The sequence below is a fragment of the Eublepharis macularius genome, chromosome 4 (genome assembly GCF_028583425.1).
Source record: "Eublepharis macularius isolate TG4126 chromosome 4, MPM_Emac_v1.0, whole genome shotgun sequence".
Taxonomy (NCBI): Eukaryota; Metazoa; Chordata; class Lepidosauria; order Squamata; family Eublepharidae; genus Eublepharis; species Eublepharis macularius.
The window spans coordinates 93,324,870-93,395,279 of NC_072793.1; the positions used below are offsets into that span (position 1 = coordinate 93,324,870).

At 42.3% G+C, this 70,410-nt stretch overlaps 4 protein-coding genes across 9 annotated transcripts in view; 3 read left to right on the top strand and 1 right to left on the bottom strand.

Annotated features, from left to right (window-relative positions):
• The first annotated feature begins 6,127 nt into the window (after positions 1-6,127).
• Positions 6,128-41,673, top strand: N4BP3 (NEDD4 binding protein 3). 2 transcript variants are annotated; one of them, XM_054976007.1, is made up of 5 exons: positions 6,128-6,265; positions 28,960-29,391; positions 30,859-31,395; positions 39,006-39,263; positions 40,184-41,673. In XM_054976007.1, the coding sequence occupies exons 2-5, from the start codon at positions 28,990-28,992 to the stop codon at positions 40,751-40,753; spliced, it is 1,767 nt and encodes a 588-aa protein (XP_054831982.1). In that variant the 5' UTR covers positions 6,128-6,265; positions 28,960-28,989; the 3' UTR covers positions 40,754-41,673. The 2 variants fall into 2 exon arrangements, with proteins under 2 accessions (XP_054831982.1, XP_054831983.1); XM_054976008.1 differs by lacking the exon at positions 6,128-6,265 and adding an exon at positions 8,900-8,961.
• A 6,229-nt stretch (positions 41,674-47,902) lies between these two features.
• RMND5B (required for meiotic nuclear division 5 homolog B) lies at positions 47,903-61,866 on the top strand. Of its 2 annotated transcripts, XM_054976009.1 has the most exons (10): positions 47,903-48,276; positions 48,695-48,860; positions 50,681-50,826; positions 57,326-57,460; positions 57,798-57,898; positions 58,461-58,627; positions 59,008-59,173; positions 59,251-59,353; positions 59,471-59,625; positions 60,137-61,866. In XM_054976009.1, exons 2-10 carry the CDS (start codon positions 48,722-48,724, stop codon positions 60,198-60,200), a joined length of 1,176 nt encoding a protein of 391 aa, XP_054831984.1. In that variant the 5' UTR covers positions 47,903-48,276; positions 48,695-48,721; the 3' UTR covers positions 60,201-61,866. The 2 variants fall into 2 exon arrangements, with proteins under 2 accessions (XP_054831984.1, XP_054831985.1); XM_054976010.1 differs by lacking the exon at positions 47,903-48,276 and having other exon boundaries at positions 48,353-48,860.
• A 16-nt stretch (positions 61,867-61,882) lies between these two features.
• On the bottom strand, positions 61,883-65,338 carry NHP2 (NHP2 ribonucleoprotein). The gene is made up of 4 exons (XM_054976012.1): positions 65,131-65,338; positions 64,930-64,999; positions 64,026-64,131; positions 61,883-62,712 (listed from the first exon to the last, which is right to left on the bottom strand). The coding sequence occupies exons 1-4, from the start codon at positions 65,285-65,287 to the stop codon at positions 62,587-62,589; spliced, it is 459 nt and encodes a 152-aa protein (XP_054831987.1). The 5' UTR covers positions 65,288-65,338; the 3' UTR covers positions 61,883-62,586.
• Positions 65,339-65,515: 177 nt separating this feature from the next.
• BRD8 (bromodomain containing 8) overlaps positions 65,516-70,410 on the top strand; it is a 22,100-nt gene continuing 17,205 nt past the window's right edge. For 3 of the 4 annotated variants that reach the window (XM_054978109.1, XM_054978112.1, XM_054978111.1), the window contains exons 1-4: positions 65,516-65,563; positions 66,893-66,989; positions 67,668-67,737; positions 69,995-70,044. In XM_054978109.1, the coding sequence (XP_054834084.1) occupies positions 65,545-65,563; positions 66,893-66,989; positions 67,668-67,737; positions 69,995-70,044 (236 nt within the window). In that variant the 5' untranslated portion in view covers positions 65,516-65,544. The remainder of the gene's footprint in view (positions 65,564-66,892; positions 66,990-67,667; positions 67,738-69,994; positions 70,045-70,410) is intronic. The other variant, XM_054978110.1, reaches the window with a different exon arrangement.

The following is a 70,410-nucleotide window of genomic DNA, read 5'->3' on the forward strand; positions in this document are numbered from 1 at the left end:
TCAAGGACAAAATTTAACTGCAGAACAGAAAATACAATCACTGAATTGTACAGGAAGGGATCTCAAAGATCATATAGTCTCATTCATTTCCAAGATCCACCAAACCTCGAATCTTGAAGTTCAGAAACCAAGGGGTAAGCAAGATGTTACAAATGTATATGGGGCTCCCAACTCCATACTTCTTTCATAATGTGAAGTGTAGGGAAAAGGCATTTACAGGATAGAACTGGTGGACTGGGAGATACTTAACTCTTCTGCCTAGCAGTTCTCCCCTGCCAATGCCATTCCAGCAGTTTTTAATCCCCTCCCCATGGGCTTCAAAAGTGAAAGTGATTTCTGCTAGGAAAAGAAAAAAAAGATCTTAGGAGAGAACTAGGTGGTGCAGGAAGAGTTAAGTACCCATTTCTGCTGCCTGCTGATCTTCACCTGTAAATGCCCCTTACATTCTCCAAATGTGAGGTTGGAACCATGTATTTGCAAAGATAATGTCTAGTTGGACACTTGCATGTAGTTACAATGACAGAGATAGAGGAGTTTCCCTATCTTTGTGTCTGGAATTTTGGCACAATCTCTCAGCATTTAGACACTGATTCAGCCTGGTGACAGTCTGTTCTTTGTGAATGCCAGACTGTTATAGCTGCAGACAAACCTATTCTTAAAACCCATGATTGCTAAAGAAAATCTTCAAGAGAAATGTCAGAACTGTCCATTGTACAGCACACAGCTACAGGACTACATGGTAGATATGCCTAAAGGTACTTACATACATTGTGATATGCTATCCACTTTGAAAAGCAAAAGATTTGAAAACCTAGTCACCCCATCAGTTACCATGCTCAGTTCAAGGTATTGGTTATCACATACAAAGCTCTTCACCACCTTGGTCTGGCATACCTATGGGACTGCTTTCCTCCCTGTGTTCCTCCACAGAAGCTTTGCTCATCTGAACAGGGTCTCCTGTAAATGCTACCCTGCTCATGAGAAAAATCAACAGCTGCCCATATACTTGCATTCTGTATGGTGACCTCTAACCTGTGGAACTGCCTGCCGGAGGAGGTCAGGAGAACCCTCTCCTATCTTTCCGCAAATGATGCAAAACTGAATTATTCAAGAGGGTTTTTCACTCAGATAGGAGGGCTGTACTGTAGCAAGGTGGTCTCCAAGAGATTCTTCACTAAAGAGATAGGGACCATAGACTTCACCATTATGTTGCCTAATGTCCTATCTGTTGCTTTAAGTATGTGCTTCTGTGTGCTACCTATGCTTCAAGTATGATCCTACTGGGTAGTTATATGTTGTCTAATATCAGTCTTAGAATTGCTTATGCTCTGTTTCAGCTTTTCTTCAACTCTGTACTGGATCTTGCTAATGCTATATCTTTGTAAACTTGCATTTATTTACCATATGGCATTGTTATGGAAATGTACTTGATATTGATTGTACAATTTCACACTATGTAATCAGCTTTGAGCTTTGAGGGTTTGAAAAAGGCAGATTATAAATGATATAAATAAATAGACACTATACAATAAAAAAAATCTAGATTCCTTTTTTTAAAAAGGTGAATGCCTCCTAAGTTTGCAAGTATTCCTTATTTTAGGGGACATCTAGAATTGCAAGCTGTCAAAATTAAAACAAAATACATGCAAAAATTTATTTCCTAGTCTATAGCATATGATGGAGATTTATTTATTTTATTTAAGTAATTTATTATCCATATTTCTCACTAAGATTCAAGGCAGATAACATGCTGTGTGAGTCAGTACAATCAGTATCAAGACATTTCAGTATGTGTAATGTATACTTGCAATTTGCAAGATTTAAAGAAAAAGATAGAAAATGAAAAGAAAGGTTTAAAGATTTAACAATATTGAAACAGAGCATAAGCAAATTTCCATAACTTATATATTAAGCAATATAGGAACTACCCAGTAGGATCATACTTATAGCAAAAGTAGTCTATGGTCTCTCGCTGTTTACAGCAATCGTAGTAAAGTCTGTAGTCCCTCCTTATCCCTTTACTAATGGATCTCTTGAGACCCTTACAGTATAGCCCTCCCATCTGAGCAAAAAGCCCCCTTGAACAATTCAATTTTGCATCATTTACAGAAGGCCAGGAGAGTGGGAGCTTTCCTAACCTCCTGAGGAAGACCATTCCATAGAGTGGAGGCCACCATCGAGAATGCCCATGAACAGGCAGCTGTTGATATTGCCCTCCAGAAAGTCCTATTCAGATGAGTGAAGTTGCCGTGGTGGAATATAGGAAGAGACGCAGTGCTTGGAAAAATGGGAGTTGCATGATGTTTTAAGGGACTGATAAGGGGACATATTGTTCTGACCTGGATAGCCCAGATAAGCCTGATCTTGTCAAATCTCAAGAGCTAAGCAGGGTTGGTCTTGATTAGGAATTGGATGGGAGACTTTCAATGAAGACCAGGGTTGCAGAGGCTGGCAATGGCAAATTACCTCTGTTAGTCTCTTGCCATTAAAACCCCACCAGAGGATGTCATAAGTCAGCTGTGACTTGAGGGGACATAATATGCTGGATTTCTTTATTTCTTTCTTCATTTATATCTCATCTTTCTTCCCATGGGTCCCAAAGAGGCTTACATCATTCTCATCTCCTTCATTTTATCCTCACAACTCTGTGACATGAATTAGGCTGGAAGAGTGTGACTGGCCCAAGGTCACTTGGGCCAGTCACACTTCCATGGCAGAGCAGACATTTGAACCTTTTTCTCTTGTAGGCATCCTGGTCTTGCAGCTGTAATGGAGAGCCAAGCTGCATAACCAGGACGCCTACATTTCCCATCAAAACTTGAGGTAAGCTGACAAGTGTCCAACCTATGTCAGGCATCACTTGTGGCTTGGCTCTCAGATCCTAGCCCAACACTCTAACAAATACACCCCACTGGCTGTATGTTATTTTTGGCGATCCACCTTTGGTCAACTGCTAGAGATACATACCCTGAGGAATGTACCCCAACCACTAATGAGTGTACAAAACATTCATGCACAAATTATGGCTGTGAATCGATCTATCACTGAGTGGTCAGGTACTTAATCAAAAAATGTTCCTTCACAGCTGGGGATCTAATAACCCTCAGAGTTTGGGAAGGCTAATGCTGGCTAGCTACTAAAAGGGGACAAAGAACAGTTTAGAGTTAGTTTTGCAGTTTACTTGAAAGATAAGCAGACTTCTTTGCTGGCGTCGGCTAAAACTTGAGAGTAATCTTTGAAAGGTGGCAAAAACTGACTCTGGAATCTGAGGCGGGATTAGCTAACATTCTGCTTACTGCAGGACATGATGTGCTTCCAAAATGCTCTGCTTGTATACGTGTAAATATTACAAAGCCACCATAGGTCTCCAGTACTCTCATCCAAAGGAAACTAAACCCTGTAATATTACCCTGGGTTTCTTGCTGGTTGGGGAAGTGGGGAGTGCATAATTAATACTATCCATGTGAATTTTGACTCATGCACTGTGTATCATGGCTAGAAAAAACTGATCACCAGCATCAGAGAACAGGCCCCTTTTGGCTCTTCATTTTGACTTCTGGAGCTATTCCATAACTTCATTGCTGGATCTTGTTTATTTGGCTGCTTTAGGTCTTTGGAACAGGCTCTGATATGAACATTTTCTCTCATTTCAAATAGCTGTGCAGGGCAGCAATCAGATCAGGTATTTACCTTCTCTTTTTAAACCATCTCACCACCCACAGTGTTCGGTACAGCTGAGGCATTTCTTTCTGTCAGGACTACCTAGTTCCCTGACATTTTTTCATTTTTGCTCCCAGGGCAGGGGTTCTGTGATTGCCAGCATCTAGTTGATGCCTCTCCTCCAGCTCATGATCACATACCATCCCTGTGGCAATTACTTTCCCATGTAAAGCAATGCTGTCACATCAGGGGAGTGTTTAGTATATTTTTAGCCTCTTTAATGTGATTTAGCAGCTGGAAATGAGGAGAGAATTATAGTCAAAAGGTAACAACTGTGGGATCTCATGGCTGGGGAGGAGGGGGCAGCTGGGCTTCAGCTGTGCAGATTAAAATCACAAAAGTGCCTGCCTGAAAACTAGCCTGGGTAAGAGCAAGTGCAGGAGTGGAGTAGAGCTTGGTCAGGCATAAGCAAAGCTGAACTGGACTGAGTTCTGACAGACAAGGAGAGTGTGTTATCAGGTCAGCTTCTCTCCCCTGCACAGTCCCTTGGGCTGATACTACTTGTTGTTTGGATCTACAGTTCATATTATATATTTCAGAAGAGTAGATCCTGGCAGTGTCTTTTACAAACCCATTTCAGTTATCATTGTTAGAGCTTCAGAAAGTTAGAGTGGTTCTATTTTCAGATGGTATGGTATTTTTTTTTAAAGAAAAACTTGTTTTACTCTAGATAGTTCTATTCACTGCAGTAGGATAACTTTAGTTTAAGTGGTTTAGATTTGTGGTCTCCTCCACCCAAGGCTAGTAATTATTTTTGCCTGTGCTTTCAAAGATAGGCCATTTTAGTGCTGCAGTGCCAGGAAGGCCAGTTTCAGGTGGGTTTGGGCAGACTGTGCTCTTGTGTGTCTCAAAGAGATGGGCATATAGAAGCATTCTTAGGAGCCTAAGTATAACAATATAGTCTGGCAGTGGCCTTGTGCACACCAAGGGCCTTGTAAGATTTACTACAGTCATTGCCTGAATTTAAAGTGAAATGTGTTAACAGAGAGGTGTTTTCAGTGCTGCCCCAAAGAGCAGTCCAAGACAGTGTGCCTGAGGCAGAAAATCCAAATGATACCTCCCATCATATTTAAAATATAATAAAGAATTACCAAATTGGTGGTTCCTGAATATCTGCAAAGCCACCTGACCCTGCACCATGGTAGAGCCAGGCCTTACTGTTATCAGTTTATGGGATTTTCTGCATCCTGCCGGCAATTTGCCACAATCCAAACATGAGCATTTTCTGATAGGACTGCAGGATCTTCACAGAGGAAGACCCACTTGATTTTAATGGCTGTTTCACTTACAAGTCCAATGAGGAATACAAAATGTGTGCGTTGAGCATTGTAATACTGCATTTTTTATAATTACATAGCATTTTTAGTGAGAAGAGTGCTTCATTCCCTTTACCATGATACAGATGGTGAGTTGAAGTTTTAGAACAGCAACCTAGCAAGGCGTCTTACCCCTGGATATAATAACTGAGCTTTGGGACCCACATTCATGTCCAAAGACTATCCATTGGATATCGCTGGGCTCTTTAAATGACATTATTATTATTCCGTTTTCAAAGGGCACCTCAGCCTTACCAGACTCTTTTTGTCATGGTGCAAGTAGCACAAAACTAGGTTATGAGTTTTTAAAATTCAGATCTGGAAAACAAGGTCATTCATATAAGACATAACCACCCCTGGAATCAACAGTATTTGAGCTCTGACCTTAGAGACAACCTCTGTTCGGAGTGCTAATTTTAAATTATAAGAAGAGCAACTATTGGTTTGTACTTAAGCTATTTCCCCCCTTTGCAGTATCTTGCTCCTAGCAGAGTTCCTCTGGGCAGCAGCCACCAGTCTCCCTGGCTGTTGAGCCATGGGTGCATGCAGGCTGCAGTCTTTTGCTTTTGAGGCCTCTTCTTACTCCATATTATTTTCAGATTTCTGCAATCCAAACCCTATTGCATTGTGTATTGCATGTATCATCTGGTTGATAGTATTGACTTACACTGTGTAAACTGTCAGTGAGGAAGGCAGACTATAAATACTGTAAAAATACCATAAATAAAATTTAAAAATACTTATTTCCTTTGTGTTCAATGGTATTGCACTCATCTCTCTGGAAGCTGTAATTTTTCTTGCTCCCAGGGGACGATTTAGTTGACTGCTCTTGCCTCACTTGAGTCAGTGGGGCTACACCCACGGTAAATGGCTGCTACACCTGGTAGGGTGCAGCCTTCCCTGCCCACTTCATCTTGCCTTGGAAGGTTGAGTCTGGGAGAAGAACTCAAAATCCAGGCCGTACTTTACTGCTGCCCTTGTAGCACAGAAAGCACACAGCCTTTGCTTCATTCGAAGACGTGAGTAGGCGCGGATGCCGAAGGAATCCATACCGGATTTTGCGTCCTTCCCAGCGGCACTGCCAGCGACTCCTGAGCTTCAAGCCTGCAGTGGGGCGTTCAAATCTCAGAGAGGGAAGGAAAGCTTTGGCTGAGGGGCTGCGGGCGGAGACCGGAGAGCCGAGTCTAATGTAGTCCGTCCGGAGATCGGAACTGCAGGCAGCAAACATGGTGAGACAGAAGCGGCCACCACACTTGTCTGGGAAGCTTTGTTGAGTCCGCTTCTACTGGGATCTGTCCAGCCGGCTGGTGGTTCTTTGTTCCCTACTCTTTTCGGACACCGGCGTTCCTTTGCCCCCTCCCCAAGTTAGACTCGATTTTCGTTTGTTTTTTTCCACGTGGTTTCTGGCTCCTTTCCGAATGCAGCCCAAGCGGCGCAGTTCCAGCGGTGCCCCGGGATGTGCTTAGTGGAGTTTTCTTTGGTGTCGGACTCGCATATAGTTTATTGTCGAGAGGGAATCTCAAAATCGAGGTTTGTATGGTGAGGGAGACGTACCTGGTCTAGCAATGCCGCTTTAGGCGATGGAGCGAAGGAACTCGGTCGCCTTAGCATCTAGAGACGGTAAAAAGGCGGATTTCAACCAAATAGAAGTGAAATATCCAAGAGAGGGCCAAGAGTTGCATTTAAATTGCGGCGTGGGGGGGGGGAGATGCATTGAGGGGGGCGAGGGCGATCCTTTATAGGAACTGTGGTGAAGGGTCTGCGCGAAGAAAGACATGGCATGTGCAGAGGAAACCGATTAGCTTTGGGAACGTCTTTTCACGCAGAGGTTGCCTCCTAGAGAACTTTACATTGTGACATTCATTCCGGGATAGTTTTCTAATTAGTCGTAGATCTGGATAAACCGGAACACATTATAGTTTTGTGCGTGTTTTTGCCTGCGTGCTTTCTCTCTCTCTCTTTTCCCTGGGTTTACCAAGTAGAAGCTGAGCTAGTGGCATTAAATATTCTCTTGCTGTCAGACACCCTGATAATTTACCCCCTAGTGAATCTGTGTTTGCCACACCTCTAGGGTTAGACAGATTCCTTCTTAGTGCTACCACATGAGTGTGACAAATCTCATAAGGTCCTGTGGCACCTTACAGACCAACAAGATTTTCAGGGTATATGCTTTTGAAAGTCAAAGCTGCCTTCAGAAAGTGACAGATTATTGTTGGAGGAAATCTCAACATCGAGGTTTGTATAGTGAGAGAGCCGTGTGATAAAGGAATTGTTTCCAGGCTTCCCAGACTGAAAGCTGCTTTAGCATGGAAACCCAAGAACGCTTAGCATGCATTAATGGCCCCTTTATAATCCTTAATAACTCTTTTGCACTCAAAATATCAAGGTGGTTAAAGGGGGAAACTTTTAAAAAGTTGTGTGTGAATTGCAGACTGTGATCCCCTTTAGGCAGCTGTCTGCTTGGAACAGAGGTGTGGCTGTTCTTGATAAATTAATCTGGAATAAAAAGGGTATGGTCTTGTGCATGTTTCTTCTGTTATGTGTGTGCTGGTTCTGTTGTATGTCATCCCTTCCTCCACTTCTCCCTCTGGTCTTTGTTAGTCACAAAGGACCATCGTTTTATTCCATTGTGGTCCCTTTCCTAACAAGGAACAGCAAATTTAGCCCATAGGCTCCTGTTGTGTGATCACTAGGTATCGAGATGGTTCACTAGAATGAATGAAGCCAACATATGAGGCTACTCTCTTCTGCTGTGTAGCTAACCCTTTTGTTAGAAGAGACCACTCTGAAAGGGTGTGAAACATCCCAGGATAATTTTTGTCCTCTCCCCACAAAAGCCCTACACTTAATCATATAGCAATGTTCTGCATTAACCAGTAATTTGCTTGAATTCCTGACCTCACTTTCTGCTTCAAAACTCATCATTATAGGGTTTACTTTTGCACTTTGTAAGTGACAAGGAAAAATATCCTGATTTGCTCATCTGGGACAATGCAGTCTCCTTGTTTATTTTAGCTCATATCCTGCCCTATCCCAGAGGCTTGGGGGGAGTGGGGAGTAACAATGCATTTTAAAAATATAATATAATACAATATGTTTTGTACTGGCTTAATTTCAGCCAGCCTTTTAATTTTAAAAGCCCAAATTCTACTCTTTGAAAATACATCCAGCCTAGGGCTCTGAAGAACCTTTAGGGGAAAGGAATTTCACAACCTCTGCAAAGAGCGCCTTTGTATGTATCCTTAGTAATGCATGAATGCAAGTATCAAAAGGTACTCTTTGTCAATTATAGGGTTTACGATAGATCCCAGAACAAGGTGACATTAACATCATTTAGGATTTTATAGGTGAAACTCAGCAATGTTAATTGTATCCTGTCCACAGTAAGTGGTATAAAATCATGAAACACTTGGGAAAGTGGCTCCCTTTCTTGCCCGCCACCTCTGGCCTAAGCCCTTACAGTCTACAGATGCTGTAATCTCCATATAGAGTGCAGTAACAGGAGGTGACAAAGATATGAATGATGATTGGCCTAGCTGAACAGAAGTAAAAAGATACCAGCCTTCTCTCCAGATGTCTTTGAAGAAAAAAAATGTCTAGCTACTGCTTAGGTGCAGCAATGGGTTCAGGAGCATGCCAAGGCTATACAGGCTAGTAATCTGCAAAGGCTAACTTCCATCAATGGTAGGTGTCTACATCTTGTTCATAGTATCTGACAATCATTCTTTGTGTTGTTTGGATTCTGCTTCAGTTAACTTGTCCAAGACCACAGGGCCTTGAAAGGGAAATTGAGCTAAGTATTATGTCTCTAGATCTTCACTCAGCAGCCACATATGTGGTTGAAAATGGAAGAGAGAAGATGGAGTCCATAAAGAATATCCAGAACAAGTGATAGATACCCACCACAGCCCTCTGGGGCCTCTTGGTATGTACCAGCAGTTCAGTAAATACATTGCCACAGTCTGGAGGGAACAGCAAGGTCATGTAGTGCATCAAGGAACATCTGCCCACCAGTAAATATGCCCCAGCCCCTCCCGCTAGATCAAGCTACACAATCCACTCCACAATTTGCCTGAAGCAAAGAGTGGGTGCACTGCAAAAATAGATTGAGATTACTCATACTGCAAGCCAAGCCCCACACTGTAGGGGAACATCAAAGTATTGGGCTCACTGATCATTGGGGGGGGGGATTCCTAGCCCCAAATATATTAGTCAGATCATCAAGTACTGCTGCAAGCAAAGTACTGTAACCCAGATCAGAAATGAAATTGGCTTTGGTCCAGAAGAACATTTATGTTTCATTACCATAAATCACACACCTTTTGGGTGGCTTGTGTCAAGGCATTTCCTTAATCTCAACCAGGTTTTACTTGTTATGGGTTTGCAGAAATGACTCCAGAATATTAGTGAAACAACAGAGGTTGAAGTAAGGTTTATTAGATCCTCAGTCTTGGCAAGAGAATCCAAGCTAAGTTTGTGGGGCTGTAAACTCGAATAAATGCTTTATGGTGTTTGCATATGTGTTGCTCTTAGGAACTCACTTTTCTGCTTCCGCAAGGAGTTATCAGACAAACCAAGACATCCATTTTGTTTTGGCTTTGACTTATAATTTTTGATGATCTGATGTGTTATAACAGCAAGTAAGTTATGGGTGGACATTAAAGTGATTACACTTATTTTTGCAAGAATGGTTTTGATGTGCTGCAGTATAGGCTTTTGAGCAGATGTATCAATAGTTTGCTCTTTCCCTTTTAATTTTTTAAATCTTTTACTGTTGGATGCAATGGCAGGGAATAGGCTCTGTGGTTCTGAGTCTAGATCATAAATATGTTATTGATGTTCAGGAATATATTCTGCAAATCAATTAGATTAAAATATCTTAATTTAGGGGGAAATGGTATAGTTTATGTGCTTTAACTGAGATCTGATTTCTTGCAGTAATTAGAATGCTTTCGCAAACGACTGCATGGGGGAAAGTATAGATGACCAAGAAGAATGTAACTAAAGGTCATGCATTGCACACAAGCTCCACACCTACTCACTTCCTTGGGTTGCTGGCACTTATTGTTTATACTCCTTCAGATCTGTCTCTATAATCTTGAAACATTATTTTAAAAGAAAAGCTTTGATTTTCAAGAATACAAAGGTATTAGATTCAACATAGCTCACTAATAGTAGAGTTCATGCTTCACATGAGGAAGGTTCCAGGTTCAGTCCCTGGCATCTGCAATCAGATCTCAGGATCCCAATCAGATCTTACCATCCCATTCTCTACAAGATCTTGGAGGGGGACTGTTAGAATAGAGTAGATAATGTTTGGCTATATAGGTCAGTGATCTTATTCAGTAAAATGCAGTTTCGTATGTTATGATTGCAAAGACTTTTTGGCTGCTAGCATCATCATTATCATTATTAATTTACCTTTCTCACTGAGATCCAAGGCAGATTACACAGTGCAAGTGAATACAATATAATCAACAGCTAGGACTGAGCAAAATATAAGATGATCAGCATTTAAGACGTTCAATGAAAACAGATGCAATAGGGTATGGCAGCAATAAATTTGAAAATAAGTATATAGCCAGACACAGAGATGAAACCTTTCCGAACCAAAGTGTAATTAATTAACATGACATCTTTAGCAACATGAAACTATCCAGCAGGAACATATCTTCATCAGCAGACAGTACCCAGTAGTATGGTCTATAGTCCCTGTCCCCTACCAAAGTATCTTTTAAAGCTATTTCTTATGACACAACCCTACAATCTGAGCAGAAAGCCCTCCTGAACAATCTAGTTTTGCATAGTTTGCAGAAATCCAAAGGTGGGGGAGCTTTCCTGACCTCCTCAGGCAGGCATTAGATAACATGGAAGCTACTGCAGAGAAAGTGCGTGTATGTGCAGCTGTCAATTTTATCCAACTGCAGGGTAGTCCTGTTCAAATGAGTGATGCTGCCAAGGTGGAACACAGGGAGAGAGACAGTTGCACAGATATGAGGGGCCAAGACCATGAAGGGCCTTGAACGTGATAGTCATGACCTTGAATTGAGCTCGGTAACTGATGGGTAACCAATGAAGTGATTGCAGAATGGGACTGATATACATGCTCCATCTAGCTCTTGAAAGTAAAGGAGCTGCAGTGTTTTGCACCAAATAGACTCTCTGAGTTGACTTTGAGGGGAGACCTATGTAGAGTGTATTACAGTAGTCTAGTCTCAATGTTATCATGGCATGAATCCTGGTGGCCAGATTGGCTGTATCAAGGTAGGGGGCCATCTTCCAGGCTAGTCCAAGTTGGAAGAAGGCCATTTCTGTAGCTGCATTTATTTGTTTCTCTAGCAACAGTGCTGGATCCAATATAGCCCCCAGGCTCTTAACTGAGTCAGCCAGGGTCAACTAACCCCATGAAAGGTTGGAAGCATAATGTTATTCAAGGTCTTTGCTTTTTCCACCCAGCATCACTTTGGGTTCAATTTAAATTGTTTGCTTTCATCCATTTGACAGCAGCTGTCAAGCAGTGACTCAGTACGTCTATAGCATGACAGGTGATTTGGATAGTGAGATATAAAGCTGAGTATCATCTGCATATTGATGACATCCAATTCCATACAAATGATTTCTCCTAAAGGCTTTATATAGAGGTTGAATAATATGGGGGATAAGAGTGCGCCTTGTGGAACCCCGCAAGTGTCAGAACTGTGGCTAGATAATGTCCTTACTCCAGACTACCTTCTGCAATCAGACAAAAGCCCGTTGTTTGTAAAAGTTTACTGAAGAAAGAATGCATTATAGTCCACGAGCCTGAATACGAGCCTTCGAGGCTGGAACAGCGGTAGCCAAAACATTCCTCTTCTGGAGATAGCTGCATGGGAACGTCCTGGCACCTGGGAAGAAAGCACTCATAATACTAAAAGGATTAAAATGGAGTCTCTTTGGTACTAGCATACCTGAACATAGCATAACATATTCTGAACATGACAGCAAGACCATTCCCACCCTGAGGATAGCTGGTCTCCAATAGCAACCCTTTAAGTCCAATCCATGAGGAACAATTTAGACATATCCCTTGATATCTTCTTCTGCCTCTAAATGCTCCAATAGGGTGGCATTGTCTCCTTTATCAAAGCCTGCAAATAGATCCAAGAGAAGCAACGATGAAGCATGGACATTGTCCACATTCAGGTGGAGGTCAGCTACTAGGGCCATCAGAGCTGTTTCCATCCCATAGTTTGGCCAAAAACCAGCTTGAAAAGGATACAGAGCTCAAGATTTGTCCAAGAGGGCCTGGAGTTGGTCCGCTAGTGCTCTGTCAACCACTTTGCCTAGAAAGGGCAGATTAGAGACTGGGTGATAATTGGCTACATTGTTTTTTCTCTAAGGGTGGTTTTTTAAGTAGTGGGCGGATGACTGCCTCTTTGAGAGTCTGAGGGAAGATGTCTTGAATTAGTGACTGATGTATGATAGACATCAAAGGCTCCTTTATGTGGTCTTTACATGATTTTAGTGGCCAGTATGGGCAAGGATCCAGTGTACAAGTAGTGGCCTTCACTGATGCTGAAATTCTGTCAAGCTCCATCATTGTAACTGGATAAAAATTATTTAGAAATGTACTGGAAGTGTTAAGCATTACTTCTGCCTCACTTGTATTACAGCTGGCATTCAAATCAGAGCATATTCAAGCTATTTTATCAGAAAAAAAACTATGCCAAGGTGTCACAGCTGATTGTCTGTTCTTGAGCCAGCGAGGGGTCAGATTCAGTGAGGGTGGCCACTCCTCTCAGCCCCAGCTCCCCAGCTGTATTGTGTGTGTGTGTGTGTGTGTGTGTGTGTGTGTGGGTAATAATAGCACTGACTTTGTTCACCACTCTCAGTGGGGCACTAATCTGTCTAGCAGAGCAGTATATAAGTTCAATTATTATTATTATTTAGGAGTCAGCTGAGCATTCTCTTTGTGGGATTTCAAAGCAGTCTTTTCCTATCTTGTTGGTTTTTTACTTAGTCATACGTTATATACATTATAAGTGAAGTTATATACATTATACTCATCTTAAGTCTTCTTCATCCTGTATCTCTGAATGGTATAGGTCAGAAAAGCAAGGCTGTAGAATTCTGGTTGTAGAAAATGCTTTTGCGTCAGCTGTGTGGCAATTAAGGATAAATGTCTCGGGTACATGGTGTCTTTTTGGTTCTTGCAGGCTGAAGGGATTTTTCAGGACAGTTGTGACTGCCAGGGTCATGAGGACATGTGCACACAAGTATCATTATGGATGGGATTGGGAAGTCTGAACCTCTGTTGAGTGCTTGAGTAGGTGTTTAAATGTATGTCTTCTCTTTCTGAAAGGGAACTGATCAGTGCAGAGCCAACTCTGAGAATACTCATACTCAAAGGAATGTCTGGGTTTGCTTCTAACCTTGAATGCTCCAAACAGAGTCAGCCCTGCCTGCCTGGGGGTGTCACAAGCTGCTTCCTGTCAAATTGCTATTTTTAGAATGAGAAGGATACAGGAAACAGTAGCTCTTTCCTTCTATCTATGCTGTCAAGGCTAGCCTGTGAAGAACGTCCCCTGTGCATGAAGAACTAGAACATAAGCCCTGTTGTTAAAAGGGATAATTGAATATACAGTTCCCAGTCTAATGCAATAAATCTCCCAGGAAAGAAAAGAGAGAAGATACTTAACCAGCAAGTAACTTTATTACCCATCTGACATATAGAATAAAGTGGGGGAACTCCAAGAGAGTGAGAAGGAACTGTTCAATAGCAACAATACAGAAGTATGTATTGTCGAAGGCTTTCACGGCCGGAGAACGATGGTTGTTGGGGGTTTTCCGGGCTGTATTGCCGTGGTCAAACTACAGAAGTAGTTTATGTATGGCATTCCAATAAAAACAGTTACTTTTGTACAATCCTAGTGTTCAGTTGTATTACTTTAAGCTATATGTCCAATTAAAGTTACTTTTAAACCAAATTGTTTTCCTCTCACTCGCCAAGTCTAGAAAAAAACCAACTGGAAGAGATAGGTGATGAGTTGCTGAAAGAGGGACAGTAGGATACAAAGTGAGGATTTTCAGGTAGGAAGGGGGAAATCCTTAGTCAGGTAGAGGAACAGTAGGACAGGCCAACCAAGAATGGGGAATAGAGAAGCTAAGAGGTGGGAGTAGGTAGGAAGAGAGTCAGATCTGGGAACGGGAGAATGAAAAACATACTCTGCCTGCTTTGAAGAAGAAGTCCAGTGATTTTACACTCACGGTAACAGAAGAAGGTTCAGAAACGGAGCCAACTGCTAGATTTGGGGGTGGGGGAGAGGATTCTGTGATTTCAGCAGTAGAAAAAAGGCAGGGAGCCAGCTACATGCTCGTCTTACGCTCCTGAAGTTATATAGTTGCAAATACAGGAAGTACTGCTATTGGTCAAATTTGGTGCAGAAGTAGGATTTGCGATGGCATTGGGCCAGAAGTGCAGGGTCCTGCTGCCCATTGGTGAAATTTGAGTTGCATGGTGATTGATGTCGCTTTAGAATCAAAGACTCCAGTGGTGTGGGGATCAGGATCTGGGCCATCCTAGGACAGTTCACACTTGCTATTGTAAATAGAAAAGAGAAGAGTAGAAGGGAAGGTGACATGGAGTAGCCCAATCCTGCCAGATCTTGGAAGCCATGCAGTGTCAGTACTTGGATGGGAGACCACCAAAGAAGACTCTGCAGAGGAAGGCAATGGAAAACCATCTCTGCTTCTCACTTGCCCTGGAAGTCTCTTTCTAGGGTCGTCATCAATCAGTTGCAATTTATATGCAACAGCATGTACCAAAGAGGAGTACCTAAACATTGTCATGGAGATATGTCCAGTTGCAAACTAGCTTTGGTGGCTGGCCTGATTCATGACTGCTGAAAGGGCCAAGAGATGGGAAGCCCTTCTTAGGCTTTTGATTAAGATCCCAGGGAAGGCTGTATTGTGAGGGAGATTCTGAGAACTTCAGTTACCATCATGCAAACCTGGGTTATTGCTCATGGCCGTGGCCGTGAGGAGCTCTGCAGGGTCACACGAGGGCCCTGAACTCTCCTTGAACTCTCAGGCTGCCCGGCTGCTTCTTCTTCTTTTTTTAATTTTAATAATTTTATTAACATTAACAGCTATCATCAAACAAAACAAAAACATACTCAAATTAAAACCAAAGATCGATACAAATTTGTCAGTATCTATACAATTAACACTTATTTTAAATATGCAACAAACAGAACAATCTTAACAGTAGAGGTATTAATAATAATATAACCATCTACACAAAAGGTCACCACAAACCCCACATTCCCATATCAATAACATCTTGGTAAGGTAGCTTTGTTAAAAGTAGATCATTTTTAGAAAGAAATTCGAGGAAAGGCTCCCACTTAACATAAAAATTCAAAGTACCAGTGGGGTTTTTCTGTAGGTATAGCTTTTCTGTTATTTTTTCCATTATTAGAAAATCCCATATCTTGTTGAACCAGGTGTTAATTGTAGGAACTGATTGTGACTTCCAAAATGAAGCAAGTGAGGATTTAGCTGCGTGAAATAATATAGTTATTAAATCCCTTCTAACAGAAGGAATATTTAGATCAGGTGACTTCTTCTTGAAAGCACCTGAAGAAATACATAACCTTAATTGAGAGACTCTGATTTGATATCAAGAATGCAATGGATACACTCATTCCACTGACTCTTTGGAGTGCTAAGAGGTGTAGCTCTCAGGGATATTGTGTGTGTGTGTGTGTGTGTGTGTGTGTGTGTGTGTGTGTGAGAGAGAGAGAGAGAGAGAGAGAGAGAGAGAGAGAGAGAGAGATGAGGGCGCAGCTTGCCAGTCTGTGTGCACGGTATACAAATGTAGCAAAATACAGAAGCATGATATTGTATGATGATATGCAGATGTGCTTGCTCCTACATAGAAGTATTTCTGTGCTGGGAAAGCATATTGTGTGAAGTGGTTGTTGGAAACAAATATTGGCTAGCCCACTATTAACTAATTGTATCAAGCTGTGCTTCAGGGGATACGCTACCATGCAGGATTCTGGTTGCCCATCTCAGAAAGAACATAGTGCTGGACAAGGTACAGGAAGAGGTAACTGAAATAGTCAATGGGTTGGAGTCACTTCCCTAAAGGTTTCAGATTGGGTTTTTTCAATTCAGTATCATGATCAATGGTTTTGTGAGTGTACGTGTGTTATGTGCTATCAAGTCACCTCCAATCTATGGTGACCCTATGAATGAAAGACCTTCAAAATGTCCTATCATTAACAGACTAGCTCAGACCTTGCAAAATGGAGGATGTGGCTTTATTTATTGAATCAAGCCATCTCATTTTAGGTCTTAATGTTAGGAAAAATGGGAGGGAGTAGGGAAAGAGGAAGAGTCTTCCTCTTTCCCTACTGCCTCCCACTTTTCCTAACATTATTGGCTTTTTCAGAGTCTTGTCTTCTCATGATGTGACCAAAGTACAATAGCCTCAGTTTTATCATTATAGATTCATTGTCAGCTTTAACATTTTGTGATTTCTCAGTAATGATTACTTTTGTCTTCTTGATGTTCAGCTGTAGTCTTGCTTTGGCACTTTCTCCTTTAACCTTCATCAGTAGTCCTTTCAAGTCTTCATTATTTTCTGCCAGTAATGTGGTGTCATCTGCATATCTCAAATTGTTAATGTTCCTTCCACCAATTTTCATTCCACCTTCTTCTAGATCTAATCCAGCTTTCCTTATGATATACTCTGCATAGAGGTTGAACTGGTAGGGAGATATTATGCATCCTTGTCTGACACCTTTGCTAAATGGAAACCATTCTGTAACCTCATATTCTCTCCTGATAGCAACCTCTTGCCCAGAGTACAGGTTGCGCATCAGAACAATCAGATCTTGTGGCACCCCCATTTCTTTTTAACACTATCCATAGCTTTTCATGATCCACACAATCAAAAGCTTTGCTGTAATCTATAAAACAGAGGTAGATTTTCTTCTGAAATTCCCTGGTATATTCCAGTAGCCATCATAAAACTGTGATTTATGCAATGTGATTTCTAGTGCTTCTTCATTTTCTGAATCCAGCTTGAACATCTGGCATTTTTTGTTTCATACATTGTAAGAGTCTTTGCTGTAGAATTTTGAGCATCACTTTGCTTGCATGGGTAGTTAATGCGATGGTTGCTGCACTCTTTGGCATTCCCTTTTTTGGAATTAGAATTTAGACTGAGCAATTCCACTCTGTGAGCCATTGTTTTTTCTTTGATATTTGTTGACAGATTCTTGTTTAGATTTTTATGGACAATTTCTGTAGCTTGAAATAGCCCTATTGGTATTAAATCTACTCCAGGTGCTTTGTTTCTCCCAGTTGCATAGAATGCAGCTTTTACTTCACTTTATATAAGATTTTTAGTTCGTCATCAAAAGATTCTTTGTCAAAGGTATCTGTCATCCTTCCATCTCTTTTGTATAGTTCTTTATTATATTGCTTCCATCTTTCCTTTATTTGTCCTGATCGGATACTGCATTTTTGTGTTGATCTTTCAGCATCCCAAGCTGTAGCTTGAATTTCCCTTTGATTTCCCAGATCTTGTGGAACAGATCTCTTGTTCTTCCTTTTTTGTTGTTCTCTTCTATTTCTTTGCACTGGCTACTATAATAGATTTCTTTGTCTCTGAGTGCAAGCCACTGAAAAGTGGCATTGAGAATTCTGACTCTATTTCTGTCACCTTTTGCTTTTTCTTCTCGTCTGTCTTTAGCAATTTTAAGAGCTTTCTCTGTCATCCATTTAGGCTTCTCCTTTCTTTTGACTACAGGAATAGTCTTTACACATTCTTTGATAATATCTCTGGTTTCAGCCCATAGTTCTGGTTCAAAATCAATTAAATTTAGCATTGCGAATCTGTTCTTTTACATGGTCTTTAAATTCTTCAGGAATATTATTTAGATTATATTTTGGCACTATGATTCTTTTAGTGTCTCTCTTCAGATTTATTCTAATTTTTGATATTAGCAACTCATGATCTGTATCACAATCAACTTACAGTTTTGTTTCAGCAGAGAGAATAGAGCTTCTCCATTTTCTGCATCCAGTTAATCAATTTGGTTCCTGTATTGATCACCAGTGATTTCCACCTATACCTTCTTGGTTACTTAAAGCATATGTTAGCAATGAACAGGTTGCTGGTGTCACAAAATTCTACAAGTTGTTCTTCTGCTTCATTTCGTGATCCTAGTCCAAATTTTTCAACAATGTTTGATTCTGCTCTGTCTCTTACTTTTGCATTCCAATCATCAATGTTTATCAGAATATCTTGGTTAGGTGTATGATCAATTTCTTCTTGAACACTTGCATAAAAGTTTTTGATTTCTCCCTCCTCCACAGTAACATTCAAAGCCTTTGTGTGCTCTCTTTGAACCTTTATTTACCTGCCTTTCATGCTCCTGTGCTTGTCTTAGTCCTGTTCACTTGTAAGGACTATCCAGAATCTATCTTTTTTGTTTTATTAGACCACAGATATGCCCAATTCCTTTGCTTACTCCTGCTAATACATATAGTATGTTGGTTTCTGATATTGAAAGAAGATACCAGTTTCAATGAATTATGTGAAAAATGGTTTTAGTCCTGATGTGATTGGAGCCTGTGGTTAGTTATCAGTATGGACAGAAGGTCTTTAATAGCAGGGAACTAGTTCCTAGTCCTGATTCTTTTCTTAGCACAGATATTATCTACATAGGATCAGTTACTTTAGTTTAGACTCCTGTCTCTAACAATGATAGCCTCTAGTGTTTTAAAGGGAGGTGCAAAACTAATGCATGGTGCACAGTCTGAGATGATGTACCTCAAAAAGGCAGTACCCTTATTTTCCATAATGTGATGGAATTTAGCACTGAGGAATGAAGAATTTATGTTCTCCTAGCAATGTAACACCAATTATTCTTGCTCTACTTACTATTTATAGAGCTGTCCAATTTTAACCTTAAATGTATTGTCGAAGGCTTTCACGGCCGGAGAACTTTAAATCTTTAACTTTAAATCTTGCTGAGTTCTAATCCCCAGATTTAACTTAATACAGAGGTGTTCATAAATCAGTTAGAAAGAATGTGGAAGAGTTTAATCATGTTAGAATTAACCAGCTTTCCCTTAAAGACCATTTGTTTTCATGTTATAAGAAAAGAAAGTCCGTAAGTGATTCTTTCCCCTTGATTGAGCTTATGAAACTACTAATACTGTGGCAAACTGTTTGTCATTCAGTGCATATTCTACACCACTTCTCTTTTTGTAGTTTTATTTCTGTGTCATGAACCCTATTCTAATTCTGCCACAATTTTTCAGTGTCAGATTTCTCCATACAGGAGCTGAACTGCTTGTTAAGTTACCTTCTGTCACAAAGTTCTTTCTATCTATACAGGCTCCCCATGTTGAACCAAAAACTCTTTATCCCATTATTGTTATCATGATAAGCCGAGAAAGAGGAATAAATTTGTAACTAAAGAAGAAGTCTATGAACAACATTGAGTTATAACTCTGTAAGGATGTGAAGCATGGACAGTAGGCAATGCGACAGAAAGAAAACTTGAGGCTTATGGAAGAATGCATAAAGTGAGTGGGGAGGAACAAGAACTAGTAAAGAAACAAGGCAAAAGAATCATAGAGTCATAGGATTGGAAGGTACCTCTGGGGTCATCTAGTTCAACCCTCACAGTTTTCATAACTGCTGAAAACAGTGAAGAAGAGGCAATTGAGTATGATAGAGCCCTTCTTTTCAGTAGTATAAGTCGTTATACAAATATCTCAAAGACATCCTAAGGAATGTGATATTATATATGATTAGGCACATCCTTTAAGGTATGATTGAATGGAAACTAAAGGGAAGGAGAGCAAAGAGCCCAGATATATTTACATAAAGCAAATTAAAGACATAGTTGGAGACAAGAATGCTGACCTGAAAAAGCAAGTAGGAATGGAGATCCCTGAATCCTTATATCCCAGTCAGAAGGTGGGAGGGGTGTTGTACCTGAAAAAGGTTTGAGAAGGTTGAGGAATTTTGGAGACCCAACATGTAGACTGGATAAAGAGATGGAGTTCTGGCATGAGCAGCCCACTGTCCTGGTAGGATTAGAAATCCTAACAGATAAACTTGTATACAGCATGTCACTGCCCAAAGTTTTAAAGCCCTTTGTTTGAGTCTGTTTCAGCTTCACATAGGACTCCCACAGAAAATTCTGAGCGCTCAGCATAAACAGAGCATTCCCCCTGCTAAATTTGTTTCTCTGAAGGCTGTGAGCTAGTGGCTTTGAGAAGAGGAATTTGGATCCAGTGAAGGGCAATGGCAGTACAGGGCCAGAGTTGTCAAACAGGGTCTTTCTTTGTGTCTATGTGGCAGCAATTAAAAGAAAATAATTTTCATCATTGTTTATTTACTTCACAATCACACATGGGGTTGGAAGCCAAGACATCTTCCTGGTGTGTGACTCCCCGCTCCAAGCCAGGGAAGCTCCAAAAGCCACTGGGGGTCGGCACTGTGTGGGAATTGGGGTCACAACTCCCCTAGGACATATACTGATTGAACACCCCCATCCTACTTGTCACTGCTGCTACTGGGACAGGAATCTTATAATGAGAGTCTTTCGCTGCCATCTGTACATTGGATTGAGGATCCAGAGATGTGGAACAAAAGGAAACAGCTTACCTCTTCTGTAAGAACTTAATCAACATTTGCTAAAACTAGACTGCCTGTCTGCCATGGGCCTACTGTTATAGACTATATTATCAACATGTGTGGGAACATAAAGCTATGTGGAGGACTGCTGCCATGGAAACCTTCCCCTTTGGGACTGCCTTGAGCCTGGCTACTTGACATGACTGTAACTGGATTACTGGCTTCTGTAGGAGGGAATGTAGACCTTTGAATTCTTTTTCCAGTATTGCCGCTGACTTTTTAAAATGTGTGTGTTTGTGTCAGCAAAGCTCTTTGTCTTTTTATGGCATTTTTCTGACCAAAAACTCTTGGGCTAATTAATTAACTTATCATTAATTGGCTAGTTAATTAGCTAATAATTATTCTGTACAGTGCTAAAAGTCTTTGGTTTATATCCTTTGCACTGTTTCTGCAGGCGTATGGACTTCTGCCAGCAGGGCATGTCTGCAGCTCCCCCTTCCTTCAGCAGCCCCAAATGCCTCCTGAAAGCTTTAGGGCCTCCTCTCTCTCTCTCAGAATCAGGATTCCAGGGAACATTTCTGGCTGTGGTGGGAGGAACCACAAAAATCATGCTTCCTGGGTGGAAGTCCTTATGCCTGCAGAAACACTGTGGGATCCAACCCATTGTCTTGTAAGACCAGAGGTTACCATTTGGCAGCAACCTCTTTTATACATTTGAAGATGTGGTACCAGTCGTTACTATTCCTGCTTTTCAGGGCAATTCAGAAAATGAGCTTAGTTTAGTGCCTTGAGTAAAAACATCCACCAAGTAGCTTTTTGTGTCAACTAACCACTCTCTCAAGTGGGGCCTGTTCTGCCATGTGATCCTGTTCATGCTGCAAGCTCATTTTATGTACACTGACTACGAAATGGTCCTGTCCCATTAGTTTAGGACCAATTATCTAAACTGTGATCTCCTTTTTTGTCAGAATAGCTAGTGGTACTGGAGAATGTGGACAGTTCTGATCCAATTTAGGTTATAAGTTTGGGGTTTTTTAACCATGACCCTTAATAAAACTTACAGTGCAGGAAGTCTGAATCAGTAAACTAATTAGGTGGGCTCCTAAATTCAGCAGTATGACGCTAGTCCTTGTGCCCTAGGCTCCTAATACTCAGCATAAAAATTGATAACATTTGTTCTCCAAAGAGCTCTGGCAAGGAAGAGGAAGGTGTCATGTCTGTCATTCATTTGAAAGCAGCTACTTCCAGCTCCCTCCTAGCAGTGCTGAGTATTGCTAACTTTCACACCCACTCAGGAAATGGTGCAGTCCTATTCTTTTGTGTCCCAATGATCCTTTCCTGTTTCCTCCAGATGAGGTGTCCTATGTTGATGTGTCCCCTTGTCCTCTTATTAACATCTGTTTCCAGTTTAGCTGTCTGGAACATTACCTACTGAAGGGAAACTGTTTCATCAGAATGAACTGGAGAGCCAGTTTGGTGTTGTGGTTAAGAGCGATGAGACTCTAATCTGGAAAGCCGGGCTTGATTCCCCTCTCCTCCACTTGAAGCCAGCTGGGTGGCATTGGGTCAGTCACAGCTCTCTGGAGCTCTCTCAGCCCCACCCACCTCACAGGGTGATTGTCATGGGGATAATAATGACATACTTTGTAAACCGCTCTGAGGGGGTGTTAAGTTGTCCTGAAGGGTGGTATATAAATTGAATGTTATTATTATTTCAGTTCTTGCCCATATTACTTTCTCCCACCAAATAGTTAAACACAGGAGCCATGCCTTTAGTTAGAGCGACAGAGTGGACACTTATTCCTTATGGCAACAGTCCCCAATGTGGCACCCATGTTGCCCTGCTTCCTGGCTCTTTCCACATTCCTTTTCAAATTTGGTTCGTCTTTCTGTCCTCCTTTGCTTTAGACACATGCCCTCTTTTTCTTTTCTTTCCTTTGTCACTTTTCACATCGCTTCCTTCTCCTTTTTCCTTCCACAGCCACTTCCTATGACATTTGGACTGTAGTAATGGGTGCTGGAGCTCACAGCTTGTCTCTCCTTGTCTTTGCTAAAAACTTGTGTTTGTTTGAACAACTCCATCAACAGCAGAAAGAGTGAGGGAGCGATCCGTGCTACAAGAAGTGGAAATAAATATGAGAATAGCTGGATGAGAAAAAAGGAGGAGGAGAATACAGGATTTAGGCTCCCCTAGCCTTAACTACAGAAATCATTCGTTCCCACGTGAACCAGCACAAACGGGTACTGATCAGTCGGTCTGATCAGTTTTGGCAGTCAGTCTGTAATATACTGAATTCTGGCTCCCGAAAGCAAATCCATCCCACCTTCCTAGCGCCTGCCAGTGCCACATCCCCCCACTGCAAATAGAATCCAGAGGGGTAACTGCCACCCAACACAATTTACTATTAAGATTGTGCAAATTCCTCATTACCTGAAAGTTTCATTGGCCTAGAATCATAGAATCATAGAGTTGGAAGGGGCCATACAGACCATCTAGTCCAACCCCCTGCCCAGTGCAGGATTAGCCTAAAGCATCTCTGACAAATATTCATCCAGCCTCTTCTTGAAAACTGCCAGTGAGGGGGAGCTCACCACCTCCCTAGACAGCTGATTCCACTTTTGAACTACTCTGACCATGAAAACGTTTTTCCTAATATCCAGCCGGTACCTTTGTGCATGTAATTTAAGCCCATTGCTTCGGGTCCTACCCTCTGCTGCCAACTGGAACAGCTCCTTGCCCTCCTCCAAATGACAGCCTTTCAAATATTTAAAGAGAGTAATCATGTCCCCCCTCAATCTCCTCTTCTCCAAACTAAACATTCCCAAGGCCCTCAGCCTTTCCTCGTAGGGCTCAGTCTCCAGACCCTTGATCATCCTCGTCGCTCTCCTCTGCACCCTCTCGATTTTGGCCACATCCTTTTTGAAGTGAGGCCTCCAGAACTGCACACAATACTCCAGGTGCGGCCTGACCAAGGCAGTATAGAGAGGGGCTATGACCCCCTGTGATTTCGACGCTATGACCCCTTTGATACAACCCAAGATTGAATTAGCCTTTTTTTGCCACCACATCACACTGACTGCTCATATTTAGTTTACAGTCCACTCTTACCCCAAGATCCCTTTCACATATACTACTGCCCAGAAGTGTATCCCCTATCCAGTATTTGTGCTTCCCATTTTTGTGTCCCAGATATAATACTTTGCACTTGTCTTTGTTGAATTGCATCCTATTCACAGTTTCCCACTTCTCCAGAGTATTCAGGTCTTGTTGAATTTTAATTCTATCTTCTTGGGTGTTTGCTACTCCTCCCAATTTGGTATCATCAGCAAATTTAATGAGCAGCCCTTCCACGCCTTCATCCAGATCATTGATAAAAATATTGAAAAGTACCAGGCCCAAAACCAAGCCCTGCGGCACCCCACTGGACACCTCCCTCCAATCTGATGAAACGCCATTGACCACCACTCTTCGGGTGCGGTCCTCTAACCAGTTCTCTATCCACCAAACTGTCCTATAGTCCAGTCCACAGTCTTCCAGTTTGCCCATCAGAATGTCATGGGGGACCTTATCAAAAGCTTTACTGAAATCCAGATAAATCACGTCAACAGAGTTCCCCCAATCCAGTAAGCTGGTCACTCGATCAAAGAAGGAAACCAGGTTGGTCTGGCAAGATCCTGTTAGGGACAAAACCATGCTGACTTCCCCGGATCACTGAGCGGTCCTTCAGATGCTTACAGATTGATCCCTTTAAAATCTGTTCTAATATCTTCCCAGCAACAGAAGTCAGACTGACAGGCCTGTAGTTTCCTGGGTCATCCTTCTTCCCTTTCTTAAAGATTGGGATAACATTTGCTCTTCTCCAATCTTGTGGCACATCCCCAGTCCTCCAGGAGGCCCTGAAGATGATGGACAGGGGTTCTGCAAGTTCTCTAGAAAGTTCTTTCAGCACTCTTGCGTGCACCCCATCTGGCCCAGGGGATTTGTATTCATCCAGTGCAGCCAGATGCCTCTCCACAACCTCTCTGTCAATGTCAATTAGCCACTCAGATGTCCTGCCACATTTTCTACTATCTCTAGATGTGCCTGAGTTCTTCAGGGAGAAAACAGAGGAAAAAAAGTCATTAAGCCTGTCTGCTTTTTCTCTGTCCTGCATCAGAGTTTCTCCATCTACTCCCAACAGTGGTCCAATTGCCTCTTTTACCTTGTGTTTGCTTCTCACATATCTGTAGAAGTTTTTCTTATTGTAGCGAGCCCTCCTGACCAGACCCAGCTCGTACTGAGCTTTGGCCTCTCTGATGGCTGATCTGCAGTACCTAGTAACCCTCATATACTCCTCTTTAGAGGTCTGTCCTTCTCTCCATTTCCTGAACATTTCCTTTTTCTCCCTTAGCTTATTCTGGAGCTCTCTGTACATCCACATTGGTTTCTTGGAGCCCTTACCATGTTTCCATCTTGCTGTGATAGTGAGGGCTTGAGCTTGCAAAAGTTCGTGTTTGAGAAGGGCCCACCCTTCACTCGCTCCTTTCCCTTCCAGCACACTCCCCCGCGGAATGACTGTCATCAAGCCTTTGAGTTCATCGAAGTTGGCCCTACGAAAATCTAACCTACGAGTCTGGCTACGAACTTCCTTGGCCCCCCACAGCAACTGGAATTCAAGGAGGACATGGTCACTTCCCCCTAAGGTCCCCACCACCTTCATCTCATCTACCAATTCTTCCCTGTTAGTTAATATCAAGTCTAGTATGGCCGAGCCCCTTGTAGCTTCCTCCACCTTTTTAAAAAGGAAGTTATTGGCCCGGCAGGTCAGGAAATTGCGTGATTCATGACGCTTTGCTGAGCCTGTCTCCCAGCACACATCAGGGAAGTTGAAGTCACCCATAATTACAAGGTTCTGGATACTCTGCCAATCTGTTCAAAGAGGGCAGTATCCGTTTCTTCTCGCTGGCCAGGTGGTCTGTAGCAGACTCCAACAATAATACCCTTTGTCCTTCCTCCCCTTATTTCTACCCATATGCTTTCCACTGGGCTGTCCACCCCATTCTCCATAACTTCTTGACAATCAAGCCCTCTCCTCACATACAATGCCACTCCACCTCCTATTCTACCCTTCCGGTTTTTCTTGAACAACTCATACCCATCCACTAGCACATTCCAGTCATGGGAATCATCCCACCAAGTCTCAGTAATTCCTACTATATCGTAGCCCTCTATTTGCAATAGAAGCTCAAGCTCTTCTTTCTTATTACCCATACTTTGGGCATTGGTATATAGATACTTGTAGCCTTGTACATTTGTTTGACCTGTCCTACCCAGGTGGGTCCCCACTGTTTTCACTTCGTCATTGAAATCGCCATGTCGATCGTCCCCTTCCCCTTGCGGCATCAGTTTAAAGCTCTCCTGATGAAGTTCTCCAGGTTCGTTCCAAACATTTTCTTCCCTGCCCTTGAGAGGTGAAGCCCATCAGGTGTTAGAAGACCTTCTCTAAGAAAACCTATCCCATGGTCCCAGAACCCAAAGCGCTCCTGCCGGCACTACCATCTCAGCCAATGATTCACCTCAAGTATGGTCCGCTCCCTGCGTATTCCTCTTCCTATGACTGGAAGGATAGAAGAGAATACCACCTGAGCCCCCAATGTCTTCAACTGCCTTCCAAGAGCTTCATAATCCTCTTTAATTCTTGCGACAGTATTCGCAGCCGTGTCATTCGTTCCCACTTGAATCAGCACAAATGGGTACTTATCAGCAGGCTTGATGAGTTTCGGCAGTCGGTCGGTAATATCCTGAATTCTGGCCCCCAGCAAGCAACACATCTCTTGGAATAGGAGATCTGGCCCAGAGACATGGCGTTTCATACCCCTGAGCAGAGACTCCCTGACAACTACCACCTTCCGTTTTTCCCCACTTCCATGTGGCCCCATGTCCTCTGCACACCCTCTTCCAGGTCTTTGTGGTTCTCCTTCCTCTCTCATCTCCGTTACCATCTCTAGCACTTCAAAACGATTCTTGAGCTCAAGTGGACCAGAGCGTCTTCTTCATTGACATCTTCTGGTTTGTACCGTAGATCTGAGAGGAGGCTGAGAAGGGAGATCGACTCTTTCTTCTTCTCCTTGACTTTCCTGTTCTTGGCTGTGCAGAGCCCCCAGGCTCTTGTCAATAAAAAACCTCCCCTTCCTTGATCTCCTGAAGGGTGGTGATCCTCTCCTCCAGGCTCTGAACTTTTTCTTCCAAAAGTCTGACCAGCTTACACTTCTGGCAAGTGAACTCTGTCTTCTCTTCTGGAAGGAAAACAAACATGGCACACTCCATGCAGGTGACTGCGAAGGGGGCTTCAGTAGACATGATTGCCTTCCAAATATATACCCAGAGTACTTTCAGCAGAGTTTCGGGTCCCCCAGGCAGATCCCCAGGCTAAGAGCCACAGGCCAAGAGCCCTTAAGCTCTCGCCGTCTGGCGAGGAGGAGCCTTTTGTTTCAAAAGGTCACTTCCTGCCTAGCCCAGCAGGGCCCCAGGACAGTAGGGGGTGGGGCTTGTAACCAAGAGCAACAGCAAACAGCAGCAAACAGCAATTCACTCAGCCCCCAACAGCCCCACACAGAACTTAACCAGAACCACTCTCTAGCAAGCTACACAGAACCCACTCACCCTCAGCTTCTCACACAGTAGCTAGGAAAGGCAAAAGGCAGAAAGACAAAAAAACCCCTACCTTCTAGCAGCAGCTCTCCACCATCCACCGCCTCTTATAAATCTTCAGTTTTTCCATTTAGCATTTACTTGAAACTTTGTTTTAAAATATGTATGAAAGAATTAAGGCAGTCGTTTTGGGGTGAAATCCACACATTTTCCTCAAAATTCCAAAGAAAGAGCCCACAGGCTCAACAAAGTTGGGAACCCAGGCTTATGGAAATGCAAAGGGGGAAGACATAACCAAACAACAATTCATACTACGAGTTCCTTTAGTTCTACTGGCATTTGGATCTAGTATTTGTCTGGGCCTTGACCAGGGGAGCATATATAGGAGACTGGCCATAATTCTGAGCTATGGAAGTCAAAAGCTCATCCTGTTCCAGTCATGGCAGTGGATGTTATGTTGCTGCAATTAATGTAGAGAAAAAATGCTTTCATTATACATAAGGTTACATGGCATCTTGTACATCCTATATCCATGCTGTGTGATGTATGATTTGGGGACTAGGGTAGCGGCTGAGTTCTAGAACTGTTCTGAAATAGTTAAATCATATCAAAAGCACGTCATTCACCAGATGGACTGTTAGGATATCTCTGGGAGAAAAAGGAAATTCCACGAACAGCAAGAGGCCTTGAGCTCAGGCAGAAGAGCTTAAATGGAAATCTGAATCTGGGTGCCTTTTCAGTCTACTAACTAGCTGAACATCAGTTTGAATTCAAGAGGTGAAGACTGCGGGATTGCAGTGGCACCGTCATCATGACAAGATGGTAAAAAGCCAAGGCTGAATCTTGGACAGGAGCTTCATTGCTTACCATGGTACTAGAAATGTCAGGCCAACTCTTCTGTCTCTTTTGACTGGCCAGTCAATGGCCGAGTCCTACATATGAATGTGACTACAGGAGGCCAAGTGAGCGAGGGAAAGCTGCTGATAACTGTTGTCACCTATCTGTGGAGCCAATGTCAAGGCATAAAAAGGCTGTCTCTGTATCTAGAGCAGACTAAGAGCTGGTTTGGGACCAAAGACAAGGAAATGACGTTTGTGGGACTTTAATAGAGAGGAACCAGTGGTTGCACAAGTAATGCTGGTCCTGGAGCTGTTAAACTCCTTCTTGGCCTGCTAGTATGTATTTATTTTGGTTTCTTGCCCAGTTGCCTGAGGCAGGGGGAGGAGCTGAATATGGGAATCACCTGGTCATGAGAAGTGAGCAACTTAAGTTGGCTTTTGTGAGGAGCAGGGCTGGGTGTATTGCAAGTGCAACGACATGTTGGAAGTTGCTTTCACTGGGTGAGACATCTTCTGCACTTGGACTCTGCTCTGGCTAGGTGGCTAAAACAGTAAGGGAGATTCAGAATCAAGGCCCACAGTTAGCTTTTGTGCATTGTAATAACAGTGCCTTATGTTGGGGATCTCAGCTGTTAAGGCTTGAGTTTAAAGAAGTTTGCTTATATTTCTAGGATGGTGGGCAGCTTTGACTGGTGATACAATTTCACTGCCAGGAATGGATTTTTAGCTGGATCTCCTCAGAGACTGATGGGAAGAAATGTGTCAATAACTTTTTGTGAGTATGTATTTGACATCTTTTGACAGCACTGGAATCTCGCTTGTCTCTGAATCTCCATGGCAACAGCACAGGCCGCTCATGTAACCTGTGACCCCATCAATTGTCTCTCTGAACTTTACTCTCTGGACTCCGAGCCTAACACTGACTACAACATGGGCAGCGTGGGTAGCCTAGTGGAGAAACAAGATTTCTCGCCAGCTACATTGGGAGGTCTGCGAGGGATGCGCCAGCCAGATGGGCTGCTCCGGAAAGGAATGTCACAGCGTGAAGTCTTTGGCTATTTACATGGAGGAAAGAGAGATGCTCGAGCTGAGAAGAAGCACCAGTCATCTGGAGGAGGCTATAAACGGGATTATGAGAGTGACCGGGAGAATCAGTCTCCTGAGCGGTACTTCCGAGACAATCAACGTGGAGATTTTTCCAAGAGCTCTCTGCCTGAACGTGGACGCTTTGACAAGGTGGGAGAGATGGTGATATGAAAGTAGTAAGGAAGGGAGTGTTTCTTGACAGAGTGATGAGAAGGAAAATGGACTGGGTGTATTTTGGCCATTTTCCCATTGTTCTATTTCATGGGCTTTCTAGTAGTTATTAAAGCAACTTTATGGACCAGCATCCACAGGGAAGTATACCTAGCCTCCTCACTGCCGATCTTCAGGAGGCAGCTGAAGCATTTTTATTTAGGATTGCTTTTAATTAACTTTGTTTTTATGTTACTGCAGTCCTAAACTATGTTTTTAAACTTTGTTTTTAACTGATTGTTTTTATTTGTATTGTGAGCTGCCATGAGTTCCTGCATAGTAGAAAAGCAGCTAACAAATACTTTAAATAAATAAATAAGAATAAAGCCTCTGCCCTCTTAGAAAGTCCAGCAATGTGTGATGTTGGTATGCTGGAGCAACCCTGTGTCCTAAAATTGTATTAGAGCAGTGGGATACGGTAAGAGACACATGAATTGACTATGGCTGCTTTAGTGCAGGCCTAGCTATCAGACAGACCCTGCAGCATATCTGGCCCACAGCCATACCCCCAGTACTTTATTAGCTCACATCTAACTTTGTATGTTGCTGCAGCCACCCCAGCAAACGCTGCTTGAATCAATAGCTGTATGCAAGTTGTCACTTCAGAGCTAGTTGCCATTTAGCCTTCCCAGTGCTGATGGGAGATGCCTCTGCAGTGATATAGAGGATTCTGTGGCATCTCTACATTCAGCTCTGAGGCCTAAGGGGTGTTTCCCCGGCTACAAACGGCACCTCTCTCCATGCTGCTGGCTAGGCAGCAAGAAGCAGTGGTATTAAAACTGTCACAAGTTCACAATGCACAGCTTTTGTCCCTTTCAATATGAGAGATTTCCTCAGGGGGTGTCCTCTCCTTTCACACTGGGGCTGCATTCCAGCTCTTCATACTGGGGATGGGATTAGACCTGTTGCCTAGTGTACAGCCTCCCTGGTCAAAGAAGGTGGTCATCCCAGTTTTAGTGAATTCTAGATTCCTTTAGCAGCTGAAACAAGGTTGATAGAAGTTGAAGGGGCCAGATGTGAGATGAGTAGACCAACTTTATAACTCTGGCAAGAACATGTTGATGTATTCTTTGCTATTCCAGAGGACAATCAGATCTAATGCACTTAGGTTACCAGACTGTATATTTCAACTGAACATTAGGAGAAAATTCCTAATAGTAGGCATGATTTGATAATGGAACTAGAGGGTGAGAGGGCACTCCCACAATGGAAGTTTTTAAAGCAGAGGATGGATAGAGATGGTAGGTCAGGAGGGTTCTAGCTTAGAAATTCCTGCACTGAGCGGGGGTCAGAACTTGATGGCCTATGAGGCCCTTTACAACTCTAGAACATTATGATGCCTTCCATTCTTGCTCTTCTAAGTAACACTAGGGTGATATATTTGCTAATGGCTTTTGTGTTTTCCAGTGTCGGATCAGGCCTTCAGCCTTCAAGGTGATGTCTGGGAAGAGCTTGTTGTCCATGCAGGGACTGTCATCATCCAAAGGGCAGAAGCTGTCAAAGAGCAATGGTAGTCTGCATACACTCTTGACACAGAGCAGCACTGGCAGCTCTTCACAACGTGCTCCCCTGCGCAGCCATTTGCTGCACACCATCAGCCTGGATGAGGGCACCAATTCCATCCAAAGTTTTCCCACATACAACCCTCGCTTCAAACCAGCCCAAAGCCAGTTCAGTGCTTCTGTAGGCCACATCAATCACATCGGTGGTTCCTTAGACAGGGCCTCACGAGGGCCGCGGGATCCTTTGGCTGTAGAGAAAGCACCATTGTCTTGCAAGAGCTTGAGTCGGCTGCAGAGTTCTGGGGAACCACCCCCTCCTTATGAGCCCACATACTCTCTGGAAGATGTGGTAAAGCAGCTTGAGGACCGGCTGAGTGAAAAGGGCATGGAGCTCCGCCAGCTTACAAGGAACTTAAATGTGACTGATGACCCCTTCGCACAGGTGAGTGAAATTCCCCTACAGCTGTTACTTGGTTCCTCATTCCTCATTTTGCCTCTGCTTCACCCTCCATTTCTAAAGCTCTCAATTTCTAATATTCATCTCCTTCACATCATTGTCATCCGTGTTGCCTTTCTCCAAACTTATAAATAGCCATTTGCCTGGCTGCCTGTGATGAGTAAGAATTGCCCCAAGGCAAACAAGCTGGAAAGCTTGGTGGATTTGGGAGATTTTTTTTTTCTTTTCAGGCTTTCAGTGTGCCACAAATTACCAACATGGACATGTGTGGGCAAGTGGGCTAGTAAAAATGTTTGTGAGCTCCTCCTTCATGTCTGCTTTCCACTCCAGGAAACATTTCCAGCAAAAATATTTGTAGACTTAGTCTGCTTTTCTTTCCACTCGCATCCTGAACAACTCTTGCTACTGGCCTAATCCTCAAACTCACTTTTCAGTTTCTTGAGATAATCTTCAATAGAGTCCCTGGAATGAGATTCCATAGGAGAATATGCATGTGAATCCCCTGAGTAGTTTATGGTTGCCTGTGTGTCAGTGGGAGGGATGTCCAGTCTATGCTGTACTGGGTTTTTTTTCAGGGCCATATTGAAAGATGTGTTCATAACAGATCTCCTCCATGCAGCAGAGTGCAAATGCATGCTGTACTCTTGCTGGCCGATCATTATAAGGGAAGGTCAGGTAGTAAAATAACCTTCCAAATATGCTCACATACTTAAAAGCTTTATTATTCAGTCTACCCACACAATACCTCTGTAAGTCATTTGTGTGTCAAAAGGAAAAATGTTTTGAAAAGTATTTGCTCACTTTTCAAAACATTTTTCCTTTTGACACACACATGACTTACAGAGGTATTGTGAGGGTAGACTGAATAATAAAGCTTTTAAGTATGTGAGCATATTTGGAAGGTTATTTTACAACCTGAAAAGTATTTCAGCTCAGGGACTTCCGGTTTGGATTTATGGCGGTCTGAAGCAGCCTAAGACTTGGGCTGTCCGAGACACTGTTTTTTTTGGAAAGCGCGGCGCCTCAATGCCCGTTTCCACCCCAACTTCAGGGAGAAGTTGGGCTTGAACGCTACGCTACACCCCCCCCGAGAGAGTGAGATCTTGGTGAAGGAGGGGGTTCTGAATTAAGGACTCCCACCATCACCTTGAGGTCCCCTCGGAGAAGGGTGAGCTTCTATCTCTGCAGTGCCTCAGGAGTCATTAAATTGGCATAAGATCGTCAGAACCAAGCTTCAGCAACAGCTTTTACCAAAGATTAAGCAAAGGAAACAACACAGACAACCCACAGAATCGGCAAAGGTAAAGATTGTTATCAGACTTTTAAAAATGGAACGGCAGTAAAAAGACCAAGGGAAAATAAAATAATGGACAGAATATAAAAGAAGAGACGTTTAGTAATAGAAGCAGAGTAAAATTGAAGACGCTGGGGAAGTAAATATAGACTAAAAATCTGAAAAGAAATATTGTTTATACTTACTGCGGTCAGAATTGAGATAACCAGCGTGAGAAAGCAGAGGGGGGGACTGGAGAAACATCGCGAGATGGGAAGTTAACAGCAGAGCAGACAATTGGATTCCTAGCAAGGACAGTAAAGTGAAAGGAAGAGGACTGACGGAAAAAGGAACCAAAACAAATATACTACTGGGAGGCTACAAAGGCAACAGGAACAGGAAGTGCGCCATCTTAAGTAAGGTACGAAGCTAAGCCAGAAACCATAGAGACGCTGTAATGATACCATAGAGAAAAAACGCCCGACATTTTGGACTTTAAAATGACTTTTTTTTCTTTTTTAAAGAAATTTTAAGAAAAGGCAAGGTTTAAATGATTCAACACGGATTTGAGGAAAAGGGCAGACATGTGGGGAGGCTCAAAACCGAGCCCCACGATGGCCGGGAAAAAAGGAGCAGATAAGGAATGGCAAATCTCGGTGGATGCAGCGATCAAAGGACTGGAAAAAAAAAGTGGCAGAGAATCACAAAGAGTTGTTACAGAAGATGCAAGAAATGCTGGCAAAAGATTTTAAAGAGATGAGAGATGTTATTCAAGCCGATGTAGTTGCACTGGCAAAAAAGATAGAGGGAGTAAAGGAAGATTTGCAAGTGACAACTAAAAAAGTGGAACAGGTAGAACAAAAGACAAATGATATAAAAGCAGAAATGAAACATGAAAATCAAGTGATGCAGACAAGAGTGGCAATGATGGAGTGTAAGGCGACGGAAAAGCAGTTAAGATTTCGTGGCATTCAGGAATCTGAGACTCAAACCACACAAGAGCAGATGACAAAGATATTGGCAGAATTTCTAGGGAAAGAGGAAGATGAAATAACAGCAAATATGGACTTGGCGTACAGAATCAACTCGGCTTTTGCACAACAGAGAAAGCTACCAAGAGATATTATTGTGCAATTAGTGACAAAGAGAATGAAGGAAGAGATACTTAAGAGGCATTTTGAAAAACCCCTAATAAAGGAGGGGAGTAGAATTAAGATCATGAAAGAAGTTCCAAAACGGATTCTCCAAGAACGGAAAAAATACAGGGAATTGACCCAGAAATTAAGAGACAAAGACATCAGATATAGATGGGAAGTCCCAGAAGGTCTAAGCTTTTATTACAAAGTTTTGAGAATTATCATCAAAACAAAGGAGCAAATGGAAAAATTCTTACAGGAAAATGCAGAGGACTTTTCTGGATTATTAAAAATGTAGAATATGGAGTACAAATTAATATCGGGGAATGTGAATGGACTGAACTCACCTCAAAAGAGAAAGACAACTTTTCATTGGCTAAAGAAGCAAAATTGTAATATAGTATGTCTACAAGAGACACTTATTAAAGATAAAGATACAAAATATTTAAAAAACAAAACGATTGGGGAAAGAATATATATCAGCGTCTAAACAAAAGAAGAAAGGAGTAGTGATCTATATAAATGAGGCTGTAGAATCAAAATTAATTTTTCAGGATCAAGATGGAAGATATGTGGCCGTGGAAATAAATATAAATGCGAAAAAAATATTGGTAATAGCTCTCTATGCTCCAATGGAGCAAAAGACCAATTTTTCAAAGACTTATTGAATAAATTAGATCAGGATGTATTTGATCAGATGATATTGGTTGGAGATTTTAATGGTGTGGTGGACTTGAAATTAGACAAAAAATCAAAAGCAACCATTAAAAAATCAGGGAAGTTACCAAAAACTTTTTTTGAATTAGTTCAACAAGAACATTTGGAAGACGTATGGAGAAAAGAAAATCCGAAAAGTACTGAATTTACATACTACTCCGCAAGGCACTTATCATTTTCACGTATTGACATGATTTGGGCAACAAAAGATTTGACTTTATTGACTAAAAAAGTGGAAATTTTACCGAAGGTGAGCACAGACCACAATCCAATGTTATGGAAATGGACAATGGGTCGAAGAAAATTTAGATGGAGAATAAATGAGGATTTATTACAAAACCAGGAAAATTTGAAGTATTTGAAAGAAGAAACTAAGCAATTTTTTTAATCAAATAATAACAATGAAGTTTCAACACAGATGGTATGGGATACCTATAAGGCTGTAATGAGAGGAAACATAACTTTACTTAATAGTAAGGATAAGAAAAGAAAGCAGGAGAAATGGCAAGAAATACAAGAAAAATATATAAAAAGGAACAACAATTGAAGAAAAGACCAGGGAAAAAGTCGATTATACAGGAAATCAAAATACTACAGGATCAAATAACAGCCATTAGTAATAAAGAGCTAGAATGGAAGTTAAAGACATTAAAGCAGAAGTCATTTGAAGGAGCAAATAAACCAGGAAAGTATCTAGCCTGGCAACTGAAAAAAGGAAGGAAATGAAAATTATTAATACAATAAGGGAGGATGGTAAAGAATTGAAAGATCATCAATTAATTAAGCGTGCGTTCTTTAAATACTATGCTAAATTATTTCAAAAGAAATCTGTGAATGTTCAAGAGATAGATGGGTATTTAAAGAATGCCCATTTACCAAAGGTACCAGAAAAGATGAAACAGAGACTGAATGCTCCAATAACAGAAGAAGAAGTCATACAGGCTACTGAAGCAGCTAAGATTGGGAAAGCACCAGGACCTGATGGGATCACAGCTAAATTTTACAAAGTAATGAAGAAGGACCTAGTACCGATTTTAAAAAATGTAATGAACGATATGCTTCAAGGAAAGGGTCTCCCAGATACATGGAATGAAGCTAGTATTGCACTGATCCCAAAAGAAAGTCAAGATTTGACAGTGTTGAAAAATTATAGACCCATATCGCTCATAAACAATGATTACAAAATAATGGCAAGAATACTGGCGGATAGGCTCAAAATATGGTTAATGGACTTTATAGATGAAGATCAGGCCGGATTCTTACCAAACAGGCAATTAAAAGACAATTTGAGAGTAGTGATAAATGCTGTTGAATATTACGACAAGCGACCTGATAAGGAAGTTGGCCTATTCTTTGCAGACGCAGAGAAGGCCTTTGATAACTTGAACTGGGACTTTATGTTCGCAACCATGGAGAAGATGGATCTAGGCAATGAATTTATACAAGCAGTGAAAACAATTTATAACTTACAAAGGGCAACAATATGTGTCAATGACGACCTGACAGAGAAGTTGGAAATAAGGAAAGGAACCAGACAAGGATGTCCACTATTGCTGCTTTTGTTTGTGATGGTCTTAGAAGTATTATTGAGGAGGATTAAAGAAGATGATAGTATAAAAGGAATAAAAATAAAAGGATCCTCCTACAAATTGAGAGCATTTGCAGACAATGTGATGTTTATAGTGGAAGACCCTCTACAAACCCTGCCAAGACTGCTGGACAAAATAAAGGAGTTTGGAGACTTGGCGGGATTTTACATAAATAAAAAGAAGTCAAAAATAATAACAAAAAATATGACTAAGAAGAAACAACAAGAACTAAGTGAATAACAAACTGCGAAGTGGTACACAGGACTAAATATTTGGGGATAGAGCTGACAGCTAAGAATATAGACTTGTTTAAGAATAATTACGAAAAGCTCTGGATTCAAATTGAAAGAGACATGATAAAATGGAATAAATTAAATTTGTCGTGGTTAGGCCGAATTGCCACAATCAAAATGAATGTACTGCCCAGAATGATGTTTTTAATGCAAACAATTCCAACTGTGAAAGATAAGAAACAATTTGAAAAATGGCAGAGGAAAATATCAGAATTTGTACGGGCAGGAAAGAAACCAAGAGTTAAGATGAAAGTTCTTTGTGACGCTAAGGAAAGAGGAGGAATGCAGTTACCTGATCTAAGACTTTATCATGAAATGATATGTTTGGTGTGGCTAAAAGAATGGGTGTCTTTGACCAATCACAAGTTATTAACGTTGGAAGGATATAATAAATTATTTGGATGGCATGCATACATGTGGTATGAAAAGTACAAAATGGATGCAATGTTTCAGCACCACTACCTTAGAAGGAATCTATTGTCAACTTGGCTCAAGTACAAGAAATTTATAGAACTAAAGAAACTACTTTGGATTGTTCCAGCTGAAGTAATTAACCCAAATATGGAATATCAGGGAAAGGAATGGCTTACCTTCAAAGAATTAACAGTATTAGACAATGATGGGTTGAAACTTAAGCGAAACGAGGAGTTGCCATTTAAATATGGTTGGTTACAATATAGACAAATTAAAGATTTATTTGATTCAGAACATAGAAAGAATGGTTTTAGAATTAAAAATTCAGAACTAGAGGAGTTATTATTGGGGGATACCAGTAAAGCAATATCTGAAATGTATAAGTTGTTATTGAAGTGGTTTACAGAAGATGAAACAGTCAAGGTGCAAATGGTAAAGTGGGCTATAAATTGTAATAAGGAAATAGCGATGGAAGCATGGGAACAATTATGGAAAAATACTTTAAAAATATCAACTTGTACCAGTATTAAAGAGAATGGTTATAAAATGCTGTATAGATGGTACTTAACACCGAAAAAATTAGTCATAGCTAACAAACAGTTATCGAATAAATGTTGGAAATGTAAGGAGCATGAAGAAGGTTCTCTATTTCATATGTGGTGGACTTGCCAAAAGGCTAGAGACTACTGGTCTAGAATTTGTGCTGAAATGTCTTTGATATTACAATATAATGTTGCTAAAAATCCAGAAATGTTAATGCTATCTTTACATTTAGAAGAGGTCAATAAAAATGATAAGATATTGTTATATTATATGATAGTAGCAGCAAGAATTTTATATGCTCAATACTGGAAAAAAGAAGTACCGAATATTGAAGAATGGACAAGGAAGCTGTTGTACATGGCCGAAATGGACAAATTAACTAGAAATCTGAAAGAGCAAGATCCAGGAATTTTCTTGGAAGATTGGAAGAAGTTCAAGAAATATTTGGAAAAGAAATGCGATGTTAAAGGACAACTGTGGCCTTTGGAGGGATTTTAAACTTTATTAAATAAGACTTTAACTAAGGGAATATATATTAAGATCTTTACCATGGTTAATATATTATGATTGCAATATAGTGTAATAATAATCTCTATGAATAAACGGGAGGGTTCGAGTGTTGTTGGAAGTCAACAGAGAATAGGGGGAGGGGAGGGGGTGGGGTCATATACTTAGAAAGGTTAATTTGGATAAGATGTATGTATTAACCAACTATTTTATATCACCTCATCCAATAAAATCTATTTAAAAAAAAAAGTATTTCAGCTCAGTTGCCTAGTGGCAATTCATATTCCCTAAGTTCTTTCAACCTACTCATCTATCTGTCAGTTTTTGTTGTCTTCTGCCAAAGAGCTCAGGGCAGCATATATGGTTATTCTTCTCTTGTAAGGTAGGTGAAGTTGAGAGAGGTGAAAGGCCCAAGGTTAGCAACTGAACTTCATGGCTGGAGGTCCTAGTCTGAGAGGCTAACCACTGTACACCACTGGCGAGCGATGCCTCGTAACCCTTTTGTTTTGTTTTAAAAGCTCTCTTTTTTTGTTGATGTGAGGAATACAATTGGGTGAAGGAAAAAACTAGGACTATATACCAAGCTGCTGCTGCTGCTGTCCATGCGTGCCTTCTCTCTGCCAAAGGACAATTGGCAGATCATGAAATCCCTGTAGATGTGAGCTGTGGTCCTGGGTCTAACTTGACAGTTCTGATGATTCTCCCCCCTGCAGTGATCCTGGCTTTAGTGTTATTTCTCCAGCACTGAACAGCTGGGCAGTAACATCACATGAATACTGGAAAGCTGCTCCTTTTCCATTCTAAATAGGCATGCATACATCTATCATACATATACAATCAGGCTAATTATAAGCAGCACACTTATTGCAAAACAGGCCTTGGTACTTTGGTCTTAATCTCATCTAAAGCATTGCTGTATATGGATGCCAGGGATTAAGCCTGGGACCCTCAGCACACAGAAGATGATATCCTATAGCCCTTTCTTAAGAGGAATGGATTTGCCTTCCATGGAAGGCCTGAGCTTTATGGAGTAGGAGAGCTGTCTCATTGAGTAACACTCTTGACTTACCAACTGAGTCTGGTCTTTTAGTTCCCCTCCATAACTTTATTTTTGTTTGGTCAGATGTTTGAAGACAAACAGCGGTTGTGGATGGAGGAGCTGGAGGAGCTGAAGCAGATGTATGTGGCCAAGTTGCAGCAAGTAACACAGCAGGCCCAGCGCAGCCAGCGGGCACTTCAGCTGCAGCTCTATAAGGCGCATCAGGAAAAGAAACGGCTGCAAGAAGAGCTCGAGCTTCAACAGAACCAGTGTGAAGAGCTGAGGCAACGGCGGCAGCAGGCAGAGCGCCTCAGTCCCAAGTTGGAGGAGACTAAGTGGGAGGTAAGGAGGAAGAGCAGTTGCAAAAGGAACAGCACCCTGGCTTAGTCCTTTTCCACTGTGCTCCTGGCTCTTGATGGTTTCTGGAACTAAAAACAAACAAATCAAGCCAATGAGGTGCAGCATTGTTTAATAGAAAATTTTCAGTTTCCTTACATGTTTCACGGATCTACACATTTTCTGTGCTTCATAGGAACACAAAATATACTTTTCATAGGCATTCCACCGTATTTGTTTGATTTTATTAGGGAAATGGACTCCTCCCCCTATGAATGTATTACTGTAAGGATTTGGGAAGCTTTTTAAATTTGTTGGTAGATCCATGTGGGGAATGTTATGAATTATTTTTATGCTTAAGTTAAAAACATGCTTATGTATGTATTTGTAGATTCCCAGGTAAAGATTAGCGTAAAAGATACAGAGTAGAGAACTTTCTATTATACAACTGCTTTGTGGATTTCTCCTAAACATAAAATGTATTTCTTTAGTACCTTTATATTCTCCCTCTCAACAAAGATCTCAAGGTCTTGCAGGGGTCTGCTTGATGTCTAAACTACCCCATCTAAGAGCACTGGCAGGGTGACAAGTGATAATGAACTTCCTGGTGTCCTTGTGAAGCAGATTAGTGTTAGTTAATTAGTTTAATTAAGTTGCGGGGAAAGTGGCCAGGGTTACTGCTCTTGACGTACTGTCCAGGAATCAGGTTCTAAATGCAGCATTATAATGTCTCCCCCTGAGTCTGTCATAATCCCCTCAGAGTATTTCCTCCATTTTCCTTCGTTTCTAAGAGTTTCATTGACTCCAGTTTGGCCACAAATCTGGTATTTGGGAATACTCCAACTTCCCAACTTTTGCAGCTTTGATGGATCAATTCTCCCTCTCTAATCTAGTCTCGTTCTTACCTGAACATAATCTTTTGACAGGTTTGTCAGAAGACTGCAGAAATTTCGTTGCTCAAACAGCAAATCCGAGATACCCAGGAAGAGATGAGCCAGAAACTGGGTGAGATCTTCAGCTTGAAGTCCCAGCTGCGGGATGCCCGAACAGAGTTGCAAGTCAAGGACTCACAACTGGTGCATTTGGGGGACTCTTTCCAAGCCTTGCCAGAGCATGGCTCCCCACTTCCTCCAAGGGACTCCACAATGCAAGCATGCCAGGACTTTTTGGGATGTGAAACGGATGACTCCAAATGCCGGGGAATGCAAGGGGAGAGTGTAGAAGGCCCAGACTGGCTATGGGCAGAGCTACTGCGGGAGAGGCACCAGGCTCAGCTGCAGGCTGCAAACTTTGAGCAGGAGAGAAAAACCTGGCAACAGGAGAAGGAGAAAGTCTTACGCTATCAGCGGGAGATTCAGGCCAGCTACATGGAGATGTATCACCGGAACCAAGCCCTGGAGAGGCAGCTCAATGAATTACGGCAGCTGCAGGTTGAACCCAGAGATATCAACTCAGAATCACCTTGGATTGAGAGAGTTGAGTCCTCAAAGATTTGAACAAACTTTATGAGAGAGGTCCTATGCTGGGACAGCAAATGGTCAGAGAGGCTACACTGCATCATGTGTCCGTAGGATCTGGTCAAAGAAGGGGTTAAACTAAGGGGCTTATCAGCCTGGCCCAGAAATTTACTCCTGTAACAAACATGGAAACTTGCCTTTGTTTTTGTAACTATTAGCACTGTGGCTTTTGCAGACTGTTGCCGTCCATGGAGAAAATTCCCAGCATTACCTCTGGTAATGTAGGCTGTTGCTACCTGTCTTGGAGGGCAGGATGCTTTCCTGCTGTGTCTTCTGTTGTGCTCACATTGGCAGTAACTGTCAGGATGAAAGATTTGTTACTGTGGAGCATGCATGGCTAAGACCGAGAGCTATGGTCATTGTTGATAACACCTGATGAGGAAAACCAATGAGGAATGTGTATCTGGTTGTACCATCCTGCCCCTTCACAGCTTGACATTTGTACTAAGTAGGAAAGATTGATTACCTACCTTGGCATAAGCCCTGCTCTATAGGATTTTACTTCTTTCTATCTGGCTTATCTTCATGCCTGGTTTTGAAGCTCCAAATGTGACCTGATAGTGTGTGCCTTGTATTGTAAATGACCAAGAAGATCTTTGTGTGTTTTTATCTAGAATGTGTGAGAAACTCAAGCATAAGAATTGGCTTTTTAGGTCTCTAAGACAAAAAGCTCAGTGAAGGCCAACCTTTTGGGCTTAACCACCAAAAGGCCATGGGTCAATGCCATGAGGGCTTGGGCTAGTTTCTCCACAGGCCATGAAAGAGTGGGGATAGGGGCTGTGGGCACCTTCTGTTTCGTTGCTGCTTGGTGCCCCAGTTCTGGATTTTTGAAGGTTCTAGCCAGAGTTATAAGGTAGAAGCTCTGCCTGGCAACTTCTGGAATAAAAATCTGTCTGACACTTCTGGCTCTATGACTGTTGCTTTCTTTCCCCATACCTGGCATTGAAAACCATCACATTCACATTCTAATGGATGTTTGCAAAAAATTACATGCAAGCTAAAGTTGCTCTGCAATCTGTTCTTAAGAGTTTTACAAAAGTCAGTCAGCCAGTGTAGTAGTAGTAGTAGTAGTAGTACAACTACAACAACAACAACAACAACAACAACTGTGCTTCTAGACAGATCAGTGCCCCACTCAGAGTAGTGAACAAAGTTAGTGTTATCATTAACCCCACAATACAGCTAAGGAGAAGGGGCGAGAGGGTGGCTTACCCAAGGCCACCTGCTGAGATCATGGCAGGAGTGGGATTTGAGCTAGCAGAGAGCTGATTTACAGCTGATTCACTTAACCACTGTGCTACAGCCGCCACATAGGACCATGCATATAAATAAGGTAGAATACTCTGTCCCTGGTGGTGGTATTGAGGGAGGTTTTAGGATGCATCTTTTTCTCAAAGCAAAGAAGAAATGTGAGTATAAGATCCTATAGTGACAGTGCTCTCTGAGATGGAGAAATATATGTTTATTTATATCCTGCTTTTCTCCCAAAAGTGGCTTATACAATATGAAAAAACAGAAACAGGAAGCATGGGGGGAGCCTTTGGAATGCAGAGCATAGCTACTTCTCTCCCTCCCTGCTAGGAGACATTCCGTGCAGCTCTAAGGTAAGAACGTCAAGGCTGAGAGCCCTTTGGCTTCCACCTCTGCATACGTGTAGGCCAGCGTGATGTAGTGGTTAGTGTATTGTACTAGGATCTCGGAGACCCATGTTCCAGTCCCCACTGCCATGGAAGCTTGCTGGGTGGCCTTGGGCCAGTCACTCTCCCTCAGCCTCTTACCTCACAGGATTGTTGTGAGGATAAAATGGAGGACAGAATGATGTTATACGCCACTATATCCTCATTGGGGAGAAAAGAGGGATATAAATAGCTAAGTAAATATTTAGTACCCGTTAGCAGAGGAGAAACAAACTCAGCCAGATCTTACTCAGCTGCTGCTAGCATTGCTAGCAAGCTTGCAGGGTCTTCGACACTTCTTCTCTTGCCATGTTGTGGTGTCTACCTCCTGCAGCTTCTCTCCCAGTTTTAGAAAAGGGCGTACCAATAAGGGCTGGACCTTCAACTTGATCCCAGTTAGGTACACCTATATCTGCATACAGGATCAGGATGTGAGCTGTATAAATAAAGATATAGAAATGTACAATCTGTCTGTGAAATTGATAAACTTAATAATGGTAGTGATCAATTGATGAGGCCTTCTGCAAGAGTATGATACCTCCATTCTTATTAACCCCCAGAGGAGAATGCTGTTCAAATAATTGAGGGACTGAAGCAAAAGATCTGCTTTCATAAGTTCCTGGTGCAAAGATATTATCAACTTCCTCAAAGCATTTTGCTTTAGGACTGCCACCACCCAGTATAACGTATTAATCCTGGAGAGCCATCTTTTGTATGACACTACTATGATAGGTTCTTATCCTTGACAATTCTTCAGGTAAGTACGGAGTTCTAGTTGAAAGGAGTCTTATGGCACTCAGTTGCATCACTTGCTTTTACTCTCCAAGATCCCTGTTGCAATAGCTGCCCTAGTTTGTTTTCTGCCATCAATATACTTGGAGGTTAACTGTGATATTCTTGCTGTCTGTCAAGAGCAGAGAAAAGACTATTTGGTAGCTGATCTGATGCATTTTACTGGAGCAAGAAACTGTGTTGGGTATGGAAGGATCAAGTCCTGAATAACACACAGGGTTTGCAGGTACCTCCCTGAAGTATACTGGAGTTGAAGCGGCTAAGCATTTGATAATTTATTCATCTGATAAGCTGGCTGAACTTCATTGTCACCTCCCCTTCACCTTCAGAAATCTAATGCCATTACTGAATACCTATGATGTGTACATGGCCAGCGTCCAAGCCACAGGCAAAAAGCCACAGGCCTGGCTGGCTAAGTGAATGATGGAAAGTAGACTGCATAAGGAAAGTAGACTGGATAAGGATACAAGGCCTGGAACTGGATGTGCTTCCTAGTAGCCTAGCTGGATTTGACTCCTTCATGCTAGGAAACTGCTAAGGCTGAGCTAGTTTTTCTTGTGGGACAACTGGCTGTTGAAATAGCTTGTTTGTTTGACTATGCCCACGCCAGTCCAGGACTCTGTTGGCGCATCACTCCAAAATCCCTGTAGCAGGTTTCCACCCATCAATTAGAATTGTGGGGAGGTGAAGAGCAACCCAAGGGAGGGCGGCACCAAAACTTGGCAGCAAAGCTAGAAACCAAGCTGCTGGCTCAGATGCCACGGGGAAGAATCAAGGCGTTGCAGGAAGAAGCGGGAGTGTCTGCCATTTAGGGTTGCTGTACAAACCAGTTTCCTAAATTCCACAGGACTGATTCATTCCCTCTAAGCAGCTGGGGGCCGGGCAGGTGCCACTGATATGAGGAAGGCTACAGTACAACAGCTGTGATGTCCTGGCCCCTGCAGCCATCCTGGGCCTGGCATGTGCTTCCGCCAAAGGCCTCTAACAGCAGCTTTTCCTTCTTGGCCTCATGCCCAGAAATCTGGTCTCCACGGCCTCTCCTACCATGCAGACAGGCATGCCACTCTGGCTCCTATTCTTATTCAACTTCAAGCCATTTCCCTCAGGCATAACTTTGTATCCAGCTGGACCAAGACAGCATCTATTGTTCCCATTTTCCTTTTAGTCTGCCTTGGGATTCTTTCTGATCAGCAGGATGATTATTCCATTTCCCAATCCATAGGGGTACATCACTCAACACCCCTTTTCCATCTTACAAACAGTAAAAAATTGGACACTGCAGGTTTCCTGCCCCAACCCAAGCCAGCCATAGGTTGTCTCCTGTTACTTCCATTACTTTAGTCTCTGTTTATGAGGCAGATTGGCTGCTGAGTCACCTAAATCAATAACTTTAGTACTGAGGAACACAAACAGGTATTTAAGCTCCAATGTACCCGTATAAAGTTCCTTTGTCCATATGCCTAATTGTTGTGCATAGACCAAACCAATTTTGACTGCTCCTTAGCAATCAAACCAAATTTTAATACAAATATATGAAGCCAGGGACCAGCCATTATGGCTGTAAAACTGCCCAACCATATTACTGATCAATGTGTTTATTTAGACCACTTTCCTCTACAAGGTGGCTTACACTAAAACATAAGACACAATATACTGTATAAAAACATGCAACAGCATCCCCACAGCAATTTAAAAAAAAATCCCCACAAGCAGTTCTGATCAGTAACATTAAAACCAGAAGACTCACTTGAATAAAACTGCCTTACGTAAGGAAGGCAAATGGATGTACCTATAGTTAGGGATGGGTTGTGGTTCAGTGGTAAAGCCTGCTTTGCATACTGAAGGTCCTAGGTTCAATCACCAGCATCTCTAACAAAAAGGCTACTTTTATTGGTAGTGTGTTCTAGAATGTCAACTAGCTAGTATGTGTAGCGGTTTGAGTGTTGGACAAAGATTTTAGTGATTCAGGGTCAAATTCCCACTCAGCGTAGCCTGCTTTTCAGGGCTGTTGATGGGAGGATAAAATGGAGAAGTACTGATGTTGTAAGCTGCTTTGGGTCTCCACAGTGGAGAAAAGGGAGGTATAAATGTCCACATAAATAACTAACGAACCAAAAAAGCCCTGAACAGACTGACATTATTCTATGTATTGTTGAAGGCTTTCACAGCCGGAGAACGATGGTTGTTGTGGGTTTTCCGGGCTGTATTGCCGTGGTCTTGGCATTGTAGTTCCTGACGTTTCGCCAGCAGCTGTGGCTGGCATCTTCAGAGGTGCTACACCTCTGAAGACGCCAGCCACAGCTGCTGGCGAAACGTCAGGAACTATAATGCCAAGACCACGGCAATACAGCCTGGAAAACCCACAACAACCATGACATTATTCTAATTTTCCTATAAGAGGGGACAACCAGGAAGGCATGAAGGACAGTCCAGTAGTGACTACTTTGACTGACAGTAGTTCTCCACAGCACCAAACCTGGGTCCTTATGTATTTACAGCAACACGTTTTCCAACCAAAGTGTGATAAAAAATTTTGTCCACACGTTTATTAGTAAGGAAAAAAATTGTCTCCAAGCATCTACAATGCCGAATGGTATGTTTTCTTAGTTGAATACTTTCGTACATCTTGCCCCAGTTGATGGCTATTCAGAAAAGCAAGGAGACACCTTGAATGTTTCATACAAGTTTAATATTTTGCAATAGTATATAATAGGCACAAGACCACTGCCTACTGAGGGAATCTTCTGAGAAGAATATTAGTTTCTCTCTCTGGATTTGCTGATCTTGCACAGCTCAAGAACATGAACCCCAGAATTATGAAGCCCTCACTGTTAGGTATTTCCAACTTCATTACTGTTAGCCCTTGAGTATTAAAGAGGGGAGGTCAGGTAAAGAAACAAAACACATCCCAAGACTGAGATCACAGTTTGAAGAAGACTGAGCACCTTGATGAAGAGTGAGCTTTGATGAGTATATCTGCTAACAGAGAACAGTCATGTACCTGATGAAATGAGCCTTAGTCCACAAAAGTTGATGAAAAAATTGTTTTCAAGGTGCCAGAAGACTCGTGTTATGACATACAGAATAACATTAGAAAAAAACAGACCTCTGCCCTGAGGAACTTGCAGTTTCAAAAATAGGGAGAAGTTGGCTGCCTTTTTCTTATCCAAAATACATAAACCATTGGACTGATCACAGGAGAAAAATCTGGTGCTTGTAGTGGGCATAATAGTAAAGTACACTGTAATCTGGCAGTCCTGCAAACATGGGAATGATTAATAATGCAACTGTAAGATCATTCTAAACTCTTACATCATGCCAAATTTAGGATTCTGAGCTTTCCTCTGTAGTCTGGGGGAAAAGTCGAATTCTAATCATATTATTTCTGCTGGAGAACTGCTTTTCAGCTATATAGTTCATAAAGTAGCATATAACACTGTAAGAAAAACAACAGTAAACTACATAATCCAGCAGGAGATGCTTGAAAGATTGGCAGAATTTAAACAAAAAACTGTTTACAGATCTTCTAAAAGGATCAAGGGTTAGATCCACTAGGTTTCCCTCGGGAGTTCTACAAAGAAGATGCTATCTAGTGGAATAAACATCTTGTAGTTGTGAGCAAAACCAAGAAGTGAATCTGAGGTATTATCAACAACTGGCTGTTATATAAAGAGCTACAATATAAATTTAGGTACACCCTTAGTAATAAATTATTGAACTTCCTAGTGGCCCAGAAAATTTGCTATCTTCTTGCAATACAGAAGCATATGTAACATATATTAGGGCAGTGGGTGAATACAACCACATTCCCAATACATAAGGGCATATAAATTGTCTTAAGAAGGGGCACTGATCCAGCCCTCCACAGCAGCCCACAATGCTGTTCCTGAGAAAGTCTACTGATGGGGTGGGGGGCCCATAGGACTGCAGTTCCTGAGAAAGGCAGGGGGGTCATAGGCAAGGGAAGGTCATAGGACTGCAGTGGGAGGGCAGATTCAGCAGAAATAACTGCCCTCTCTTAAGAAAACTTAAAATGCATTTTTAAAAACTGTATGTTTGGATACAGGGTAATTAATATTTGTAATGGAGAAATTGCTATTCCTTGTGCTAGAGATCAGAGGCTGTAATAATGGATTTTTAAAATTTCCGCAGATTAACTTTGGTCCCTGGAGGTAACTGCAATAATCTTTGATGATGCAAAATACCAAAGTTATGTGGGTTTGACTGACTGACCCACTCAAACAGCATCTCTACTGTCTGACCTTTTATCTTCTTCAGTGGTGGATCTCACAAGACAGCCTCATTTAGATTTCAGGCATTATAAGTGTGAGGCATTTCCTCAAATGACTTAGATTGATGTTGCTCACTGTGTATTTGTTTTGGCTCAGAACTGAGCATTAAGGAACATCAACATCCCCCATGTTAGATTTGATTAGAAAACCACAGAGCTCTAATCTATTTAATAGGAACACCAAATTCTGGATCAGCTGAAGTTTCTGGACTGTCTTCAAAGGCAGCCTCTTCAGAATACAATAGTCAAATAAAACAAAGAAAAAAAAACATCCTGGGCATGCAATTTAAACACTGTTAAAGGCTTCTAGTGTTCCATGACTCCTAGAGTTGAAAAATTAGCACAAGCATTTCAGAACAGCTACTCAAAGCGTGGCAGGGCTGTGTCACCAGAGGAAGCAATGAATCTCGACCCATCTCGCTGCCTTCCACAGGCAGACAAAACTCTGCCCAACCTTCACAAACAGCTCCACGCGGGGTTCTTGAACCAGAAGTCGCTCTGATTCGCTACAAAATGGTTCGTTCCAGCCCGGCACGTCACTCCCTAATTTGCCAAAGCCAAACGGTTGGTTTCACCCAGCTGCTACCAGTGTATGGTTCATTCCAGGCACACCTCATCTAAATGAGGATGGTTTGCCCCATCTTTAGAGAACTTTATACCCATATAGGACCGCATCAGGGGAAAGAGGACAGTAACATATAATATCAGCTTGTTATCCTGGCCTCTCATTCCACCGCTCCCAGGTTAGTTCCCCCTTATTCTCCCCTCTCCACCCCTTTCCCCGAAATAGCTCAGTCCAGTCCATAGACCTACAAATAAAGGAATGTGCCATTGCGGGGAGGGGAGGATTTCGCGGCAGGGAAGTGTCTTCCCAGCTCAAGCTTTGTCTGTGGCGAGCGGACGGCTCCGGGGTCCTGTCCTGCTTCTGTCAATTTGGGCACTCCCAGGCTCTGAGGCCATGTTCACACGGCCAACCCTGACACGAGTCCCCGCTCTGTTACGCACCCCGCCTGAGCTATTCTTCCGGCTATCATTTCTTCCCTAACCCGCCCGGTTGGAACGACTAGTGCCGAACGACGGGCTGGGCATCCCCGGCCCTTGCTCCTTGCCAGGCTTCTCGTAGGGTCGGCGGCTGACTGAACGCCCTTCTTCCGCCTCCAGGTCGCGCAGAGCGGGCAGGCCGAGCCGATGGAGCGCTGCGCCTGCGTGGAGAGAGAGCTGGACAAAGTGCTGCAGAAGTTCCTGTGTTACGGCCAGCATTGCGAGCGGGGCCTGGAGGAGCTGCTGGTTTACGTCAGCCAGTTGAGGGAGGAGCTGGGCCCTGCAGGTACGAGGGCCTCCCCTCCCGCCCGGAGGCAGGGGAACGTGCAACGAGGAGGCGGGTGGGAATCAGATGGGAATAGGGATACGCCAAATTATTCAGAGGCCGAAGAAAACAGGAATCCTTCAGGACTAACCACATCTTTTCTACCGTAGGCTTTCCTGAGGTAGAGAGCACGTCATCAAATGCATAGGAGTGTAAATCCTTCACAAAGGGGGGGGGGCGGCGGCGAGAATCTTTACAAAGAGACTGTTCAAAACAAGATCAGTTCCATTAAGAAGTAATAATTCAGAAGCCACAGTTCTGTAACAGTTTTTAAATTGGGAGTGAGGCCCATTGCTTTCAATGTGGCTTTATGCAGAGTAAACACCACGTAGAATGATTGGTAGTCTTTTAAATTGCCATCGCTGGGTTAAAGTGTGCTTAGTTGTGTATTGGGTTGTGTCCAATGTACAGATCAAAATAATGAGAACAGAAAACAGCAAAGACCACCTCCAAGTCTTCTTGGATAATTCTGGTGCATTGGACCTTTTCAGGCCAGGCTAAAGGAAGGACACTGCCCTGGTAGCTTTAGTTGATGATCATTATCTTAATGCAGACAAAGGCCATGCTTCATTGTTGCTCCTTCTGGATCTAGCCGCATCCTTTGGTACAGCAGACTATGACATCTTGTTGAAGGATTTGGAGACAGAAGTGGGTATCAAAGGATGTGCCTTGGACTGGTGTAAATTTTTTCTCATGGAACAGACTCAAAAGGTTTCTGTTGGAGACCAGCTATCTCCAGAATGGGAATTATCTTGCAGGGTTCCCTCATTACTCAACCTCTATGTAAAGCCTTTAGAAGACCTCATTCATAGCTATGGAATTGGATGCTATCAATATGCAGATGATGCCCAGCTCTGTATCTTCCTATCCATACCACTGTGGGATGAAGATCTTGGGTTGCTGCCTGACAGCTGTGGTCAAATGGCCGAAAGTGAACAAATCAAAATAGTTTGGACCTGGGGATGTTGTTTATTTATTTAGAAAACATATATGCTGCCTCTCTGCAGACTTGCCTGAGATGGCTCAAAAACAACAATATAAACCATAAAAATTAACCAAGAGTATGAAAGCATAAACAACGAGCAGCAGCCTAAAGTGATATTCAGAAAACAGTCTACAGGAAGAAACATACCATAAGCATGATTAAAATCCTTTAAAAGTTTGGGTATAAAGAAATGTTTTAGCCACTCACTTAAAGGGCAGTAAGGTAGATGCCAGGCAAACCTCATGGGGGAGGGCATTCCAAAGATGAAGTGCTAACACTGACAACTCTCTGCCTCTGGTCTCCATTTGTCTCACCTCTGCAAGTAGGGGAACAGAGAGGAAGGCTTGGGAAAAGGATCTGGTAGGCTGGATTAAGAGTAGGAGTGGTGCATGACTGAAGCAGTTCTCTTCCTATCTGTTGGTCCCTCTCCTCTCCTAGTAGTAGATTGGATTAGAGGAAGAGAGGAAATATGTTACCTGCCTGTTTGGGATGTTCTTTCACCTGTATTGTAAGCTAATTGGTGTTTTTTGTTCATTTGTGAGCTGTAGGGTTTTTAGAATTGGTTCTGCTCCTGCTCCTGCTCCAAGGAGAACACAGTATTTCCTAGTTTCCTAATACATTGGATCTGCTTCTGTTGAAGCTAAGTTTCTCCTAATGTCTGGGAAAAGATTTGGTTACTGTTGTATCAAGCTGTTTTCAGATAGCAGTTGTGGGCAAGGAACTTCTTTTTGGTCCTGTAAACTGTTCCTCAGTCTAGTGCCTGCACTTAAAATATCATTGCTGTCTCCTGCTGCAGCCTTACAACGGACACCACTGTCTGCCACACTCTCCCTGGTGATGTCCCAGTGCTGTAAGAAGATCAAGGATACTGTTCAGAACCTAGCTTCAGATCACAAAGACATTCACAGCAGCATTTCTCGGGTGGGCAAAGCAATTGACAGGGTGAGTGTCTCAATCTGCTTAGGCTGGGGTTTCAAGAACAAGATGGGAATCAAGGCATTTCAACCCAGGTATTGTGTAATTAGGTTTTCAGCTTAAAATGTGTCTTGCCTTTGTTGTCATGCAATAGAACTCATTCGAAAAGCATTCCCACTATTTTTTGTTTCACTAACATACACTCTGCAATCAAAATAGCTTGTTGCTGTATAGATGGACAGATGTTTCTGTATGCTGCTAGGTTTCAGAACTAGTATCTTTCCTCATGTGTATTACACAGAAACCTAGAATTTTGCCTGAAGGAATATCAAATTTTGTTCCAAGAAATCAGATTATCCAAACTGTAATTCATCATGTGAAGTAAGCACACAGATATGTGATTTGTATTGGTTGAACAAGTTTTGCTTCCCCATCATCTCCCCTTTTCATTTAAACTTTGTTTTAATACTAGGGATTGTGATTTGGGGAGACTGAGGGATGGTAGTTGAGATTTACTAGATCAGGAGTTCCCATCCTTTTTGAGCTTGTGGGCACCTTTGGAATTCTGACACAGGATGATGGGTGCAACCACTAAATGTCTGCTGAAAGAGGGGAGCCAACCGCAAAATGTGAGGGAGCGAGTTCATGCATAACTATAATAGTCTCAGTTCACGTAAAAAGATATCCTGGGCTAGACCAGTGGAATACCTATCAGAATTTGAGATCACTGAATCTTCAGATACAGACACGTCGGGTGACGAACACGCTGGGATCAGGTTCCTCCATAATCAAGTAGTCCCATTTAATAATAGGGGACATTTTTAGGCAAGATGCAGCCCCGCACCTACAGGAGCAGGAGACGCAAGACTCACAGTGCAATCCTAAGCAGAGTTACTCCATTCTAAGCCCATTGATTTCAATGAGCTTAGACTGGAATAACTCTTCTTAGGATTGCACTATTAGTCTTTATTTTCATCCAGATATATCAGTATGACTGAATGATCCGTTTTGAATAAAGGTTTGGGATTTGTCTCAACACCCCAGTACGACACTTTTCGCCCACGGGGGACTTATTTAAACTTATTCGCCTTATAAAACGAAAAACAATTCTTTGGCAGGCAAGGTAGACCCATGGGTTCGCAGGGTATTATTAGACAAAGATCCATGTTTGTTCCAAATGTCTCAGATGCTCAGATAGAGACATTTGAGAAACTAGTCACGCAGGATGTCATTAGACTGGAGAGTAAGGACCAACATATTTGGCATAATTTGTCTAAACTGAGTGGAGAGCTCTGGATTCTTTAAAACAAGATCCAAATATTGTAATCAAACCAGCTGACAAGGGCGGGGGAAATGTGGTCATGAATACTAGTGACTATGTAGATCAAGATGGGTAGCTGTGTTTGTCTGTAGCAGTAGAAAAGAGCAAGAGTCCAGTAGCATCTATAAGACTAACAAAATTTGTGGTAGAGTATGAGCTTTTGTGAGCACCTGAAGAAGTGAGCTGTGGTTCACGAAAGCTCATACTCTACTAGGGACTCTGTACATGAGGTTAAACGGCAATTGAACGATAGGACAAGCTACTCCCCAATACCACAAGATCCAACATCACAAATTGAGAGAGTAATAAAATAGTATTAGATGAGGCAGTATTAGGAGGAGAAATAGATGTGCCCACCTATAAAGCACTGTTGAATTCATGTCCTCGGACACCTGTGTTTTATGTGCTGCCCAAAGTACACAAGGAGGGTTTTCCTCCCCCGGGCAGGCCCATTGTTTTGGGCACTAACTCAATACTAGACCCCCTAACCTGCTATTTGGACAGCTTTTTGCAACCAGCTGTGCAGGGGCACATGACTTACCTTAAGGATACCATGTGATTTATTGACATGATAGAGAGGTTGCAAGTACCATCAGAAGCTTTCTTCATGACCATGGATGTCAAGTCGTTATACACTTGAATTCCTCATGAATAAGCCTGTAGGGTAATAGAAACAGTCCTGTATTTGAGATTGAGCCAAGTACTATCTACCCTGTTTCTTTTAAGTCTGCTAGATATTGTTCTTGAAAGAAATTATTTTCGTTTTCAGGACCAATACTACCAAACTAAAGGTGTGACTATGGGGTGCTCTGCTGCCCCCAGCATAGCCAACTTTTTAATGGCTGCATTGGAAAACAAGCATATTCTGAATAGGGAACATTTTTCAAGCAAATAATTTTTCTGAAACAATTTATTGATGATCTTTTCATAATCCTTAAAGGGCCAGATGCTGCTGTGGATTTTGCCAAGTGGATGGATTCAGTTAACTCTAACAGTAGCTACATTTGGCAAGGCCATCCTCATTGTATAAGCTTCTTGGGTGTTGTAGTATATAAACAAGGAAACAACAAACTTGCTTTAAGACCTTTTAGGAAAGGGACAGATCGAAGTTCCTACCTATATTACTCTTCCTTTTATCCAGTCCAGTTGAAAAAACACATTGCCTTTGGCCAATATTTAAGATTCCACAAAGATGCAGATTATGTGAAGAAAAGTGAAGAGCTCAGTTGGGAGTTTCAGGGCTGGGGTTATCCAGACAGGATGATTACAGAGGCTAATTCAAGAGCACGGAGAGTGATATGTAGTTCCCTCCTTATACCTAAATGCAGATTGAAGTAGGACCGTATTTGGTGGGCCTTATACTATATATCCAAGTCATCAAATATAGCTAAAATAATTACAAGGAACTGGCATATAATCAGTAGTATTGAGGAGTGTGAGCTGATGCTGTTAATAGGATTCAGACGAACATGAAATTTAAAAGTCATCTTGGTGCACACAGATTTTAAGCCATTTAAAATTAATCATCAGCGTCCCATGGGACATTTTCCATATGGACATTCTCCTTGGATTTGTTACACTATGAAAGTTCACGTCTGTAAAAAGAATACCAGCAGTTTTTGAAAACGCTTGTACTTGTTGGTTAAAGACTGAAGTGATGCTTGTTGGGAAGGCAGAGATCTTGAAGGACATTGTACTCCCACTTTCGATGGAGTTTGTCTGACACTTGCACACTCAGTTAAGAGCCTAGGGGTTTTACTGGATCCAGCATTATTACTAGAAAAACAAGTTAAGGCAGTGGCAAAAAATGCTTTTTGCAACCTCACTCTAGCCTGGAAGATGGCTTCTTATCTGGACACGGCTGACCTAGCCACTTGGATCCATGCTATGGTAACATCAAGGCTTGACTATTGTAATGCTCTATACATTGGCCTCCCATCTAAGTTAACTAGGAGGCTCCAATTAGTGCAAAATGGTGCAGCTTGATTGTTATCAGGAGCGAGCAGGAGCATGAACATCACTCCCATCCTACAGTCGCTCCACTGGCTACCCATCATTTATTGTGCCAAGTTCAAGGTATTAATTTTTTATATATATATATTTTTATTCTTTTTAACATCTAAAAACAATAGACTACAAAAAACTACAATAATACAAGGAAAGGGAAAGAAGGGAGAATAAGAAAGGGGGGAAGGAGGGGGTGGAAAAAAGGGGAAGGCAACTTACAAACACTAAACACTACACTTCAATGCTTTCCCTTCATACGGCCATAATTAAAAAAATAGCTTAATAAAGTAATGATGGAATGGTTGATCTTACAAAATACAAATTACAATTCAAATTAAATCTTTTTCCCCCCTCTGGGCCTCGGACGCAATTCTCTCTGAGCAGCTACAGCCGCAGCGCTCGTTTCCTCCTCCCTCCCTTCAGGCTTCGAATCTTCTTCTTTTTGCTTGATGTCTGGCCCAAATTCTGGATTTTTGTCCACAAAATCCCTTAGCTGATCTTCCGAATTAATCTTGTAAGCTTGATCTTTTTAACTAAACCCAATTCCTTCCGGAAGTAGCCATTTGTACTTTATGTCACGTTCCCTCAAAAGAGCAGCCAGCTTTTTATATTTAAATCTTCTCTTACGAACTAAAAATGGAACGTCCTTCAGTATTTTGACTTTATTTCCCAGAAAGTCCAGCTCCGCATTATATGAGTTATATAGGATATTGTCCCGGACCCTCCTGGATAAGAACTCAATAACGATTTCGCGAGGCAGCTGCCGCTTCATTGCATATTTTGAAGATGCCCGACGGACTCCCAAAATGGCGCTTCTTACTTCTTCTTTAGTTGCCCTTGCGGGTGATGCTAAAAGTTCCGAGGCAAGATCCCACAAATCCTCGTTTTCCTCCTCTTTAACATTCTGGAGACGCAAAATGGTCTGTGTTCGTTCCACTTGCAGCCCAATCAGCTGATTTTCCACCAACTTTAGCTCCTTCTTCGTTGCTCTTGTAAGAGACGCATTTTCCCGAGCAGACTTCTCTGCCCCCCCCCCACTACTTCCTTAATGGCTTTCACATCGCTCTCAATTAAGCCCACCCTTTGATCTGTTTCGTTCAGCTTGTCAACAAAGGGTTTTATGGCCTCAGTAACCGATCTTTTCACCAGTTCCTCGAGCGACTTGGCTCTTCCCTGCAGGGCAGCCGAAACTGACTTGCCCAAAGCAGGACTCTGTTTTTTTGCTGCCATTTTAGGGGGGGGGGGAACCGCAAATCTTCCGAGACTCTGCGAGGGGGGAAAAATCCGAATCTTCTAAGCTTCAGATCCCACCACTCCTTCACATGCGCTTGTAGTAACAGAAGGGATTCGCTTACTTACAGGCTTCCGCCTAATCCTGTTCTTTGCCGTTTTCCATAGCCCGGCAGCACACAAGGTGCTGCGCACGTCTGCCGGCCTCCATAGGGACAAACGGGCAATTTACCCTCTGCCTCAATCTGCCAGAGGGTTCTTCCCGTCACGTCCCGGACCCAAACTCCCTCCCTGGGAGCCCTGGGGGCTAACCTTTGTAGATCAGCCGCCCGGTCAGGGTGCTCGGCCGCTTCTTCTCGGACCTGCCGAGAGGAGCGTCCGACATGGCTGCGAAAACGAAAACGAATGAAGTTCAAGGTATTAATTATTACATACAAAGTTCTTCACGGCTTTGGTCCAGCATACCTACGGGACCGCCTCCCTCCCCATGTTCCTCTATGGCAGCTTCGCTCATCTGAACAGGGTCTCCTGCAGGTGCCAGGCTGCACACAGGTGAAGTCAGCAGCAGCCCGTACAAGGGCTTTCTCTGTGGTGGCCCCTATCCTGTGGAATGACCTGCCTGAGGAAGTCAGAAGAGCCCCCACTCTCCTGGCTTTCCGTAAACGATGCAAAACCTAACTATTTAAAAAGGCTTTTTACTCAAATGGGAGGGCTGTATTGTAGGGATGGGGTCTCAGATGCTTCACTAACAAGTTGGGGATCATAGACTTCATCACCATTTTTACTTTATATATTATCTGCTGCTTTAAAAATGTACTCTTATGTACAACCAGCACTCCATGTTGTCTAATATTAGTCCTAGGATTGATTATGTTTTGCTCCAGTATTTTTTCTACTCTGTCTTGGATCCTTGCTAATGCTCTGTCTTTTAAACTTGGATCTGTTTACCTTATGGTATTGTATTGAAATGTAGCTGATACTGATTGTATTAACCTCATACTGTGTAATCCGCCTTGAGTCTCAGTGAGAAAGGCAGCTATAAATGACGTAAATAAATAAATAAAGGCTCTTGACAAGAACTCAATACTCCCGATTTGAAATTACCTGCTTGAAGTTTTTGTACAACATGCACTATATTTATTGAATGATATCTTTGTATATTGGAATGTTTATAGGTATTTATTGTTTGTAAATTTACATATTGTAGGTTTTGCACTGAGAGTACTTTAGCACTTCAGATGATAAAATTCAATGATATTTTGCATAATGTATTAATTGCAGTATTTCCTCAGAGAGGTTTCCTTTTTTGTGGTAAGGCATATGGTTGAGGCTAGGCTACGGGTGAGCATTCCTACCGGTCTTCTGATAGGGGAGCACAATTCCCTCCCTGATTTTTCCACCAGCTGGACCACTGCCACAACTCCATCTCCCACTCCATAGAATATTTGGTTGGGGTTGGAAAAACGGGCCACCATCTAGAGCTGTTTTATTACAGAATTGTATATTTTATGTTTTTTAAAGCAAATTTTACTGTAAATTTCAATATTGATTTTATCCACTCTGAGTCCATTCATAGGGAGAGTGGATTATAAATTTAATCAATCAGTCAATAGTAATGCTTTAGCATTTCAGACAGCTCTGTTTAACATGAACATATTGCTTAAAATGTTTCCTTGCACACCTGTCTTTACCTTCAGTCACACAGCCCTTGTGTTGTTAGCAGCTGCTGCCAAAGCAGCTTTCTTAAAAATATGTACAATCAGATCTCCAGTGGCCAGTCAGAAGCCCTGCTGTTTAAAAGTCCTGCCAAGTTTCTAAAAATATTTGGAAATTTTCTGGTGGGGGAGAGCAGTGAAAAAAACTGTCCTACATATGTGTTTTAGGGGTTTGAAAAACTGATTGCAAGTAGGACTTCCTGTTAGCACTCTGAAATGGCTGTTCCCCCCCCCCCCGCCCCCTCTGTTACAGAATTTTGATGCAGATTTATGTGGCATTGTTCCTGCAATGGTCTGGGAATCTCAAGAGAAGCAGATCCTGGTGCTGGCCATTATAGAACACCTTTACCAACAAGGGATGCTTGGAGTTGCTGAGGAGCTGTGTCAGGTACTGGGATTAAAGGAGATACAAGGGGAAATAATCCTCTGGTGATTTTAGCTCTGCATTGTGCTGTGCCTAGTGACCATTGCTCGGCACTGAGTGCTTGACACTCAAGATTTCTGTTCCTTGCCTACAAATGCAAGGTTAAACAGCAGCCTGACCCTGCCAGCCAGCTTTATTGTGAAGTATATCTGACTGCCTACTTCTTCCACCCTGCCTGCAAATTAGGGAACTTTGTTTGAAGAGCTGTCTGGGGATATTTGTTTTCCTTTTGCATGCTCTGTTACTTGGAGAATGGGATGGAGATGTGTCCCTATTCAACTTTCAGATTTTCTGTCCACAGGAATCCACCATGAATGTGGATGTAGATTTCAAAAAGCCATTTCTTGAACTTAACAGTATTCTAGAAGCTCTGCACAAACAGAACCTGGAGCCAGCCCTAAGGTAAAAATGAAGTGATTGTTTCCCCTCATTCTGTATTTCCTGGAAGGATTGTTGTGGAGTTGAGCGTATGCTTCAGGACAAGGATCCTTGAAAAGGGTTGGATCCAGACTAATGTTTTTGACAGCGCAAGGATTTCTGCCACAAAGTATTTCGTTCCTGCCTTTCCTATAGGAAAACCATACTCTGTGGATGGAATTCCTGGCAACTGTTGAATCGCTAGTTTGGATCCAACCTGTAGCTGGTTCCTAGGAAATTCCTAGGGGCTCATCTCCTTTGTGCTTGGAGAAGCATTGAGAACTGGAACTTGCCTTTCTCCAACTGGTTCTGACCCTTCCCCCAAATCCAGAATATATCTGGTACTTGACAATAAATTCTGCATGTTTGGCCTGTCTCTCTGCAAGCTTTGTGAGCCCAGAGACTGAGGGCATTGCTACCATTTTCTACCTGCCCTAAGACAGCTGGTCTGTAAATATGTGATTTGGATAGGAGTATATCCTCTTGTTATGACAACTGCTCCATCATGTTCTCTTTCTGGTAATAAGAAGTGATGTCCTTTGCCCAGTTGGGCAATCTTTCACAGACAGCAGCTGGCAGAACTGAACAGCTCTCTAGAGTTCCGGCTCCATCGGCTCCACTTCATCAGGCTTCTTGCTGGTGGCCCAGGCAAGGAGCTAGAGGCACTGAGCTATGCACGCCACTTCCAGCCTTTTGCTCACCTACACCAGCAAGGTGAGGCTGTTTGGAAGCCTACTCTGGCATTTGCCTCTTGGGAGGGATTCATCTTTCCTGCCAGGATGTCCTCTAGTGAGAAATATTCTTCCAGCATTTCTCAACAGAAGTTCCATTTGGCAAAATTGCTGTGGAACTTACTAGGTGGAGTCAGTTGCCAAGTTTGTCCATTAAAGGGGAGCCCTTTAGTACTGGTGTTTTAACCTTCCCCTTTTAGTAGAGAGCGAGTTGAGGTTGCCTTGCCTGAAAAGGGAGTTATTGGTACACGTACCAATGAATAAGCCAAATCAGTTCCCGAGAATTAATTGCAGAACAAGCCAGAGTATTGTGTTAGTGAAACATGTTAATGTGAGTGATGCTTCCTGTATCTTGCTATCCAGAGATTCAGGTGATGATGGGCAGTCTGGTATATCTACGCCTGGGCCTAAAGAACTCTCCATACAGGCATCTGCTAGATGATAGCCACTGGACAGAGATTTGTGAAACTTTCACTCGTGATGCCTGTGCCCTGTTGGGCCTTTCAGTGGAGTCTCCCCTGAGTGTCAGGTAAAGCTTGAAGTGGGTGGGAAAGGCAGTAGGGCTGGGCAGTGCTGGGCAGTGCTGAGCTGTCTCTCCCTCTGCAGCTTTGCCGCAGGATGTGTAGCACTGCCGGTTCTGATGAATATCAAGGCTGTGATTGAGCAGAGACAATGCACAGGTGTCTGGAGCCATAAAGATGAGCTGCCTGTGAGTGCCTAGCTCATTCTGTGAAAGGGTGCTGGGATGGAGGAGCCACAGGTTTTGTATGGGGACGTACTTGAAGAAGCAGCTGTAAGAGGGCTAATTCTCTTGTTGCTCTGACAGATTGAGATTGAGCTGGGAATGAAGTGCTGGTACCATTCGGTTTTTGCATGCCCTATCTTGCGCCAGCAGACGACAGATTCTAACCCACCCATTAAGCTCATTTGTGGACATGTCATCTCTCGAGATGCTCTGAACAAACTCATCAATGGAGGGAAGTGAGTGATACTGAATCTTAATATTTGTGCCTGGAATTCTCAGAATTGTTTGATGATAAACATCTAAAAATCAGATACTTGGGCTAGTGAACAGTCACTAGGCTATTCTATAAGCACATTGAGAAATACTGCAGGATCTCCAGACCCTTGAAGGTTGCAGGCAATTTCCTCACCTTTATTCAGCGGTTTGGGATTACCATCACTATGCTGCTTCTGCTGCCCTCTGCTGGTTACTGACAGAACTGTACTAGTTGTAGCGGGAACTCCAGGAGAGTCTTCTGTCATAGCTAAAGTAGGAAACCTCAGAGCCAAACTGGCTCTCTTCTTCTTAATGCAGAGGCAAGAGGTGTGCGCAGTGGGGCTGTGGCAATGGGATTTACTGGTAGATCATGGAGGAGGCTCCAAAAAGGGGCTTTCTCCTCACTTTCTTCGTAGTGTACTTTTGTGAAACTTCTTGCTGACCAGCACTCTGTATCCTCATTTTAATCTCTGCCTTGTCTTTTTTCTGCAGGTTGAAATGTCCATATTGCCCCATGGAGCAAAACCCAGCCGATGGGAAACGCCTAATCTTTTGAAAATGACATGCCTAGGCAGTGCTGTGCTGTTGGGGAAATGGACTGTGGGAATAAGCACCTTTTGGAACAGGGCTTGATGTGGAAGTATAATGTGCCTGCAAGAGTTTGCATTGGCCTGCTGCACTAACTGCTGTAGCCCTAAAAGCTGCTGCTTGCTCAGTGAGGCAGAACAGCAGCTTCCCAGGTCAGAGGAGAATTGTTTCTTAGAGGTGCTGTAAGCTACAACATGTGATTGCATACACATGGTACCATTTTTTTCTCTGCCTAGGCTTCTTCATGAGGGGCATAGCGGAGCAGCTGGCAGCTTCCTACCACAATATTTTGCCCTCTCCCCATGCACCGATCTAGTCTTGTTGGGGTTAGGGTTGCACGATAATATATGCTGCTTCTGCTACTTCATACTACCTTGAAAATAAACCTCTGCCTCCTATTTTGAGCAACTTGATGGAGAAAAGCATGTGTTTGAAAAGGGAAAGTATTTTTAAAAACTGAGCCCTACACTCACTTAAGTTAGAAAAGATACCTTTGAAATGTAGTGCTGATCTTTTAAGGAAAATTTTAAAGTTGATGGGAGAAGAGAAAAAACAGCAGACACACAGCACTAACAAAGGTGATCTCTGAATCTTCTGAAGGGGTGGAAACTGGCCCAAAGTGCAGCCTTTCAGAATAGAGGTAAAGTGTATGTCATTACTGAATACCTCCTACTACCAAACTCCTTGCACTTAGATAACTATCTCATCAGAAAAACTGTATGGAAGGGTATCATACCTGCTGATATTTAGAAGCCAGTTTGTATCTTTCAGTAAATATAGAAACTACGAAGTTGTGGTCCCCATTGGTATCAAGTGGAAGAACTAGAACTATTTTATACAGGATTTAAGAAATCTGGTGTAGCCATCACTAGAATACTTAGTTTGATGGATATAGGAAAGATAAAATGCAATTCTTTGCTCCTCACCGTGAGTTGAATTCAACAGTTGAATTCCAAGTAATGCTGTGACTTAATACACATTTGAAGCAATGATAGTAAAAAAGGCTCTGTAATATGAGTTAGTAAGGATTTTTAAAGCCCTCTTAAATTTAACAAAATGCTAAATACCAATAGCACATCATTATACAGAACTCCCTTGAAGCAATGGGGAAAATGCTGACACTACCAGCAAAAAGCAAAACAGTAGATGCCTTCATCCCTCAGCTTGCTAGGGAAAATGCTACATGTGGTAGTTTTGTGATGTGGGACTCCAGAACTGGGCCTGACTAGCTGGGGAAAATGCTGAGAAGGGTATAGGATAGTGCATATATAAACACTTTAGAAAAGATCCTGCAGACAGGAGCCAAGCTATTCAACTTAAAGGCAGCCATGACTGTGTGAACCAGTTCCTATAAACTGTGCATCAGAAAAACTGTTATGCTTTCAAATAATCTCCCGAAAGTAGCTGTAGGGTAGAAGTCACTACAGGCCTTGAGAAGGACATATTCAGCAAGTATTGTATGGTTTTTCTGACATCTCAGTTGTGGCCTGTTGATTTTACAAAGGGGTTTTACCCACTGCATGTAATCTTAAGGGTTTTTTTTCCCCTTCCACTTTCTGCTTGAGGCACTATGAACTGCCACAACCAGAGAAGGATGGCAAAGAAACAATCTAAATAAACTTCTTTTCAGATGATGTGGAGGATGGTTTTTATTGCAGCTATAGCCAGAACTAAGAAATTACTTCTAGGCAAACTAGCAATCATGTTGTAGGAAAGGAAAAAGGTTTCAACATATGGTATGACTCAGTGGCGAAGCCAAGTTACTCTTCTCTCATTGCTTGCACTATACAGTAGTTTTGTAGTTTACAGAGGGAAATGCAAGTCCCACCCTTCTAATAAAAGGGATGGAGATGACTTGATGTGACAATTTTAGTCTCTCTATACAAATTAGCTTATATTTGTAAATGCATTAAGCCGTCTTTGGAGGGGGGAGCAGCTATTAGACACCTAATCTGTTCAATTAGATAGGGTACAATATTTTAAATTAGACACTGAACAGCCTTTACAAAAAGTACCAACATTTTAATTCTTAGACTCCCAAAAGGAACACATCTTCTTACAGAATTGAATAGTAAACTTAGGCTAGTTTGGGTGCAAAATACAGTCACTAATATGCACCACTTTGCAGCTCTTGCTATGGAATATGTAACTGATATTTTCCAAGTCAGCAACTAAACTACCTTTTAAGGCTGGTAGTGCCAACTACGGTATTCTGCACAAAGAGAACAGAACAACAGAGCCAGCTGCTGTACCCATACTTTTAAAATCAGTGTTCAAATCCTGTCTCACTTGCAGAGAGGCTGCAGGTAGGGAGCATTCAAGTCTCTCTGAATAGCATCTTCCATCAATGTTTCTCACAAGGGGAGAGGAAGAGCCTCCACCTCTTCCAAGCATTCATCATAAGCTTCTTGGTATTCTTCATGCGGCTTGATCATAATCACACAGGTTGGGCGTTTTGAACCTGCAGCTGCTCCCAAGTCCTAAGAAGAGAAACCACAGGAAAGCAAAAGTCATTTCCCAGGTCACGTGTGATAGTTTCCCATTACCTTACAGCAAGCACACATCCCCACTGCAGCACAGCAGACTACAGACCAATTCATATGTATAAGTAATGTTAAGATACATGTTAAGTAAATCCATGTTTCAGATGACAAGCATGAAAAGGTAACTGTTAGAATGCAGCACTACCTGATACAAAGAACAACTCATAAAGTGAGCACTATAACACGTGAGAATGAGTGGATAAAAAAAGTGGAAAAGATTTCAGCAATAGTATTCCAATAAAAGAATTAACATTTTGTTAAGGATATCAGAACTCAACTTTTGATACAGAGAGGCAAGATTTCCCTCCTATCATACAGGGTTTTGAGATTCTGGCTATGACCATTACTGAGGATAATCTAGCTAACTTAAATGCATGCAAATTTAAGGTACAATGCTACCAGACAGTACTACCCATAGTTTTCAAAATTGCTATCTTTAAAGAAGATCTAGTACTGAAGATTATCCTTTCTATTCTGATTTCATGTCTGAGCATAGGTCAAGGAAAAACTTAAAAGCGTAGTTTTAAACAGTTTCTAACCAATTGTTCAAACACCATGTTATTAAGAAGTGATGATTCGCTGTAATAATTTATGCTATAATTTAACTGCTATTACAAGAGTTTTGCCATACTAATGTTAAGGTTATTCTGCTGGTTTGACATAATTAGGATTCCTAGATTTGTATTCTTTATTTACTTCTTTTATAACTTGTCTTTCTTCTCAATGGAGACCCAAAACAGCTTATATCATTCTTTTCCATTTTTATCATCACAACCCTTTGAAATAGGTTAAACTGAGGGTGCATCACAGGTTTACCCAGCACGCTTCCATGGCAGAATAGGAATTCAAATCTTGGCCTCTTGTATTCCATTCTGATCCTCTTAACCACTATACCACACTGGCTCTATTCCACCTTTTTAATGGAACTTAAGGCTGCTTATAGGAGGCTTCCTTAAGGAACTCTATGCAATGCAAGCATTGTGTAGATGCGCCTATCTTCAGCAAAGTTACTATTATCATATGCTTTCTATCTATACCCTGGAACCCATCCTATAACTGTACAGTATTATGTTGATGTTGTTTTTATACTGTAATGACCTGCACTTTCAGACCAGAAAAGAACAGAGTGACCGGAAATCACCAGCTTCATAGAACCTGCACAGTTTCTCATGGCAACATTCAGTTTCACTTAAGAGCCGTAGGAAAGAAGTTTAACTACGTCCTTTCCTGTACTCTTAATTCTACAGTACCGTTTTGGAGGGAATATAGACGTATGGAAGGCTCCTGTCTTCACACATGATGGGTATGTGACAGTAAACATCAATAGGTAATGTGTCGCCTGCAAGGACTGTAATCCTGTTGAAAAGAGAAGCAGTGAGAAGCTGTTAATAAGAAAATGAAAACTTGTAACAGTCCTACATGTTTTCTCCACATGTAATTATATATCCTTACTTAGGGAACAAAAGACCTTCAAGTGGCTAGGGGTGGGGTCGGGCTGGCCCCTTTGTGAATGGGAACTTTGTTCCCTGATCGTCATACCGGGCTTTTGAGCGGATTAGAGCCTTGCATAGTTTGGTTCCAAACTGTTGTGCTAAAGGCTTCACAGAGGAGGTGTTCTTGAGGAGGGGCAATAAAAAAAGTAGCACCAGGCAGGCTTTCTGGGATGCAGTTACTGGCATAGGAAGCCAAGGACAAAAGGTATCCTTACTGAGGGAACAAAAGACCTTCAGGTGGCTAGGGGTGGGGTCGGGCTGGAGGTCAAAGAATAGAATGATCAGCTGTATCAAAAGCAGCAGAGAAGCAAAGGCAAGAGACCTTTGAATTAACCCAAAAAGAAATCAGTGTATTTGCTAAAAGAGTTTAAGTCCAATGACATCTTAAAATCCAACAAAAGTTATTCCACTATGAACTGATAAGTCTGAATTCCCTTCTTCAAACGTATGAACTGCCCAATGAATCAACTCTATAAAATGCACGTAATGAAGCAAGGTTTGGTTCAGAATTCCATTTTTCTTGAAGGTACCGCTGGACACGTTTATTTTGCTGCAACATAGCTACCTCCTTGGAATGTACAAAGCGTAATAGACATATGTGTAAGCCTATCAGATGCAGAGGACGGTACAAAGCATGAACTACACAAATAAGCCTCATTACCCTTTCTCGCCTTTGTTGATGAATTTCTGGACCTCTTTCACGCCTCGCCGGATCTGTTTCTGCTTCGCCGCTATAAACAAAACGGGAAATTTTTAATACGAAACCGGCGAAGCTTGAGAGTCCTGAACAGGGGCGCGCCTCCCCCCCGCCCCCCCGCCAGACCAGCTCTTCCACACCCGCCTCCCTCGGACGGCCCCACACCTTTCTTGATGCACTTGTACAGTTTGCGCGTGAGCTTCCGCGAGGCCAGCGGCCGCGCAATCGCATTCACGTTCTCCACCAGCTCTTGGTAGGATCGCTCCGGGGCTGCCTCCGGCTCCAGCGCTTCTCCAGACTCCCGGCACTTGCTTCGACCCATGGCCACGAGAGAAGAACTACAGGCTTCTCGGGTCTTTCAGGTGCGCTTCCGGTTCCGTGCCATAGCAAAGAACTCTGGGAGAAAAAAAAATCTAAGTTCTCTCCACCCTATCGCCAATCAGAGCCTTTTCGCCTGAATTAACCAATAAGAAAGCGGCTTTGAGAACAAGGTACCGCCCACTGTTCAGCCGGAAGGAGCCGTCAAGCGTTGTAGTTGGTTTCCCGGCAAACATCGCGTCTGGTTTCTCCTTCAAGAAGATGGCAGCTGGGACGGGTAGTGAGTGCGGGGCTTTCTTTGGGGACGGTGGGCGGGCTATAGTGGAGAAAAGGGCTTTTTTTTTAAATCAAAAAGAGTCCAGTAGCACCTTTAAGACTAACCAATTTTATTGTAGCATAAGCTTTCGAGAATCAAGTTCTCTTCGTCAGATGCCTGATACAGAGACTGGTCAAATACAGAAGAGCAGGAGAGAGAAGAGGCAATGGGGGGGGGGGGGGGAAGGGAGCAATCAAAACATTCCTTTGCTAGTATATGTAAACATCTCCTTTTAGTGTGTGTATCAGTTGGCTTCAAAGGAGTTTGCCCTGTTAGTTTGTAGAAGCCAAACAGCTAGACCATCCAATACCAATGCAGTATGGGCCTTCGATAACCACAGCTCTCCCTGCCAGATGCATCTGACAAAGAGATCTGTGGTTCCCGAAAGCCCACGCCAGGTGCCACTGAGCTCCCCCAGACCCCACCTCTGTAAAGGAAATCTGTTACCTGTGGTAATGTGATAACCATTCATAGTCCCTATTCAGTCCCAGCTTGACAGAGTCAAATTTGCATATGAATTCCAGTTCAGCAGCCTCCCCTTGGATTTTGTTTTTGAAAGGTTTCTGTTGAACTACAGTGACCTTTAAGTCTTTGATGGAATGTCCTGGTAGATTGAAGTGTTCTCCCACTGGTTTCTGGACGTTTCCATTTCTAATGTCAGATTTGTGTCCATTTATTCTTTTGCGTAGAGGTTGGCTGGAATTCTCCAGATATGGATTCCTTGTAAGGTGATATGTCCATGAGAGTTTTGAGAAGCTTGATCAGTTGATAGGAAAATGGCTCCTGACCTTACGGTTTATCTCTGGGAAGGTGATTTAAACAAATTGGGTAGAGAACGTGCAGAAACTTTAGCTCAATTCACAGGTGCATGAGAATAAGATGGTAGAATGAGTTGATAATGGAGTGATAGAATGGATCATATCACTCTAGGCTAGTAATAATATAATTCAGTGGTAAGTGTATCTTTACATAGAAAAACTCTGTGCAAATAGAAGACTAGCATAGCTAAAAGTACTGCTCCTGTAACTTTGTATACTATACTGCTTTTCTGCTTTTTTTTTTAACTTAGAGGAGCATACAGATTCTGTAGTTTTAAGTGGTACTTCTCATTCTGTCATCTCAGCATTCTACCACCACATTACCATACGGTGTGTATGAAAAAAATGCCTTAGGAAGGACCCTGTTGTTGAGTGTAGGAGGTGGCAGGAATTGTTGGTGGGGTGTCACTGAGAAGAATCCCTTTCTGGGGAGCGTGATCAGGTTGCAACACTGCTATTTACTTTTTCTTGTCAGAGCACAAGCTGCTGAGTGCTGGACCTACAGAGCCATGGTCTATCCGGGAGAAGCTATGCTTGGCATCTTCTGTCATGAGGAGCGGGGATCAGAACTGGTGAGAGACATGCTGCTGTTGCTTTTGAGAACCTGCTGCTAAACACTTTTCCTAGTAGTGTCCTAGGAAGTATTTGAGTGGATATAATTTAGATTTGGCCATCTGCACATATGCTAGCCTTCATGTGTAGATTTAGCAATAGTGGTAACAATTGAAGGGGAAAGGTCTGCTATGTTAAGATATCACATGATGAAGTTGATAACACATTCACATCTGTTTTTGTCTGAATGTTAATGAGATATGTATCACCCACACTGATTTAGATAGTTGGCAACACAAAACTGTTTGGCTTTGAAATGTTTTTGCATAATAGCTGTTCTGAGAGCTGTGAGGCTCCGAGATCTCAGAGCAATTTTTTGAGCAGTTCTCCTTATAGCTGTTTCGGTATCTTTTGTAGTGCTCCGTGTTTAATCCAGTTCTTTGTTTGTGGAATGGGATAATTTGGAATCAGGTGATTAGATGAAATTACTGAACATCTAGTGATGGTTATTCTGGATTTCAGTTGTTAGAAAGGATGGATATGGGAGGATGTTAATGTAACAGAGAAGAAGAATTTCTGATTAATGTAGAATTGCTTGTCATTTTAAATCTGAACTTGTATATGTTTCCTGAGCAAGCTACTGTTATAGCTTTCTAGTACAGGGAAGGTAAATCTTAACTACCTTTTTTTATCTGTAGGGTGTCTGTCAGCAGAGCCATCAAACCCTTTGCAGAGCCAGGCCGCCCACCTGACTGGTTTTCTCAGAAGGTAAGCTGCTTAAATTTCCCCATTGCACAGAATGGTATTTCATTTAATCATGAGGAAATATGTCCATGAGTGCATTGTGTGGATCTGCTCCAATGCTGAAGTAGACATTAGAAAATCTTAGACAGCAAGTTTTTTTTCCCTAATGGAAAATCTAGGAGATTTTTCTTACTTATAATGACTTTTCCAGTTTTTCCAATGGAAAAATTAGGAAGTACTGAAAAAAATCTCCTGTGAAATATTTTCTTTTTGAGTGAGAGAACCTTGTCTTACAAAACATTTCACTTGTTCCAAACATACAATATAAAAAGATCTGAGGACTCTTAAGTTTCATTAGAAAATAAGTATTGCTTATATTTATGTTTCTTCCAAACTTTTTGGAAATTTCACATCTCTAATAAGTGCATTGCACCCTTCCTTTCAGCAGTAGTGATAAGTAGTGTGATAAGTTCATTCATTCCTTTATTTGATTTATGTCCTGCCCTCCCTGAGAGTAGGATCAGGGCGGGTTACAACAGATTTTAACAAGAGCGATCAAGGCAGTTAACAAATATAAGCATAAACATCCTATAAAGTACAACTCTTAATTAATCAGTCATAAATAAACAAAACAGTGCTAGCATTTTTATTACAGGTGGCAAGTGAGAAAAAAAATACTTTGCCTCCTCAAACACAAGTTAGAGTTGCGGTCCCTTTTCAAGGGTTGAGCAGGCAGGGGTGGACTGGCAAGTGGAAATGCTCAGCCTTCATAGCAGTTCTCCCCAGGCAGAAAGGCAGCAATGGGTTGCAACCTTTTCAAGGGTTGAGCAGGCAAGGGTGGGGCTGGCAGGTGGAAACACTCAGCCTTCATAGCAGTTTTTCCCAGGCAGACCTGGGGAGAACTGAGGGTGTTCTAGGTGCATCCTGTAAAGTGCAGGCATCCAACATGCTGCCCATGAGCCAAGTACAGCCCGCCTGGGTTGTTTAGCAAAATATTTTGCATTGTATACAATTACATCATAAAACTGGGGCATTAGGAAGAGGTACTGACAAAAGAAAATAGGTATGAATAAAGTCTCCAATGCACTTAACTTGACTTGGATTTACTGCTATGCTCTCGACTCCAGTATTTAGTGACTATGTTGACATTACTGAGTGGGTAAGATTGCAAGCAGATGCATGATGCAGAGTCTTGTAGTTCCTGAGGCCCACCACTGAAGAATCTTGGATTCTTTTGCTTTAGAGAGAGGTGAGTGCAGGGAGCATTTCCCAGATACTACTGGTCATATTGGATGATGGACAAAGGGAGCCTATTCTCTTTCCAGCAGCCAGTATAGCAAGCTTGATTCTACACAGTCCCTCACTGACCATGCTTTCCTGTGCAGAAATCAATGGGTTTAGACTGGATAGGATTGCACTGTGAGTAGCCTATGTGTAAATCAGATGTGCAAAGGGCACATCTAAATTTTTATGGGAACGTTATTTTTCTCCCACTTCAAACTGGTTTTTATGAGCAGTGCACCATACAGAAATTGGTTCTTTCTAACAGTAGAGTTTGTTTGTTAATTAGCTGTCTTTACTTCAATGGTGCTCAAAAAGCAGTTAAAAACAGTGTTACAGTTAAGATACATTAAGCAGCAGTCCTAAATAAAACATCTTTAGCTACCTCCTGAAGCTAGAGAGTGAGGTGACCAGGCACACCTCCCTGGGGTGTCTGCATGGGACTGCCACCAAAACGTCCCTCTCCTGTGTACCCACCAACTAAGCCTGCAGGGCCTCTCCCTGTGATCTCAACTCCTGGGCAGGAATGTAGGGGAGAAGACGGTCCTTCAGATAAAGGATAAAACCACCATCTTGAATTGGACTCAGGAGTGGATTGGCTGCCAGTGTGGTTGCAGTAATATTAGGGATCACATGTTCTCAACAGCTGGACTTGACCAGCAGTCTAGCCATAGCATTCTTGTTGTCAGGACAGGCTATCCCTACTTGTATATCCTAAAATGACCTCCTAAAATCCTCTGCTACCAAGCCCCTCTATGCACCCTACAGTCCATGCCTTTCTGGAAGCAAACCATATACATTCAGTGATTGTTGTCTCAGTCTGATAGCCCTGCATATACAGTGATCCATATAATTGGTCATCCCTTGACCATATCACTGAGAACAGCTTAAATATGTGTTAAGCATCTTACAAATTATCTTAGATTTCTATCGGAGTATGAAGATGCTTAACATTATCTGTCATTTATTGTTCTCTGAGAATTGTATGTTTTTTTTCTAGCACTGTGCATCTCAGTATTCTGAGCTCCTGGAGACAACAGAGACTCCTAAGTGAGTGCAGAGGCCATCATATGACATTTACATTTATTTTCTTTTTAAGTGGGCAAGATATGAAAATCTAAGGAAGATATTGTGCATTGGCAAATGATGTAGCTATTTTAGATTTGGAATGGCAGCTTAGACATGAAAGGCGTAGCTTGGCTTTCTAACCACCTTTTTGTTCTGTTTGGCCCCTGGCATCCTGTATGTGCTAAATATTGTGGTGTGTATGCATTGTTACTGTATGTTCAAGGCACTGATCATATTGAATCACTGTGTCATCCATCTTGAGTCTCTGTAAGGCAGACTATAAATAACATAAATAAAAATATACAGAGATTTAGTCACAACCTATCTCCCTCTCCTCTACTTCTTTTA

What these genes read in the sequence shown, in the direction of transcription:
- RMND5B (XM_054976009.1), top strand. Translation starts at nt 48,722, where the DNA reads ATGGAGCGCTGCGCCTGCGTGGAGAGAGAGCTGGACAAAGTGCTGCAG. An exon ending in TTGCTGAGGAGCTGTGTCAG is followed by an intron (nt 57,461 to 57,797) that starts GTACTGGGATTA and finishes TTCTGTCCACAG; the next exon opens with GAATCCACCATGAATGTGGA. An exon ending in AAACTCATCAATGGAGGGAA is followed by an intron (nt 59,626 to 60,136) that starts GTGAGTGATACT and finishes TTTTTTCTGCAG; the next exon opens with GTTGAAATGTCCATATTGCC.
- NHP2 (XM_054976012.1), bottom strand. Translation starts at nt 65,287, where the DNA reads ATGGGTCGAAGCAAGTGCCGGGAGTCTGGAGAAGCGCTGGAGCCGGAG. An exon ending in GTACAAGTGCATCAAGAAAG is followed by an intron (nt 65,000 to 65,130) that starts GTGTGGGGCCGT and finishes TTTTGTTTATAG; the next exon opens with CGGCGAAGCAGAAACAGATC. An exon ending in TCTATATTCCCTCCAAAACG is followed by an intron (nt 62,713 to 64,025) that starts GTACTGTAGAAT and finishes TTCTCTTCTTAG; the next exon opens with GACTTGGGAGCAGCTGCAGG.
- N4BP3 (XM_054976007.1), top strand. Translation starts at nt 28,990, where the DNA reads ATGGCAACAGCACAGGCCGCTCATGTAACCTGTGACCCCATCAATTGT. An exon ending in AACGTGGACGCTTTGACAAG is followed by an intron (nt 29,392 to 30,858) that starts GTGGGAGAGATG and finishes TGTGTTTTCCAG; the next exon opens with TGTCGGATCAGGCCTTCAGC. An exon ending in TGGAGGAGACTAAGTGGGAG is followed by an intron (nt 39,264 to 40,183) that starts GTAAGGAGGAAG and finishes ATCTTTTGACAG; the next exon opens with GTTTGTCAGAAGACTGCAGA.